The following is a 72,089-nucleotide window of genomic DNA, read 5'->3' as shown; positions in this document are numbered from 1 at the left end:
TGTTGATCCTAGCATAGTCCTTTCAGGGTTCAGCCTCCCTCTTTCTGCTGGTAGGGAAGTTCTGAAGGGCTTTGTCCTCAGACTTGTCTTTTAGTCAGCTCAGCTCGAGCTGCTTGACAGTTACAGTTTGGGCATGTAGAAGGTGCTCTGAAGCTTTGGAAGCTGGCTGGCTGTTATATCTTTGGCAGGATATAACCCATATAGCTAAAGCTACTGCAGAATTGATCATTCAAACATCTACTGCTATGATAAATTTAATTTACACAACTCTGCTTTTCTATTCAACCCTATAGGAAGAATTTTTAAGTAAGTATAATCACTGTAGTTTGGAATAGTCCATCCACCATTAACATTCCAACTAGCTGAAGCATAAAGAAAAATGTTCAGCTTTTGTCTAACCTGTAATTTGGTTGCCACCATTTTCCCTTTCCATTTTTGCAGATCACTACTCCTCCTGTTTTCTATTCATAGTTGTATTCAGCTCCTATATACTGTGGAAAAGAAACAAGTAACTACTTTTTTAGTATCAGTCCATTAGTGCCTTGACGGTTTGCTATTAAAATTTCGAACGGCACTCCGTCGACTGTACTATAGTCGAACACGGAAGTTCGAAAATGATAATTGCAAAGTCAAAAAAAACAATCTAGGAATGGGGTTTAACATGGGTCGAGGTAGGGGAGATGTTTGTAGTTCAGAATAATACTGAACATCTACCTCGACCAATGTTAAAACCGTTCCTAGATTGATTTTTTTACTTCGACATTCGACGTTTTTGAAATTCCGTTGCCGACTATAGCACAGTTGATGGAGTGCCGTTCGAAATTTTAATAGTAAACCGCCTTGACTGGGTCTGAACCATTTACTGCATTCACATTCATACTCCAAACAATAATGTCGCAAAAAAACAAATGACATATTATGAAAACACTAATTTCATCTTCATTTTTTTATATATTCTTCCTTTAAACTTTAAAAGTGTTGTGATCTTTTTTCTCTTAGTTTCATCCTATTCAGTTCTTAAGACTTGAAGCCTGTTAAAAATTCTTACTGCCTTCGATTCTTTTAATAGCCACGGTCATGCCCTCTTGTAATCCATTACTGAAACTTTTCTTAATAATGACTTGGTGAGAGGTGAGTTCATTTTAACGTTAACTATTCTGTCCCAAAATTAGTGTCAGGTCATGATGGAGATGTCGGATCTGTGCTCTCTCTCTCCCTCCCTTCTTTTGTATATCTCTTACTCACTCTCTTTATTTCTCCCTCTCTACTTTATTATGACAAACATGCCCTCTAGGCAAAAGCCTAAGGACTTGATGATGTTTATATTTGGAATCACCTTTTCCAGCCTTGATGTATTACCATAGAGTTTGGCTCTCGCACTGGGGTTTTCTTTTCTTTTATCAAATTGCTTATCAACTTGTTTTCCTTTAGACAGTGCTTGTTTCCACCACAACATCTTCTCTTCTGTGTATTGCGTTCAGGTCCAGCTAAGCTGTTTCTTCTAGCCTAAATCTATGAAAGCCTTGCCCAACAACAGCCTGTTGTCTGACATCTCTTTTGCTCTGCCATCTTCAATACTTACCACACTGTTATTACTGATATTAGATGATTTTACTATACCCAAATCATACTGCTCTGTCATTTCCTCTGATAGTATACTCCATGCAGGTAAAATGTATTTATTCTTACAAAAATATTTAATCTCTTCAAAACAATGCAATGGTTTTCATATTTCATATGAACAGTGTTCTTTTGTTAAATATAAGTGCACAGTAGGCGTACAGTGCTTGGAGCTCAGTGATTACATTCCGATGTCTGGAAAAAGACAAATAAGTTAAGTGTTTATATAGGGTGAGACACAGTCTTAACCAATATTAAGCACATCTACTTCAGTTGTTAAGATTGAGTATCGCTCTAATCAGGTAAATCTGCCAGTACTGACCAGCAAATGACAGTGGCAAAAAAATTGTTTCTGAATGTTGTCTGTGCTGGTAATGTGTTCCTCACTTTGTGTATCATAAAACAATGTGCTACTGCCTTTCTAACAGTGTTTAACAGCATTGAAAGCCAGCAAAATAGTAAGCAGTAACTAGTAGTACATGGACAACAAAGAATTATGATCAGTCCTCCTCTCATAACCCTTTATTATGTGTTGTCAACATGGATGCTGAGATTCACCTTGAGAGAGAGCATTTCAAACACATGATAAGCAGGTTATGACTGACGACTCACCCATAATCCTCTATATTGTATCAAGTACTTGGCTTGAGGTAGACAATACCAATCGGCTATAATATTATTGCTGTTGTTAATAAGTGTGTATTTCCATTATTATGCCTGTACTAACTCTTGATTTATGTCATGCTGTGGTTGATACACTGAACAATCGAAAGTGCTTGTATGCATTTGATATGACTATTTGATGTATTAGCTTTATTGCCTGGCTCTTAGATAAAAAGTGTCCATGAACCACTTCACTTACCTGGTTAACAAAAATAATTAAATAAAAAAGTAACTAAATCAATAAATAAATGTGTTTCACTCTTACTATCAGTTTATAGTAAAACTCTATATGCGTAGCTAAAGAATTCAAACTCACACTCTTAATCTCTAAGTTCTTTGAAAATTTGTAAACTTTTTTCCATCTGACAAAAAAAAATCAAAACTCTCTGAATATATAATTCTGTTACAACAAAGTCATTTACATTTAGTTACCCTGCAAGCATTATTTAACATCATCTTCACTTGTAAAAAATTTATCATCTTTGTCCTTCTACTTTGTGACATAGAGGGATGGAGTCCCCAATGAGACCTAGATGATGCAGGTGCAGTTAGCAGCTTCAGCGATGAAAAGCTAGAGGGGATGAGAATGGGAGGTTTGCTTCAGTTTGCCCATATGGGGGAGATTTGGGGCTGTTCTCACAATTAGGCACCTTCTGGTAGATGCTGACAGGTGTAGAAAGATAATCCCCCGGATTCACAAATCCTCCGTGTAAGACTTAATAAGTCTTACTCGGAGGCTGCAGTTGAAAGGTATGACATCAGTGTGCCATGAATATACATGAGGGCACGCTGACTCAACCGTAAGTCTTACATGGACCGTGTAAGAAAGCAGGGGACGTGTCTGACTGCCGAGCAGTCTAAATGTCCACGCCCATAAAAGTGTTTTAAAAGTAAAAGCAAATACACAAGAGCGAGTCCGCTCAAATGTCCCTGCACCCAACACCACACTCCCTGATATTGTAAACCCTCATCACAGTTCTAAAATGCAAAACATTAAATAAATTTTTTTTAATTCCCAAAATAGCTGCTCGTATTTGTGCGTGCGTGGGTGTGCCCATTGCTTAGCTAGAGTTAGCAATTCTGACATGGAAGAGCATAAGAAAGAATATTTATGCAAATCACACCAAATAGCAATAGCGTAATGGTACAGCGTTCGCACAAAGAAGAGGTATTCACAGTTCGAGTCCCACCATTCCCCTTCTTATTTATTTTTTAAATCAGTATATGAAATAATACCTGATAAATATGTTTAAACATTACTATAAAGCAGTAAAATGACCAATATATCAGTGAGCAAAATAAATATTTTTAAGGATTCTGATATAAAACTGCCTGCAGTTAAGCAGCACTTTACCCAGCACAATAGAGTTGCCCATAGTTTAATAGAGCTTTACCCAGCACAATAGAGTTGCCCATAGTTTAATAGCGCTTTAACCAGCGCAATAGAGTTGCCCATAGTTTAAGAGCGCTTTACCCAGCGCAATGTGTTTTTGCAGACGTGTGCGCCGCGCAAACCAGGGCACCATAGGGCACCGAGGAGCAACGTAAAGCAAAGTTGCTTAAATGCAGCCACACCCCCTAGCCTGTCTGGACAGTATGAAAATAAAATGAATGACAAGGTTCAAACCGAGGACTCTGTGCATCACAAGCAAAGTACAGAACCACAAAGCCATGACAACCTAGGGGAAACATCCACTGCTAACATTCATATACTTACGAATGGTAGTTTAACCATTACTAAGCAGGTCTGCAGTCAGCCGAGAATTTTACAAAATGGCCAATCACAAAAAAGTGCAGGAAATGCGGCATATTTAAGCTCCACAGGCAGGAATACACACCATAACTGATTGCAGCTCACATCTGCAGTTAGAATGTCTGGCGTTGGAGGGGGAACATGCTTCCGAGCGCAACATTGGGGCATCGAGGAGTCCAAATACATGGTTTGGCTCCTTGTCCACCATCACGAGTCAAGACTCCTGCAAGGCCAGTTCCAAGGGATGGAGTACAAGGCAGAGGCTTGGAACTGGTTAGCTCGTGACCTCACCAGTGCCACAGGCATTCCTCAGACTAGTGAGCAAGTCCGTCACCACCATGCAGACCGGAAGAGACGAAAGCAGGACCACCTGAACCAATTGATACAGGAGGCCCATGGGATGTGGGATGCCCCACAACTGAGTATGTAGCCATGGAATGCAGTATGTAAGAATTGATAATGGAGTATGTATAACGTATAGGTATGTCTCAATATCCCTTCATTTACTTTACAGCTGCAGGTGACCCTGCTACAAATCAGCAAGCCCATGCTGATAGGCTGTGCCACCAGTCAGGTTAGTGATTATTTTGCATGTATTGTTATATAAAATATGGGAGAGAGCATGAAAGAAAGTGTTGTAGTCCAATAATACAGCCATAAAATTGCCTGAATAAGTCCTCTGCATGTACTGTCAGATAAAAACTTCAGAGAGGCAGAAAAAGAGTGTAGTAACCCATTAAGAAAGGTAACATATGTCTGGAATAATATCTCTGCAGGCACTGTCATATAAAATAAGTGAGTGAGCCTGAAAAAAGAGTGTTCTAACCTATTAATAAAGGTATAATATGTCTTGAACATGTCTGACACATACACCGTTAAAACAAATAAAGGAGTGAGCCTGTGGAAAAGTGTGTAATGTCATTAATAAAGTTCTAAAACCCAGAGTATGTCTGTGTAAAAGAGTCTGAAATGTTGTTGTACCCTTGCATTATACAAACAGTAATGTTTGAAAAGGTGCTGGCAACCCAGAGTTGTGCAGTCCCATATAAAGTGGGTGATGGAAGTGCTAGTAGCTGTGAAACATATATACAGTCCACAACAGTCAGTTACTGGCTGGCATGAATAAGTAAATCTGGCACACGTGTAGCATGTTATGTTTTCCCCAGAAATGTGAGTGTGTGTGAAGAAATGCAGGGTTCTGTACAAATCTAAGTGAAAATGTCATGTGAAAACATCCCAGATATGCAGATAAAGAAATATAAATGCAATCAAGAAATATGTAGCAGTAACATCTGCATCCTGGACAGTTAGTAAGTCAGCTATAGGTCAGGCATATATTGAACTAGCCAAACCCATTACACAACCTAATTGCATGTTGGCAAGTGTAATAATACATGTAGGGGATATACACCTGCAGTCACTAGGAATGTAATGTAGACTAAAAGGTCATTATAAGATGTTAACCGAGGTTTTTTCTACACCCTACTGTATGTGCATAAAACATGCAATTCCACACCTCAATGGGTATGTGTAATCTTGAATATTTATTGGGACATATGTCCTATTGTTCTATAAATATTTGCATTCACGTTGATGCATGTGCCCTGTTTAAACACCACAATCATGGTGGGCTGTTGCTACCAAACATCCCTGCATGCTGTTGGAATATCCACTGTGGTTCAATATATGCATGTGTTATGCTTGCTGTTCAACTGTTGTAACCTTGGTGTGTTGGGTTAATGGGAATATTACTGCATGCTGTTACAACTAATCTGGAATGCTGTTTTGCTTATGTTGTAATTAAACACACCTAATCACAGAACGTATGGGAAGGCCGGTCCCAGCGGACCCACCTGTCCTTCCTCAGCTGGCGAGTGCACCTGGCACCAGCAGGTCTGGTGCCCAGCCTGGGCTCCCCTCCTCCATTGGTCCTGTGCCACCTTCGGGTGTAAGCGCTGCAGGGGATGGGGCTCATCCCCCCGTGCAAGCGTGGGTGGAGAAGGGCCACCTGTCACCCTTCAAAGGGTCTAGGCTGTGGTGCATAGGGAGACCCAGCGTTCAGTCACTGATCCCCTATCCAGCTCAAGGAGAGAGTGGCGCATCTCACGGGTGAGCCTGCCCATCCTACTCAGCCCCCAGCACAGCCACCTTCGGGACAATGAAGGTTCAGTGGTGACTGCCCATGGGTGGGGATCTCAGTTCCACTGTTACCATCTGTGGGCTCATGGGTTTGCGATTTCCAAACATCCGACCTCATCAATTGTGTTCACCCACCCCATGTGTCATACACCACTCCTGTGTGCATCTTGTCTGTCTTGTCTGTTTACCTTCCCAACCTACCTCCCTGGACATACCTACTTCCTCTACCTCACTTCTCAGTCTCACCTGAAAAAAAAAAAAAAGGGCAAAAAAATTACGCCCCATACATAGCTGCCCATTTCCCACATATGTCCATCTGACAAACATGTAAGCTGATAATTAGAATTAGCAGTACAACATACTTTGTTGTCCTCACCCCTCTCCCAGGCATGGAAGGTTTCAAATTTCACTCCAAATTCATTGCATATGCACAGCTATTGCTGTTAAAGAAATGGGCAGCTATGGACCTTCCATACACCTGTCCTGCACATCCTGATCTTGTTTACCTACTGTCTGTCCCTCTTTGTGCCCCCCTTTTCACCACTTTCCTATCTCCCCATTTTCTTTTCTTTAAAAGAAATTAGCGTGGGGTTAGCGGGAGTAAGCACTTTTAACCGGTAGTAAGCGGGTTTAAGCGAGTGTACGCATGTGTGCACTTAGATAAGCATTGAGCAAACCCACACAAACCCACTTACAACTGCTTAAAAGTGCCTTAGTCACTCTATGGCAGGGCCCTTGTTCTGCTGAGCAGCAAAAGAAAAAACGTCTGCCAGTCTTGAACCCCAGACCATTGACACAATAGACTGCATGAATTGCCACTAAGCCACAGCAGGTATACAAATAACTTGGTTCTGAAATAAATATATCATGCATTGCAATGAGGGAATGTAAATGGAAATTAGGAATGGTATAACACAAATCCTTTTCTGTGGGTCTTTACCAGCAGTGGTTGTGGAATTGCATGACATGACTGTGAAAGGAGAACCAGCCATCCTAGCAGGGAATAATGTTACCATAGCACCTTACAAACACCACACAGTATCAGACCAGGATTAATACTGGCCACAGGAATACAGTGCAATAACCACATTTGTATGGCAGTTAAATGTGTAAGTCAGAAAAAAGTACATACTCCCATGTATCCTGTGTTAGCATTTGGAGGGGTGCGTAAATGTCTATACTGAGATGTATGTACTGGAAGCAGCAACATTCAGGTTTGAGTACAACATGCATATAACTGGCTACAACCCTAGCATCAGATAAGACACATATACCAACCTTCAGACTGACACAATGGTGTCCACAGCAAACAAGCATGGGCCCCACCTTGGAAATCTGAAAGGGCTACGCCTATCTAACCTAGCATTTTATAGCAGTGGGTTGCAATCAAAGTGAGTAATGCAATCACCAAACAGCAGGCTGCATGCAATTACTGAATGGTGGGCAGCAACTGGTGCAGATGCTGTCACATGCACAAGTGCAGATACCTAGAAAAGCAGGCTGTACCTGCAGTCCACACATGCAATTATATCATTGCAGGTGCTGTGAGATAGAGAGTGAGAGAGAGAGAGAGAGAGAGAGAGAGAGAAAGAGAGTGACACGGACACAGACACAGGCAGAGACAGAACAGAGTGAGAAACAGAGACAGAAAGTTGAATAGAGGGTGAAAAACCCAAAAAAAGCACCAATAAAAAAAAAAAACTACAAAACCGTAACACACGGAGCAGGGAAATACTAAGGTAAGTTATGTAACTCACATGTATGTGTTGGCATGTTGTAGATGTTCCTGAAGAGCACTCTACACACTGCAAATCATCCATGTGTGGCAGCAGTATGTATCTATCTGTATCTGCACATGTGCATAGGGCAAGGGACATACTGCAACTGTTAGTGAAGGGTGGACAGATATCTGTCAGTGAAGGTTGATATGTGCATATATCCATGTAGGTTGTAGTGTGTGGCTTAGAAAACAGCATGCAGTGCGCAGGAGCGGCCTTAGGTCAACTGGTGCCCTAGGCAAAAGGGCTCCACGGCACCCCCTACCACCCTTCTTGGTGCCCCATCCTTGTCTTACTACACCACATAAATAGTGGAAAAGCACCCCTGCTAGAGCGGCACCCTAGGCAGCCGCCCAGTTGGCCTATGCCTAAGGCCAGCTATGGTAGTGTTGATATATGTCATGTGGTGGTTAAATGCTGTGGGACAGATTTGTCAGATCTGCTGTGTTACAGCCAGTGAGGTCTGCTAATGCTACAAGGGCTGAGGACACCCACATGCATTCTGCACAACACTGTGTAATTTAATCACATACCTGTACATCCCACAACTGTCGCATAAGTGATATCCCCACCATGAAAGGTGGACTGTACATGTGCCTATATGTACATCCATGTGTACAGCAATGGGTGTGTATATGTATTTGTATAGATATGCATATATATATATATATATATATATATATATATATATATATATACACACATATAGAGTGAGAGAGACAGAGAGACACGGGGTCATATGTACCACAACAGGTGTGTGGTGACCAAGGCATGGACTGTAGACAAGTGTTGATACTGCAGTGCCTCTCCACCTTTCCAAAACAATGTACCCATTAACTACCACATAGGTAGAGATCTACCTAACAGTGAAGGTGTGATAAGGGAACATGGGACACAGGTGGACAGTAGCCTCCACTTTGATGAAGACAGTGCCACACTACACCTGTAATCTGTATGTGTGGTATGTGTCATGACAACAGGTGTGTCAGCTATGGAAGTATAGGGTAGAGTTCCCCACTACTCATCACAATGCCCTGTGTGGTATGTACTTCACATGACAACTACACCAGGTGAACAGGCGACATACAGACCCCCCCCGAGGGTAATACTGGCCACAAACAGATGCCCTATGCAGACTGACTCACAAAACTACAACTACACTGTATTGCATACTGGCCACACAGAGGTGACCTCTGCCGGACATACAGAAGTATGTCACACCCATAGCTGGGTGACACCCACCATGGCAACATATCACAATCCTTCCAGGATACACACTCTAGGGCCCTAAACCTTGTCAGCTCACTAAACGGCACATGCTGGAGGGATAGGTTCCCATCTCAGAGATATGCCATACACCGGAATAGACCACATAGCAATAGCAAACAAGGCTCCTCCTTAGCAGTTGTTATAAATACCCCTGATGATTGTGTGGGAGACTGGTAATACACCCCAGGAAACACCTCTGTGGTTCAGGTTGGCAGGGGCAAGTGAAATCAAAGTACATGTGTGTCAAAGGCCAGGGTAGCATATGGCTAGGCTGCCGTAGGCCCTAGTGCCAATAGCATATTACCTGCCTATGACACTATGCACTCACACATGTACTTAACGCAATATCTGCTATGTGAGGTTGAATACGTGTAACGCTGAATGTGTGCAAGGTCTGTAAAGGTGTGATAGCTTAGTGTGATGTTGTATCTGACATGGTAGTGCCTATCCTAGCTGTGAGGACAGCAGCTGACGTGTAATGTACTGTTAGGCAGACATAGCAGTACGGCAGATGATGTGACGTAGTTCTCCATTGACAAATGTGGTGTCTCATTGTAGGCTAAAGCAATACATGTATGCTTAGTGAGTGGTACTGCTGGTGAATCCATTACCAATATGAACTGTAGTACTACCTGAAGCTGTAGGCATAAACAGCACAGTATGGTGTGTGTTCACATTGCTTGGAAACACTGTCATGTGTGTTTCCTGTAGTCTCCACAGAGGACAGAATGCAGGGATAAGGGTGTGTAAGTAATGGCACACAGTACCGTATGGTACACAGGTAATGCTCATCTGTGTTGGCATACAGTGGTGCGTTGTATGTTTGCCTGATGTGTGTGTGTGATTATGCCTGTACAATGGCTGCAATCATATGTGTGTTACAGGGTAAACGTGTGTATCCAGCAACATATATAGTCTGTTAAAGCAGTATGCCACCTATAGTAACAACTGGACACATCTGTTAGGCAGGGCTATGGCATCAATGACTAGGGTGGTTGACTGGTACTACTGTACCTGTACTATACATCCATTGCAATGGATGACATCTCTGTTCATGCATCGGTGTGATATACACCCCTGTCTTGCAGTTGTGCAATGTGTCACAAACAATGTATTGGGTACTGTTGTATAGTGGTGTGATATATAGAGTCTGCCAGGCAGTGTAGTTAGTTGTGGCCTGAGAACCAATAAGTGGTATTGAATGTGTGCAACCTCTGACAGACAATAGGATGGTATATATGGCAGTAAAGTGATATCTGTGGGTAAAGGTGTAAAGTCTGACACAGGACACTCTCACACATATTGTTCATATCTTTTTCATCCAGATGGCCCAACAACGCAACCCAGCGTATACAGCGGATAAGGAAGAGGTGATACATGACAGCCTATTGCAGCGGTACACAATGCTCTTCTCCAGAAGCAGCCAGCAGCAGCATGAGTAGACTGCACAGTGGCAGGAAGTTGTTCGTCGGGTAAATGACATAGCCATGCATAACCAGACATATGAGCAGGTACGCCATCAATGCAGTGATTTAATTAGACAAGTCCGGCGACATGCGTCTGATATCCAAAGACAGCAGCTTGCCACAGGTGGAGGGGTGGCCATTCATCCCCCCCTCACCAGAGCAGAGGAGCTGCTCTTAAGTGTGGCGGCTCCTGGACAACAGCTACATCAACCACTGACATGTGTTGTAATGGAGGCTGGAGCCACCCAGCCCATCCACCTGGAGCAAGCAAGTAACATGCCCAATCTGTAGACTACAGTTAACTGTATTGTTAGATTATGTGTATGTGAGATGTGTACTGTGTGTTTAGCGGTTCCGCTGCCTAATGTTGTGCAATACGGATAGTTTGAATAATATCCCTACACCTGTGACTGTTGACTGTTGTTGTACTGCAGTTTAGCATACCCACTGTAGCAATGCCACAGTTGTGGCCACTGACGCACCCTCTCATATTCTCGTAGGTCCCTCTGGTGTGACAGCAGGGCAGCCAATCCATGCTAGTGAGTATGTTATACCTGCAATGTTGGTAATGACATATGCATGTCATAGGTGAGGTGTAGGCCATGTACACGTAACACACCAATGCATAATGCATGCTGTACATGTTTGCTGTGAGACGTTGCACAGCTCAGTAATGTCAGTAGCTGCCTCAATGACATGCAATAAACAGAGCATGACACACAGTTGTGGCAACCCCGTACTGCACATTGGATAGGCATAGTTGCGACACCTGTACACAACATAATGCATTTATCACATGCAGTACACAAAGTCATGCTACATATGGCGTAACAACACACCCGCTGTAAGGTCACACTTCAGTATCCCATATGTCATCCACGCACACATTTCGTACCTCGGGGGTAGAGGCCTATCATGGGGCTGTGCAACACTCTTCAACACATAACACAGTCATGTTAGGCAATGCTCCCTAGTGACACCTCATAGACCCATGTACAATGTGGCTGTGTAATAGTGAACATATACATGGCACTGCATTTCAGGTACAGCATGCTAGGCGGTGGTCTGTTACACAGTAGTAGCTGTGAGTGACCACAAGATGCATGATGATTATGATGGCACATGGTACTACACCCCATCCGGTTACAGTGACCACAGTACTACACATAGCAGTCTTTGCTGTGCACCTCATTGTTCTGTGTGTGCAAACATATGCACCTATACACACCATGCATAGCATGTTGTGTGTGTGCTTACATATGCTAGTATACACATTCTGCACATCAGTCACCATCTGTACAAAGAGTCACATAAATGTCCTGGATTGCTATTGGGTGGATAGGTCACATGACACACATTGGGTATGTGTGGTGTTTAATGTTGCAGTCATGTAGCATGCCATGTCATGGCTGTCACTGACATATCTGCAATATGTCCCACACTCACCATAACCACTGTACAATGTCCATGTCGTACATGCACCACTCATCCCATGTCTGTACATTGCATACATTTGCTACACCTGTGCCCACTATTATGTGCTATGGACACAGACACTGTCATCAGACATGGCAATCTATGTGTCACACAGATAACACATGCAGCCATGGTATGTATACCATTGAGTGATGGTGCACATGACATTGCAGAGCAGATAATACTTGCACAGCAATGTTGTGTCCATGTACACACTCTGTTCCAGGGTGTACCCAATCACTGAACAACTACACACATGCATCAAAGCCATGTATAATGTCATTAGATAGGGCTGTCTACACTTACACTGAATGGTCTTGAGCAACACGTATTCTGCATACTGACACGTGTGTGGTGACTGCTTGTGATACTGTCAACCACTATCACCCACTATTGTGTATGTGTTGGATTGCAGGTGTGTGTGTGTATGTGCTGTGGTGAGCAGTGTATTTATGTGCATGTTTGCATGTATTCATGTGTGCATGTGTTCATTTGTTCATGTGTTCATGTGTCCATGTGTTCATGTTTTCATGTGTGCATCTGTTCATGTGTGCATGTGTGCATGTGTTCATATGTGCATGTGTGCATGTGTGCATGTGTTCATTTGTTCATGTGTGCATGTGTTCATGTGTGCTAACATCACGTACAGATTGTAAAGTGTGTTTCCTGTCTTCCTACCACAGGTGCAGAGTTAGGGGTGGCTGAATGCAGCAGGGAACCTGATGTCATCGCCACTAATAGTGGAGATGATGAGACATGTATTGTGGCACAGGAAGGTCTGACAGGGTCTGTCATTGGTCCACCAATCGACAGTACACAGCGGTCAACCCCATCTATGTGCACACTCATACTACCAATACATCCCTCGTCACCAATGGCCTTAGCTGAGGGACAGCATACAGCTGGCATTGACCAGGAGAGTGTGGTACCTATGGCACGTGCACCTCCTCACAGCAGCCATAGCTGGATTACTGGAACAGTACCACATAGGCGGATGTCCAGGGGTTCTTGGGGGAGCACCACTGGTCATATTGCCCCTGGCAGACGTGCCCCCAGAGGTATTACAACCTCCAGTATGTTCAGGGCTGTAATGCAGGCACAGGCATGTATGGAACAGTGCACCCAACAGGGACTAAGGGTGCAGAGGGCCCATTACACTGCTATCAATGACAGCATCCGTGACCTTGCCGGTGCCATCCGGAATTACACCAAGGTCATTGATAGCCATTGGAGGGAGACATTAGATGTCCTCCACGATGTGTTAGCCATGAGCCAGGACTGTGCGGGATGGATGAGAAGCTGACCTGGACACATGCCAGCAACAGCATCAGCTAGCAGTCATCGCAGACGGACCACGGATCACAGCTGCTCCTGTAGTGGCAGTACCAGCCCTAGCAATGCTGGGGCTGGCCTGTCCATTGACCATCCTACTAGACCACGTGCACGTGGCACTGGCCAGTCCCAGCAGGGACAAGGGTCCAGTCATCATACCTCTGCATCTGATGACAGCACCCAGTCAGGGTTGGTACCCGATACTGCCCATAGCACCCCTGCTAGGCAAAGGTACCGTGATCATGGCTGGAGACAGTGATCTGTACAGCCTAGCAGGTACAGTCTGTGGCTGTCCCACAACCACCCATATATGGCAGCCACATGGTGGTGTTGTGTGCCTGCAGACACACACACATTTACCATACAACTAGGGCTCACACATACACACACACATTACATCAACATTGGCCCATGCAGTACTGTTGTCCCTCACACACACACACACACACACACACACACACACACACACACACACACACACACACACACACACACACACACACACACACACACAAAGACATGCCGATTGGATGGGTCAATGTCGGGCTCTGGCAAACCTACAACACACCCTGTGCATATGATGACATCTGTGCCACCTCCTGTCATCTGTAACTTTGATGTAGGAACAGGCTAACATGGTTCTGATGCACAGGATGACATTATAGCAGTGTAGCAATAGTAGCAATAGTAGCAAGTTGACAACAGGAAAGTGTAATGATATCCTTGTAGGTATACCTGAGCAGGCATTATGCATCACAGCTGTGATAGTCATTGTAGCATTGTTTACACCAGTGTTAGGCCTTGGTATGTAATGTCCACCCATGTGCCACTTGGCTGAAGTGTACAGTGTTTCCAGCATGTGTTACTGAGTGGACAGTATGCGTGTGATGTGTGCATTACAAATTAGCGGGTGTACATCTGTGAACATTGTGTGTGTGCACTGTCTGCATGTACATGCATAGTGGACACGTGGGATGTGCGACATACCCTGTTCTACACATTATCATCTCATGGTATCTTTCGATGGCCAGTATGCATTCTACTACAGATATGTATTAACATGGGTACACATGTGTGTATGACATGGGTTGGCACTATGCTGTGGGTGATACTGTTGATATCTGTCAATGATCTGCAGTCTGGTAGTATACACCATCTCAGCAGCATGACTATAACCAATCATTAGATGATGTCCTGACAAATGACTCACAGTTGTAGGGAACTCAGTAACAGTTGGATCCTTCCAGTACTATACAATAACAGTAACCAGTGGTATTGACTGCCACACATTCCTGGGACCACACCTGTGTGGCATATAACCCTCTTAGGTACATGCAAACACACTAGGGATATGTCTATCCACATCTGGAAATGCATGCATTGGCCTACACTGCATTCCCTGGATGGGACGCATATCCTACACAAGGGTATCATACAGACAGATACCTGTTGTCCAATACATGCTGTATCACAGTAAGCCGTCTATGACATATTCATCCACATTTACTAAACATACTATCCCGACAGTACCACATAGGTGGTAGCCCTTAACATGTATGTTGGATACCAATGTGTACAGACAGACATGTGTTATGTCATCTGTCCCTTGGTATCCACATATCTATAGGTATTGTGGGTTCCCTCAGTGTTTCACATAACACATTAGGGGCCTGCATGCATATCCACAGCACTGGTGTACACCTATAATGACTGTCCATTATTGTCAGTTGTTGTTGTGTATGAACATGCCTGACATATACCCCGGCAATTACCCTCACTCACAGTACTCTATAGTATGTGTCATGGGTGTGTGTGGCAGAGATGTCCTTGGCCACGGATACATTGGCCGGGCTTGACACAGACATACATATGTGACCTATGATTTGTGGAGCAGCTGCACAATCTGTCAAAGGTTACAAATGTATTCATGTCGTATGCAGGCTTCACACCTATGTACTGATTGAGGTCACATGTACACATATTTATTTGACACGCAGATACCCGATATGTGCAATGCACCTACTGTTTGAAACATATGTTATACCGTAGTAAAAGCAAAACTCACACTGCATTGATCACCTGTGGTACACACACACTCAGTGTTTGCAAGACTCAAACCTCTACCTAATTATGTTATGATGCTAGAGAGATATGCATTAACACAGCGCATTATATGCATCACTGGATGGGTTATGTTCACCTTGAGTATTTGCAGCATGCTTACATCATCAGACTTTCCAAAGAGGGATGTACGTCTTTCAATGTATTTTCCCAGTCTCCAAAAAGGCTCTTTTAATGTGTTTTCCCAGTTTCCAAAAAGGCTACTCCTCTCAAAGGAGGCCACACACACATACTTGGCATTTGCATGACTCAAACCCCTACCTAACTATGCTATAATACTAGAAAGTTATGCATTACCACAGCGCGCTATATGCATTACTGGATGGTTTATGTTCTCCTTGAATATTTGTAGGATGCTGACATCATCAGACTTTCCAAAGAGGGATGTACCTCTTTTAATGTGTTTTCCCAGTCTCCAAAAAGGCTACTCCTCTCAAAGGAAACCACACACATACACCCGCCCCACACACACACACTTTGTGTTTTCAAGACTCAAGCCCCTACCTAACTATGTTATGATACTAGAGAGTTACGCATTAACACGGTGTGCTATATGCTTTATTGAGTGCTTTTTCTTCTCCTGGTATATTTGTAGGATGATGACATCATCAGACTGGAGATGGTAATGTGTGTACACATTGTTTTGCAATCCCAGGAATGATCCATGTAGGTCAGCAGGTATCAACAGCTTGTACAGGATCCCATGAGTCTCACCTTGTGTGATCTATCTGTGGACACATTGACATCCCTTCATATGTCAACACATATCTATGCACAGATTGTTGGTTCTGTGGATACAACATGTGTCTGTGATGTTGATGAAGAGCTGTTCAATGTCTATGTGGGACATGTTTAGCTCTGTTCCATGATTTATGTCCTGGGTGGCTGCCTTGCACACGGTGTAGCATGCTTGGGAACCATGATCTGCACATGAACATACCACAGTTGGTAGGGTTGTGTGTTTGTTGGTTTCCAATAGCTCTGTTTATCATGTCTGCCATGATGCACTCCATGGCCTTGCAGATCAGACTTTATAGGCTTACTGGACTATACTTCCCAGGGTGTGTTGTGCACCCACACATGTGGGGAGTGCCATATGTTGCTGTGACACATTCGACGGTTCCAGGTCTTGTGGAGTGGGTGAGGCTCAACAGACTGTTCAGGTGCAGGGTCTGTTTGTTCTGTAGTGCATGCATGACACATATTGGGAAACACTGTAATCCAATTGCTGCCATGCTTTTGGCTTTTGGGGGAGCTGTTCAGCCATTCTACACATGATATCTCCTGGTATGATGCCAGGGACTATCATCTGTGGGAGGTGGGTATGTATACATGGGCCTGTCTGATAGGATGTTGGCAATGTCAGTAAGGTGCAGTTGTCCCTGACTCAGCACATATATGTGTGTACATTACTATTTATTACATAGCTGAAGGAAATGTCATGATTCTCAGTCTGGACTCCTTCTCAGCTAATCTTTACAAAACACCAACAAACCTAAGCACTAATCCCAGTTATACTCTTTTACACACTTAACACCCTACTGATCCTTTGTGCTCGGGCTACAGAGTATGTCATCATAATACACTGGCATGTCCTGGGGTCAGTTTCATGTGCACTCTCCAGTCCAGCTAGAGAATATTGTTATGACACACTGTCACATCTGCCTCATGTACACAGACAACCCTCTCCTCCTCACATCACACTCACATATATGTGGGAGATGTAACAATATCGACATACAGGACGCTGAGCTCTCTCGACCCATGACTGGCATAGTCTATCAGGTGGTGAGGGTGACCACACACACCATATATCAGTCTCACATACATCGATAGTGACAGCACACAAACCATATTATCACAAACACACATATTCGGAGGCTCTACTTACACTCTGCCTAAGTAGTAGAGACCTCCAAAACAGACATACATACAACTGCTACCCCACTACAATTCCCACATGTCACACAGTTCACAATTTCAGTGTGCCGCACAGTCACTGCCCTTTGGGCTAAACAACACACCTGATACACTTGTTATAGGTAACACTTAATGTCAAACACACTGTCGTCCCACTCACCAGGCCAAACAAGGGAATATTCACTTTGAGCTGTCTCTCAGGTGCCAGGATCCGCCACATAACACATTCACTCAGGTCACTCCAAAGCAAGTCCAGGACTGGCTCCATCATTGTCCATGCTGGTGCGTACAACCTCAGACGTTCCTCCTTGTACCACATCACATGAAACATAGAGAAACTCTGTGATCATGTAGCCCCGCCCAGTATTACCCAGACCTTGTCAAGCATCTTACACTCACCAAGTATGATGTCACAGTACACCAACACACTGATCACGTTTAAGAGTTGGATAACATATTGGTGTTATTCAAAGGGGATACAGTGTCTGTCACCCTGGGGTGACATGCTCGACATGCCACGTAGCTTCCCTATGGACAGCTTGCACCTGTCACCCTTGGACATTTGAATACTGGCTACGGCACTTGCTGCCACCATACTGCCTTATTTAAGCGGGGCTCAAAGGACAGAACCACCTCCATAGACATTACAGAGTACACGACACTGAGGGTAATGCTGTTCAACACCAGATGTATTACCCTCAGCTTGCGCCCACTCAGGAATCTGCTCAGTATGGAGGATAGCAATATCTGTGCACTAACAGACACATGGTTCAGGCTCCCACATACACACCAGGACTACCAGGTTGTATTTTGTACCATGCTTTCTGACCACATAACTCGGAATGGCCAACACAAATAGGGGGTGTATCCATATACATCACAGATACACATACCTCCAGGTTGGTAGCACTGCACAAAGCATCACAGACCATACATATGCACCTAACATTGTGCAAATCGACCTTTTGGTTTGTTGCCTGCTGCAGACCACACTCCCCAACTCTGCAACCCCACTCAGCTTTCCTGGGAACACTGGACAATATGAAGGTCTCCCCAAACACCATTATATTGGATGACATCAAATACCCACACATTGACTGTGGATAGTACTCAGGCCACAACACCCTCGACAAACAGTTGCTACTATTTCTACACTCATATGCTATGGCACAACCGATCACCACACCCACATGAGGGGACAACATATCAGACATGATCATCACCGACATGGGGACTCTATGTTCCACACCTGCGATATACCCCTCATTGCTAAGGGCAGAACATACTTTATCTCACTGGACACCCATATCATGTTCCCAGACCCATCCTGGGTAATGTTGGTGAACTTCCCAAAGGAAAAAGTCACACTCCTCCAAACCACGGTGGTATCCTTCAGAGACCCTGGGTCAGTGATAAGTATGGCTCAGACTGCCGTATCCTTTACATACACATTCTATGGACACCTAGTGGACCGCATGGATCGTTACATCCAAAATAACAACTGGACTCATTCCTGCAATGGCAGTGGACTTGTGTGGTAGACCCCAGCCATTCATACACTTTACAACAAATGGAGAAAGCTACTACATGATAGAGTACAATCCCAGACAGGTAAGGCATCTGTGATCTGTACTAGCAGACAGCTACAATCACTTGGGTAATTATGTCAGGCACGCTTCTAATGGACAATTGCACCTGACACGTCGGACACTCACAAGGCCTTCTTCAGTTGATTCAGGTACCTGACTGGACACTCACTGATTTGCTGTGTGTTACTGCATACTGACTAAACATACCCTGAACCCACTGACATTGCCATCTTCCTAGCAAACAGGTTCAGTGCAGATGTGTCCCCCACATCCCCCCTAAGGTGGTACTGTCCATAACAACAGAGTGTAACCTCCCAGACATTACGAGTAAACAGGTGAGTGCTGCCCTCCCCACAGCGGACAACACAGCATCAATGGGACCAGACGGTGTCCTGGCCTGTGTCGTACAGAGCCTTCATGACAGACATAACACTCACATTACATCACTGTTTGACATAAGAGTTACTGCAGGATATGTACCCACGGAATGGCATACAGCGATAGTGGTCCCGCTCCACTGAATATTGCCACAACAGACCACAGGCAATATCGGCCTAAAAGGCTAATTAGCCTGTTCTGCAAAGCTATGGGGTGTATTGTAATGGAACTCATGCACATAGACATGGGAAACCTACAGACACTGGGTCCTACACATTACAGCATTGTTGTGGGCAGATCTTGCCTGTTGGACCTGTTCATATTCTTTCAACAGTTACCAGGTCCATCAGTGTTGGGATGGTTGTCCACACAGCCTGCCTGGACCTTGCACAACCCTTCAACACAATATCCCACTCGGCCATTATGCATAGGCTCACCAGCATCAATATCGACACATATCTGACAGGATGGATTGCTACCTGGATCAGGGTTAGCACCCACATGTTCAGTGTTGCAGGTGCCATGTCTGACTATACACCAATTACACATGGGTATCCCACAAGGCTCAGTCCTGGGACCTCTCTTGTTCAGTATATATTTGTGTGATGTACAGGCTATCACAGGAGGGATATGGCTGCCCATGTTCGCAGATGACTGCAAACTGGGTGCCATAATCAGCTCTCCTGCTGGCACATGAATACTCATACAGGGTCTCACAGAGATAGGTTGAATGGTGCCTGAGCCATGGCCCACGGCTACATGCCATTAGTTGCATAGACATCCCCTTTGAGGATGACAAGATGCCCAGACATTACTACGTAGGTTGTAATCCATTATATACAGTAGTGGTTGTTATGGTTTTGGGGACATGACCTGTTTGTGCTCTCACCTTTGACAATCCTATTGCCATAGTGGTTAGACAGTACATCTACATAGCTCACCATATCCCACATGGCTTCACATGTTGATCACTTGAGGTCATTGTGCCCCTATAGTCTTCACGACCATGCTTGGTTACTATGCCACATTGGGATGTACCTTACCTGACACCTGCAGCAACTGTAATGGCCACAAATGTTACTCATCGAGCAGATGTAGGGACTCACACAGATGCCCTGCACAGTTCCAATACAGTAACTCCAGCTATACTCAGTCACTTACCACCTACACGGATGTGTTGTGTGCCTGTAGTTGCAGGCAAATTCTGACCCAGACTTACTGGACATGCTCCACCTCAGGATATCCAACTCCCTTGGAGCTACATACTCCAGGGACATATACCTCAGCACTGATGTTGGGAGGGTGGCTTAATGGCTAAGGTGTTTGCCTTGCAAACACAAGGTGCAGGGTTTGAGTCTCACAAGGGATAATTGGCTAAGCTTAAAATGGCTTGCAAGGGCAGTTAGCTTAGTACTGAACTATGAACCTATGAACCTATGTTAAAAGGACATGCTGGGGGGACAGATTATTATCAGAAAGCCTCCACTCACTCTGGAGTGTAGTCCCAGTTTTGCATAGGCAGAGCCACCCACTGACCACCTACAGGTGACATCTTGACATGTGGATGGGTGATCACATGTTTACCCATGGGATATCTTCTGGGTCCCTGCTAGACAGAGGCACAATACACTCAATGTGAATGGGCTATCTTGTGTGACCTACTATTCAGAGGCACGGTGTTATGGTTTGACTGGGTTGCAGAAGCCAAACACACTCTGGCTATGTTTGTACATGCCCTAGGGCAGATAGCCTAGTATCAACCTCTGAACTTATGATAATTTTCATGATGTACAATGTTTATTGCTGATACTGTTTGCAGGTTTTTATCATCTTTGCTTTCACACTTTCTATGAACCGCTTAGGTATCTGCAGAACATATTTGCTTATGGCAGGGTTCCACTATATTATATACGTGTCTGTTGTCATATCAGTGTGTGCACAGGGCAGATTGCTCAGTAGTGAGAGGTTCCTGGGTTAACACATGCAACTGCCTGCTATGTGTAGCCCAATGCTGTACTCCAACATGGCCTAAGTGTGTGAGCATGCCCAGTTCAGACTGTCAGTGTTCTGTTGCCTGACATTTGTTTCATGTATTCAAGTGTGTGAGCATGCCCAGTGTGACCTTTCAGTATGTTGCTGTCTGAGGTCCACTATATTTGCTGATGTATGTCTACATATCCAATATTAACATTTGTACTGTGTGTGTTGAAAGTCAGGTTCTATTCTTACTGCAGGACTCACCTTTGTGTCATAACTCAACAGGGATTATGCTGTGCCTGCAGGGTTTCCATGAAATACTTTGCATAGACTTATCAACATTTCTTCATACAGGCTAACCACTGCAATACTGTCATGGTTTAGTACTATGACTATAGTGCACAGTATCCTGGGTTCAAGGCCCATCGCAGCTTATATTTTCATACTGAGCAGACCAGACTGCTTAGGGGCCAGTAGAGAAAATATGAGCATTTTGGCTTTTGTTCAGCTATGCCCTACCTAGACCCAGCTTGTCCAACATTGCTCAATATTAACCATCATTGCTGGACATTGGCCAATATTACTCTACATTGACCACATTTGTAGTAGCTGATGTGTGTGATTTTGTTTACATATACTTCATGATGGTAAATGCTGTTTAGCACTGCTTTATATTGCTTAACACATGGCAATCATGCCTCAGGTGTTGATGCAGGGCTGCCTATGTCGGATGCACATACTACACTCCCTATACATGTTTGAAAGCAGGTAATGTCAACTTAGGCATCCCTTTTACTATATGTGCAGGTCGGAGAGAGAGGTATAATTTCTAGAGTTCCTACTGAGCCAGTGTATGTGCTATGTCTTGCCTCTTTGCCAAGGCCAAAGCATACTGGGCATGCCTCCTTCTGCCTACTGGGGCAGGCTCAGGTTGTTCATCCTCCGAGTCACGCTCTGCCTGTGATGGCCTTGGCAATGGTGGGGGGCTGTTTGGCCCAGGCCTATGCTGGTCCTGCTGCAGCTGTTTTTGCAGGATCATATTATGTAGCATAGCACATACCATGACAATTTGGGTACATGTAGTTGGTGAGTACTGAAAGGCTCCACCAGATGTGTCCAGGCACCGGAACCATGACTTGAGCAGCCCAAACACATGCTCGATTACATTTCATGTTTGCATGTGTGCCTCATTATGGCGTTCCTGTTCAGGTGTGTGCATGTTTCTGATAGGTGTCATCAGCCACAGCTCCAGTGCATAGCCAGCATCCCCTACTAGGTGACCATGTGGGATGTCCCCATTGGCAAATGTCTGGTACAGCTGCGTCAGATGCCAGATATGGGAATCATGGTAACTTCCAGGGCAGCCAGCACACACATTCAGTATTATGCCCTGGGCATCACACATGACCTGGCAGTTGATGGAGAGGAAGCCCTTGCGGTTGAAGTAGACCCTACCCCGCTCACCGACTGTACTTTGATGCATATGTGCGTGCAGTCTACTGCACCCACTACCTCAAGGTATTCCGCTATTTGCTTGAAGAGACGCATATTGCTAGCCAATACCTCACGGGAATTGGGGAAATATACATGATCACCAACATGTGCTGACATGGCATCCAGGAACTGGTGCAGTACCCTGGATGCTGATGCCTGTGATATCCCCATCATATCACCAGTTGGTCTCTGGAAGGTACCTGTTGCTAATATTCTTAGGCCAACACATACCTTAGTTTCCACTGGGATGGGTTCCCCTCTGTTGGTTCTGTGTGTGAGGCGTGGCCTGCACAGCTCAACAATTTGCTGCAAGAGGTCTCTGTCCACTCTATAGTGCGGTAGGTAACCCTGGGCCTGTACACTCTTCTCCGTCTCCTCACTGTGGGTTGTCCAGAAGCATTTGCATTATCACCACCCTCAGCATGTTACATATGTCACCTTATAACAGCAATGGCAGCCCCTAACATTTTTTGTCTCAGTGAAGCCTTTTCAGTTTTCACTTCTATTAGCTTACTGCAGTGTTGCAATGTTTCTTGAGAGAAACATAATGGACTGTTGCTTTTCAGAGTGTTAAGTGCTGGACTGGGCTAGTGTTCTGCCTGGGTAATTGTATGATTCTGACTGTTTCACCTGCTAGCTCTGCTAGTACTCCCTGGTAACTTCCACTATTTGGTGTGCTTCCTTTTTCCTTTCTGTTTCCTCGGGGTGGGGGGGAGCGCCAGGCACACAAGCACAACCACGCGCACAGCAGCTAACACGCGCGCACACATGCTTACACATACTAAAACTTGCTTATTCTTGTTAAAACATGCGCACACCAGTGCAAATGCATTTACAACTGTTTACACAGCCTTACATATGCTTACTCAAGCCTACACGCGCGCACACACAGTTACACGCGCGCACACTGTCTTACTCATGTTTACTGGCACGCACACGCGCACATGCATGCTCAGCAAGAAACTTTGGTGTTATCCACGGCATACACCTTCGATTTCTTGACGTTACCTGGCCTACCTGTTGGCACACCTCTTTCACTATTATGTGAATGTAAGCTGACACATGACACTCTGCTCCAATGAGCTTCACTCCTTTCATACATACGCCCCTCATGATGTCACCTATCTTCTACTCTGTTACTCTCCTTATCCTACTCCTACACTCCACTGACTGTGCTCATTTGCTATGTAAACTTGCGATTCACTATCCTAACTCTCATTAGCATAGAATTGCCTACTAATGCTTAGTTACATCTCTTAGACTGAGCTTCCCCCCCTTAGCAACCTCTACTCGGTGGCCATGTTGTCTTCAGCCTGCCATTCCCTTGCATTGTAAATTCTTTTTAGCTATAAAATCCACATTTGTGGATCTTAATTATTAATTTTCTGCTTTTTAGGGCGCAGTGCATTTGCGTGGCGCTGCGCTATGGTTAAACCCCGGAGATCGGGATAAAAAAAAAGTTATTTTATTTTTAATTTGCATCCCTTCCTGTTGCCAATGGCCGTATTTTTGGCCATTGGCATGCTTCCTTCTGTGCATGCATGCTTTATTTCCAGCTGACACTGCTCCATTTTGCTATTTGCAGAACCATACTCAGTTATCAACTGAGTACATTTCTGCACGTGACACTACTCCTACTCGGACAGGTTCGGGTTTCCTGGATCACAAATTTACCTCATTTGCATAGCTTTCGCCTGCAATTGAGGTAATTTGCATATCCCAGCCCTGTCCATGTAGGACTAGTTTAGAGATCTCAGTTGCACACCCCTACCGGCTGCTCCTGGATCGCTCGGCGGACATGTTGGCTGCATGGAGTCTTACTCTACTCTAAGACTCCGTGCAAGCCTTTGTGAATCCGGTCCAATAGCTGGAGGGGGTTGGGTGGATTAGATGTGTCACCACACATGGTGATGTGAGTAGCATCACACTTAATGCTGCACTGCAGATGGAGTTCCATTTCCCACATACACCTAAAAATCCCCACCTCTTGCTGCATAGATCCTGTCCCTACTCTTTAATGTTGAATAGAGAAGACACTCCTTCCCTGAAGAAGGGAGGTTGACTTGTTATAAGGGATAGTGCAGGATTTCATGCATCCACGGGAGGGGGAGAAAGTCAAAGAGGGAGGAGTTTACAATAGAGATATATCAGAAGCTCAGCAGTGTAGGGGATATGAGGCCAAAACTGGAACAAACTCTAAAACATCCCGTCACCTTTGAAACATTTCATCACTCTAACACTGGTTTAGATTACAACCATTTATTTTCTGTTACCTATTGTTTAATCGTGGCCCAGAAATCCATTCTCATTGATAACTCTTTCAGAAAGTATCTGAATAAGGACACTCCAGGAAAAAGCACATCTGAGATTCTTCCTTCTGTCAACATTGCTCCTTCATATGTAGTCTGCCTGTTTGACTTATGATCATGTGTTCCTCCTACTCCAGCTTCCTGCAATAATATCAGCCTGTTAACATCCCACCAAAGAGGGAAAATTTAGCATTTTCAAAATGGGTCTCTCTTTTTCAGTGTTTAGCTATGAATTTCACTCAGTCATGCCTTCCACTGTTTTTTGTATATGCCTTCCACTACCTCTTAGCAAGGCTTTGTTTAAACCCCACATTACTCTTCATTTGCTCATCACTTACACCACATTCTCCTCAGAATAAAATCCATTGTGCATCAGTGTTTGGGTAACTAGCTTTCTCAGCACTTTTGACAACTCTTAGTCTTGAATTCAGGAAAAGGCTGACCTCCTGGGGTAACTGTGCAATGCAGGTCGATGAATTTGTGCAATGGTGAGAAGATCTGTTTGCCACAATGGGAAATAAAATCATACTGTCCCACTCTAGACTGTCTGAACTGAACATGGTAATACTCTCCCCAGACACCCATGCATCATGTTGGCAAAAACACAGCCACACAAAAGCACACACAGCCACATATCCACACATCAACAAACACCTTTCCCCCACAGTCAATCACACTAACGAAAACACTCAGCCACTCACATACACACAAACACATTATTGTAGTTTCAGTCATGCCCCTACAGACATGCACACACATACACTCAAATGCATACAGCAATACCACACCATCTTACCTGCACAGTGAGTACTGCCTTAAGGGATGAATGGCATTTTTACAATCATTACTTTTTCCTTCAGAAGTGACATGTTATGCAATCAAATCTGAAGCCAATGATATTTCTGGGGAGACCTTATGATTAAGGCATTAGCCACTTCCCTGAACTGCTGCATTATCATGCAGTTCTGTCCATGAGACCACCCTACTTACTAAGGGGAAAAAACACAGCAGTAGAGCTATCTAAGAATGAATTGGAGAAAATGCTGAGATACTTTTCCACATTGCGGTAAGTCTTTCTGAATCCCAGCGATTGTCTTAAAAGAACAGTATTAAAACAGTTATCACCTGTGCATGTTATGCATACAGTTTGATCTTACACTTTATGCAGCTTAAGAAAATGCAAGCTCCACTCATTCCTAGGTAGATGTGTTGCACTTCAGCTGTCAGGATTTAATATGTGTCTCTGCAAAATTCCAAAATGGACAACATTCAGCATAACATCCCTTTGATTTGGGATAATGTGCACTTCTGAAATGTAATTAAGTGTAAGCAACACACATTTTTACCAATTCAGATTTCTTCTACTTTTTATTGCTTTTCTCACAACCCCACTACTTCAGTTTTCCTGCTCTAATTAAATATGTCAGGTATTATACTCCAAATCCATTCACTTGTGATTTCATATACCTTTATTTTGTTTTCATTTTTCTTTATTAAAATGCAGACTTTTCTATACATTTTAGTGTTTCAAAGGGCTCCCTATTGAAATATTGAGACACTGATTGCCAGATCCTAAAATACTGCAACAAAAATGACTGAAAGTAGAAGAGAAGATCAAATACCGAACCTCACTCTTCTCCTTAGGACCTGTTTTGTTTGCAGAGGGTATGAGCCCTTGAACACCAACTGAAATATATATATATATATATATATATATATATATATATATATATATATATATATATATATATATTTGTTTTACTATTAAAAGGTGGAAATGAGAATCTTCGCACATAGAAACTCGAAACATGGATGTTTAAATTTCCATCTTTCTGAACATCTCAGTGTTCGAAAGTTTATATCAGCGAGTGCACAATACATTCGCTAATATAAACTTGAAGTGCGGTATAGAGATTGCGGTAGTGTGGTGCGATGTGGGAAATTCACCCCTTTCCTCACTGTAGTGTGATCTCGGAGTTGGAATATATAGTTAGCAGGAGTGTTGGGGGTGCCACAGACAGCCACAATTTTTTAAGGATACTGACACCGAGTTTCTTACATTCTCTCCCTACTTTTTGTATAGAAAAATATAATAATTGTATCTGCAAATGTATTTTCTACATGTTTTCCTGACCCTTCATTAAAGACTAAAAGACCAGTTATTTTGGGACTGTGTCTGGTAAGACTTGGTGAAGCAAGTAAATGTGGTTTGTCATCACAAGAGAATGCCTGAGCAGTTGTGAGAAAGTGTCATTGACATGATTGTTCATCCATGCACCAAGGCAACCCAGCAGCACAGGAATGAAGGGCCATGGGCAAGATTATGCAGAAAAATTTACCCTTAACTGACACGGTGGAGTTCCTATTATCTCTGTTTGAAGGGAGTGACAGCTCTCTTATTTCCAGTGGAGATCTTGACCTTGGAGTAGAACTTCACATAGTACTTCACATGGCAGTTGGTAATGCCCCCGGTGGATATTACTTAACATGTACAACAATCCATTCAAATGTGCATGATTTGGACCCATACAAGTGATAAGCAGGTACATCAGGACTAAAACAGTGTTAATCTGCACAAGGTATGCTTTAGATTTTGTATGACACTCTGTACCCTCAGCAATCTCTAAAGCACTCACCAAAAGCACCACCAAGCACCACACATACCCCTACACCCATTGGAGGCCCAAGAGTAAAGTCCATAAGGCAAGCCATCACATTACCCATGACTTTTGCATAGGAGACTCCATTCTATGACACACAGATGCCCCATTCACCAGACTGAACAAGGAGAAGATAAAGGTTTGTTACTTATCTGGAGTCAGAATCCTCCAAGTTAAACACACACACACTCATATCACTAACCCACAGGTACCAGTAAGATGCTGTCATAGTCCATGTGGCTGTTAATGACCTGAGACATACTTCCCTGCACTATATGAAGAGATGTTCATCTCTCTGAATAAGTGTGTCTCAGGCAGGTTTGTGCCTTGCAATGAGCAGCTTTCTACCTTCACCACAGATGATGCCACAGAACTTTATCCACCCCCATAGAGCTTTTTAGGCAAAGTCACATTGACAAACCTACCGACACAGCAAATGAAACCCAAAGAAACCTAAAGGTGTTACTGCTCAATGCCTTAACAAGAAACTCCACAACCTGTAAGCTCTTCTCATTCTGGCAAATATAGACATCTGTACTGTTAGTGAGATATGGTTTAAATCCACAGAAAGTACTCTGACAGTGCAAGGCTTCAGTGCCTTCCATACATTTAGACTGCCAGCTCCACAGAGAGGGACAAAAGGTGGAAGAATCTCAACCCATATTATCAACAAGCGTAATGCAGGATAAACAGGATAATGCCCTGGAATTTATCCAAGTACAAATCACCATAGACAAAGTCTCATACTATATCCAAGCAAGCTATAGGTTACCCTCTGTGTTCCTAGAAACCCATAGCTCATACCTAGACCTACTGGAGACACTCACCATTAAACCAAATACCCTATTTATGGAGTACTAACTATCCCTCTATAGACTGGGAAACATACACTGCCTCATACTTACAGACACAACAATTCCTATACTTTATTAAAACAAATACCTTTGACCACCCACAAGAGGTTCAGACATACGAGACCCAGTACTCACCAATACGGGAGAGTGCTGCACCCCCCTCCCAAGTGTTACATCCTAACTGGTGAGGTCAGACCACAAAACTGTCTACTTTGAAATAAAAATCAACTCAGTAACCAAAACAAACCCTGTACCAGTTAGAAATGATTCCAAAGCAAACAAATCCCTATTAAGTAATAGTTTATCAAAATTCATTGCCTCCCAGCCCTGAATTCACAACAACCTATACACCATTCACAGAGACCCTGTACAGCCATGTAAATGGTTGTGTATAGACTACTGTACCTACTAGAAGTAAGCCCAAACAAACCCTAAAAACAAACCACACTGCTAGAATTCTAACCTTAATGAGGTATGTAACAAAAGGAAAAAGTCATGACTAAAATCAGGAAGAGCAACTCCCATAATGATAAGAGCTCTCTAATTAAATTAAACAGGGAACTAAGAGGATTAATTAAGTCCAATAAGGCCATTTATGAAGTCAAGATAGCCTCATAGTCTAAAGACAACTACAAGTCCTTCTATAGCGATGTCCAAAATCTCAAAGGCAGCACACATTAAGTGCTTAAGTGTTGGCAAGTAGTGCTACCTTCACTGAACAGAGTGATATAGTAAATTTGCTGGCTGACAAATTCAACTCAAACTTCATTCCCCAATCCTTACCCCCAACTCCCTCAATGAAATACTTACTGGCATAACCCTCCTGCCAAACTATTGACCCCTGAAGCCTCACCCTCCTGCCAACTTTCCCCCTGAAGTCTCACCTCAATGTGAGATTTTATTCCTTTATGCCCCTGGTGTTCACTGTTAGTGTTCTCTGCCAATACTCACTGTACATATTGTACATAATACTACTTGGTAAAAGCCTTGCAATACTGTGCTCTAAACTTGCTCATTGATTCTATTGTAAATATTGAATCTACTATATAAAGCATGTTTCTCTATTGCTATTCACTTTTTTCTTACTATGTAACCAATTATTTTCACTTTGTATCCAAAAATGATGTACTATGTAGAGCTTTTCTCCCATTACTCCACCACCACACCAGTTGTCCAGTTGGACTATTCTGGTAAACAAATGTTAAATAAATAAATAAATAAATAAATAAATATTAAAAGACAGCAGCTCCCAGAGGTGTTAGTTAAGGCCAAAAAACACAGCCTCAGAGGGCCCTGACAATATCTTGGGATGCCTTCTAAATAACTGTAAACATGACCCAATAGGACCACTTGAGTCACTTTTCAACAATAGACTCAAAACAGGCTTTGTGCCATGAGAATGAAGGAGTGCAGTGGTTATCCCACTTCACAAGGATGGACCATCAACCCACCCTATAAAGTACAGACCCTTTAGTTTGACTTAGTCTAATATGCAAAGCCTTAACAAGAGCCTTTGTCTGACCAAGTTTGCAGATGACTGCAAATTGGGAGCTATCATAGATTGTCAGCATTACACAAACATCTTACAAGAGGTTCTAACATAGACAATAACTGGTGCCAAAAACTCAATGCCAAAAAATGCATTATAAGGCCTTTTATAAAATTTGTAACACAGGCTAATTACTACATCGATGAGACACCCCTAAGAGTTGACCCTGTAGTCAGGAATCTGGGAACATATGTAGACAATAATCTGGCCTTTGGCCAACATGTTGCCAAAGTAGTAAGTATATCACACAACCTATAAGTAAGGGCATGGAATCCAGGTCCAAGGAAGTCATAGTGCCATTTTATTTGGCCCTTAGCAGGCCCATCATTGAGTATAATGACTCCTTCGGTATGTACCTGCCCAAACATATGCAACAGTTGGAACACCCAAAAAGTTCCTTACCAGGAGAATCCATGGTATAAACACATTGTCCTATATGGATTACCTTAAAGCTTTGCCTCTGTACTGTATCTCCTGCAGGTTACTAACAGGCAATTTATGCCTGGCATTCAAGGCATCCTTGGATTCAGCTCTGCTGGACCTTTTACACATCCACAAAATAGAACTAATAGAGCCAAGGATTAAATTTTACTTGTGACATAATTAAGACACGTTGGTGAGACAAATATGTGTCTCAGAGGATCCCCATACTCTGGAACAGGCTCCACATCCATGTGAAGTAGAGTCCATCCCAAACTCTATTTAAGCAGGAAATCAGATATTCATCCTGGGTCTGGCCCCCATGTCTCTGATAGGCAGAGGCAGACAGTAATGCCCAGATTAACATACCCCCACCCAACCACTAGAAACTTCCTAAATAACATACTCCCCTACTAAATGCCCATGATACACAGGGAAACAATTTGATTGGATTGCACAGCTAGGCTTAAGAAGGCCTTGGTGGTTGTTAGCCAATAGTATAACTATGAAGTATGAAGCTATGAATCTCTGTTTAGAGGTTTACCTTCAGTGGCTGTGGGTATTTGAGAAGGGTTCATTCATATGCTTGTTATGTTTATGTATTTACACAAATGCTTTATTGTTAGGTTCCTCTACCATGGATATAGACAAGCCTGATGTGATGGGGCCTTACTGAAGGATGATGGCAACCACATCCCAACACAGTCAAGGGTCATTGTTATGGTATTAACATATTTAATTTGACAGGTATATCCTGTCCATCTCCCACTAACACAGCTCCTGTGCAACCCACCTCTCAGTCCTGGGATGTCACATAAAAGCAGGAGTTGGCTGACACATCCTCCTGAGGTGAGTGTCTCTGTGGCCACACGTCATACAGGGATAGGCAGGTATCAATGCAATAATAGCAGAAATGATTGGTGTGTATGTGGTCTGCATGACAATCTGTGAGAGAGCCTGACCCATTTTTAAAAGCCTGTGTGAGGAGTCAGTATGCTACAGTTGTCCCTGTACAGCCAACCATCATTGCCATCACCACTCTAATAGGAGGTCCTCCTCCACAAGCAGTGAGGAAAGATGCCATGAGAGGGCAAGGGTATAGTCTATGTCCCTTAGTGGCACCACCTTCACACCTCTAACCATGGTGAGGATATTGTGGGACACAGTAAGCAAATATAGCCATGGAGTGTTGATAGCACATCACACCATTCATGCAAATACTCCATCTTCTGTACATGCTGTGGACCATGCTTGTTACATAACCCAGACAGTGTGCTCCTGATGAATGGAGACATATATCCTGCAGTTGTCCAAAAAACACCCATCAGACTCCAGCACAGTGCTGCATCTTTTGCTGAAGTCATGGCCATGCACACTCACACGCACCCATCAGCACCCCCCCTGCCTATGTACACCATACTGGAGAATCACACCCTCCTGGACCAGTCTTCCTGACTCCTCAGTCTCACCAGCAAAGAGACACACATTCACCAAAAACAATAGTGCCCCTCATACACATTGCTTGTTGTTGACACCTGAAACTGTGGACCTCCTCACCTGCGTATATGATGCCAGCTGTGTGCTGTCCTCAGTATACTATTACTTGGGTAGCCTGTGTGTGATTGTTGTAGTGTATATATCATTGTTACTGTTGTGAGTCATGTTTACTTTGGCTCAGAGGTGAGAAACAGATGCTGTCTCTTAGCTAGTGCACCTGCATCTACCTAACACAGTCATCACCTCTGTCCGGCTCCTCCCCAGGCCCCTCCAAAGGTACATCATACTCCCTTGATTCCAGGACAACCTCTTAGCAGATGCCTATTCCCTTCCATATTTATTTTCATACCAACATTTTATATATACTTTTTTATTTATACTTTGTTGCCCAGATTAGTCTCACTAGGCCAATGACCTCTTTTCAGGTGGCACCCAATGTGGTATTCATATCAACTAGTGAAACATTTGGCCAAGGTACCAGGAAATTCCTTTACTCTTTTTGATAAGTGATGTGGGATCTTTTACATCTATCTGAGTTACCATCAGCTCATAAATATGGGGCCTCAGTTTAATATCAACATGTCATGTAATATTGCATAAGTAGCAGATATTTTACGGCATTTTCAGCATCATACTGCAGGGCTCTACCACGGACATCTAGAAAGTGGAAGCTGGCCTTTCGCCAATCCAAACACATTCAGCAAAGTTTCTGCTCTGTGACAGGGTGATGTTGTATGCATTCTCTGCAATGATCTTTTTTTTTTTTTTTTTTTTTTGGTATCATTAGACATGGCTGCAAGGTATAGCCAACATCACCATTGAGATGACTCTGTAAGAACTCACACCACACAAATCATTCATATAGACTGCACATGCATCAGATGTGGAATTGTGGTCACTGCGTAGGTAGGATAGAGGCACATAGATTATATTAACAAAAATTAACCAAGTCACGAACACTTAACCAACAACAATAGGCTCACACTGCAAGAAATACACCATGGCCACAGTACTCATTCTTTTAATAGTAACAACAGAACTTCATCAGGGAACCCACAACAAATTCCTTTTTATAGCAAGGATGCACCAATAAAATACATACATTAATTAAAATTTTAAAGTAATAGGTTGAAAAACCCTGCCCTTCTTCTTTAATAACCATGCTTTTTAGAAATACGCTCCATAATGTTTTAAAATTTGTTATAAATGTTTTTGTTTATGAACTTTTTAAAAACTATATAACAAAAATTCACATTAAGATAAACTGGTAATAAAATGCTGTTTTAAAATAATTGAAATGGACTACTCAGTGAACTGGTGAAACAAACTAGCAATGCTATATGAACAAATGTTTCAGATTCTATCTGCTTTCAGGGCTAGTAAACTATTTATTGCTATATGGTAATTTATCCCTGGGCTTTGTGTTGCATTCAAAAGAACTTGCCAATAGGTCTCCCTATAGTCCAAAAATTACCTCCCGTATCATTTTTTACTACTTTTTTCCAAAATACAAAATACAAATTTATTGAAATCAGGGCAGTTAACAGAATGTCTAAAAAGGGCATTAGCACCATCTTTTCTCCTTATCAAGTATATATGTTAGTATAGTCTTATTTTAATAGAGTTTTCTGTTTTTCCTATATAAAAGGATGTATATGATCAACAAAGTGCAACTCCCTTAGTGTTACAATTGAAGTTACCAGGTAAAGAAAGAAATTCTATTAAAATTCCCATAGTCACATATGTGGTCTCATATTTATACCTGCACTCTTTGCAGGCTCCACACCTTCTCATTTTCCCTGTTGATTGTTAACTGAACCATGGTTCTTTTTTTCAGAAATGTTCTTAATGTTTTAACTCTTTCTGAAAACAATCTTACGTATTGGTCCCAACTTTTCTATTAGTTCAAAAGTGCCAGACATACTTTTCCATCTTTTTCTATTACTTGTATCATACAAGATGAGTATTGATTTTATGTCAGAATACAGATTGTGTTGTTGTCTAACTTCTTTGTTATTATATTAAACTGGAACTCTGGATTTATTAAGAAAGGGGCATAATGAGATGTTCTTTTATTTAAGACCAAACTTTCATGGTCCTCCAGCATCTTTATGGGGTAATTCCTTTCTTTAAACATTTCTTTTGGTTTGGAAACTCACTGTAAAACCTTCATCCTCAGTAACCAACCTTGACAGCCTTACCATCTGGCTTTTCACTAGGGTTCTTTTTTGTCAGTGTGGATGATTGTTGTCAAAATGAAGAAAGCTATTAGAATAGGTTGGTTTCCTATAAAAGGATGATTTGTATTGTTCTTTCTTTTTATTTTTTTAGAGATGCATGTCAAAATAATTAGAACTTTCTGTATCTGCTGTATGAGTAAATTATAAGAAGGTGATCATGGCATTAATATAGTCCACAAATTCTGGTATTTTTTGTATTCCATCATCCGGGAGGATCAGTATATCATCCAAGAACCTAAAATACTTGAAAATGGAGTTCTGGTATACTGATCCAAAGATAAAATTGGCCTGCCATAACCACAGGATTATATTTGCAAAAATAGGGGCTGAGAAAGCCCCCATAGCCAACCCTTTTATCTGTTTAAAGTACTCCCCTTGAAACCACACAAAATTGTTTTTCAAAACCAAATCCATAAGTGTGGATAATACATAGACTGAGTCATGTGATATTCAGGTATCCTGTGTCAAAGCTTCAATAAAATAATTCATTCTTTGAAGACACATTTAGCCAGGGTTCTAAGTAGATGCCACAAATCTTTCAAGACATGTACTATGTCTACAAAAAAAATATTTTAAGTGCTGGTCTACAAATATCACTAGAGGCTCTGTTTTGAACCTCTTGCCATGACTATTAGCCTCATAGGGGAATCTAGGATCGATTTATGGACTTTCGAGATTCCAAATAAAGATGTAATTATAGGTGTTTGTACTTTTAAATAGTTGATTTCTTATAGGCTGAATTGATAGTCTGAGAAAAGTTCCTCCAATATCAAGTCCAACCTGTGACTAGCAATGTTAACTTCATTTAACAATATTGAAAGAAAATATTCATTATCATGAAAAAGTCTAACATTTTGCCAGTATATATGTGTTGGACAATTATTTCCACCATTCCCTCTTTGTCCAGTTTCACAATTCTTATGGTGTCATTAGTAGTCAACTCTGCTAATAAATTCTGATCCTCCATATTAAAGTTGAACTCATTGACCCTAGAAACCCATGTATAAGCTGCTGTTAAATTAGCTTTGCATAGCTTTTCAAATAAAGCTATCAGAGGTACCAAAGGGGGATTGTAGGTACTACTTCTATGTAAAACTGGCACAGCATCACAAGAGACATTTGAATTCTTTTCTAATAACAGTTTCAAATTTACCTTTCTGGCATACATTTTGAGATCCAGTATATTGTCCACTACATTTGTTCTATGGTGAGGTATAAAATTAAAGCCCCTTGCAAACAGTGCTCTGTACTGCTCAGTAATTCTAATGTCATTGTAGTTGTAAATTTTGAGTCCTTTTACTTCAGTGACAATATAGTTTTCAGCAAAATTTCCTGTCATGGGTAGTAAGAGTTCTTCCTCCCTTTTCGTTGGCTCTTCTGGTTGTGTCAGGTATTCTGTTGCCAGTTCTGTTGTTGGTTTCCCATTGTTGGCTGTTGATGTTGTGATTGTGAATTGATTAACCAAAGGCTAGGAACTTATCAGTACTGGTCACGAACACTCCAATATGTGTAATGGCTCTTCAATTTCAGTAATTTCAGCAAGCAGTTCACAAACCGTAAGTTGTACCGGCCACTGAAAAAAACAGCAATTATGGCAATAAATCCAGAAACTGAAAATGCCCATTTTCAGAGGGTGGATTTCAGACAGGGGGAACCATACAGGAATACCCACCAAAAGTATCATCGGTCACCATGGAGAGACAGTGGGGGTGGAAAAAATAGTGGGGAGAGAAAAATCGACTGAAACTGACAGTGTGTGTCAAGATATAGCCAGAGTAGAAAATATGTATGCCTTTAACAATTTTAATATTTATAATTTCTCCAGCTTAATGATGCATAAGACACATTTTGAGTTGTTGTCTAAGGGTATGAAATATATTCCTCACTCTCATTTTGACATGGTAGATTGCTTGTGTGAATTAAAGAAATTTATTAGGAAGATTTATTTAGGGGTGTTCTTTAAGGATCGAACTAATACTGAACACTCCTTTGAAACCAACAAAAGTAATGAAGATAATACTTTTAAGGCAAAAAGTACCTTTATACCATCCAGCCATCCCAAGGTTGATTTATATGAGAAAATTGTGACTAGGGAAATTTATCAAGTATCCAATACTATTAATTGTTTGTTTGTGTCTTTTGGCTTTTCCCGGTTAGGGGTCGCCACAGCGGAACTCCGGTCCGTTAAATGATTGGCAGTTGATTTTTACATACCGGCTTGCCAGGCCTGATGCACAACCTTCAACAAAGGTACGCCCATTCACACATGTCTCCACGCAGAATACGCTCTAGCTGAGAATCGAACCGGACAGCGTCTTACTGTGAGGCAACAACGCTACCGCAGCACCACCACCGCGGGTAAGTATCCAATACTATTAATAATAATGCTAATATTTGTAATTTATCAGAAGTGGAAAGAAAAACTCTCAAGACCTTACAGGAAAATCCAGATATTAGAGTGATGAAACCAGACAAGGGGGACGGTATAGTTATATATGATAGTATAAAATATTCCAAGAAAATTTATGATATATTATATCATAGAGGGAATTATGAAAATGTTTCCATCAATGAAGTTAATATAGCTCATCGACAAATAGATTCTTATATAGAGGAATTTTATATTGATGGTAGGATCAACAAGGAGATTTATAATTTTTTGAAAGTCAAATATTTAAGATTAGCCACTATTGTGGGTCTTCCCAAAATACACAAGGATACACAAGATCCCCCGTTTTGTCTGATTATTTCAGGCAGCAAATCCAAAACATTTCCCATAGGAAAATACATAGACAATTAAAACATATTTACAGTAACATGGTAAAAGACTCATGGGAATTTTTGTGAATGTTTCCCACAGGTAAATGTAAGGAGGGCCTGATATTTGTAACCATAGATGTTATCGATCTTTTTTCCTGTATACCAAAACAGGCTGGACTGGAGGCCTTTTGTAATAGTATTACAAAATTTACAAGTTTTAGTTGGGAAGAGACTAGTCTTATTATGGAACTAATGGCCATAGTATTAGAGAACAATTTCATATTCTTTGAGGGTGAGGATTTCAAGCAAACCAGGGGGGTAGCTATGGGGGCAGCTTGTGCTCCCATTTTTGCCAACCTGGTTATGCTTGATTGGGAACTTACCTCCCTCTTTCCTTTGGAATATTTTAAGAGTATCAAACATTATTCCAGGTTTTTGGATGACATTTATATCTTATGGGATGAAAGTGTAGATAAATTAGACACTTGTTTGCAATTTTTAAACACCACTAGTGAATATCTCAAATTTACTTATAAGCATAATACAGATGGTATAACGTACCTTGATACTTATGTTTATAAGTAAGATTCGACCTTTCATTCTAGAATATATAGGAAGAAAACGTTCACCAATAACTACTTGGAATATAGTAGTTGTCATCCAATGAATATGAAACACAATATATATAAAGGTCAAATCATCAGACCTGCTCGTATGACATCTGATGTTAAAGTATTGACAGAGGAAATTGAGTTTATTACCAATTTATTTTTAGAGAGAGGATATCCACCAAACATTTTGTCAGCCATTAAACACTATGTTATACAAGAAAGGGTTAATAAATATCAATCATTATTGGGAACAGGATTCAAAACCAGACATCTGATTGAACTAGGTAACAAAGATGGAAATGGGACCAGTGGCCATCAAAGATCGTTAATATTATTATATAGTCCAGTAGTAGATAAAATAATAAATATCATTAATAAATTTTGGTACTTGATTTCCCAAGATTCCAAGTTAACACAAATAACAGGGACCAAACCCAGAATTATTTACAAAATGGGAAGAAATTTTAAGAATTTATTAGTCCCTAGGAGAGTAAATAGTAACAGGAGACTGGATAATTTTTCCCATACATCCAAATGTGGTACTTGCAATCAATGCAAGTATATATTGGAAGAAAAGAAATTGATTATTCAAAATGAAACTCACACTATAGTAAAATTTAAACATGGGAATTGTAGAACGAAAATGTTGATTTATTTAGTGAAATGTTGTGTGTGTACCTGTTTCTATATAGGGAAAACTGAACGTTGCTTTAGACAATGCATATATGATCATATTTATAGTATTCAGAAGAAAGATTCAACTAATGCCTTATATAGACACATAAGTATAATGGATGATAAACACAAGTTCAAATTCGCCATCTTGGAAACCATTTTGGTAGATCCCATGGGTGGGGATTATAAATCTTTTCTAAGTTTCAGAGAGGTTTGGTGGCAACTCTTTTTAGATGCCACCACTCATCCTGGACTTAATGATTATATTTCCTGTAAACCAATTTTAGAGATTTGTAAGTAATTATGTACTATTATAAGACTTTTTATCTAATCTTTTATAATTAGTCAGTTGTGGCGATATATCAACTATTCGATTCATCAATTAGAAAACATTAGATTATTTTTTTGTTTACATTTAAGTCACTGTATAGTTGGTATCAGTACCACAAATACCATTTTATTCGCATAAATATTCTTGTAGCATTTTTATTGTTATTTTTATAATTTTTTACATATGTTCGATATATTAAATAATAAATTTTTTACTAATATAAATAAATCTTTTATCCTACATTTACAAATTATGGAGAGGGATATTTATCATATGCATGGTTAATGTGATTCCAATTTTATACGTTGGTTGTGTTGTTGACAAGTTCAATTATGTAATATATTGACTGTACCATTTTGACACCTATTGTAGGTTAGTTAGTACAGGGTTACCTATATATGTACTTGTATCTAACTAGAAGTTTTAATTAAACATGTTTACATTTACAGGAGACAGACAAGATGCTAAAGAAGTATAAATGTAATTGTATGTGTAACTGTTTTGATCGAGGGTGATTTAAAATTGAACAAAAAAAGAAAGAGGAACAAGTATTTGTCACCACGATCATTGTAATTAATAGTTTTAACTTTAAGGGGCGGATCTTGTTATTTAGGATACAATGTTTTTATCAGTATCCATTTCCTTTTGGTGCCAGATTTCAAATAAAATGTTTGTAGTACTTTCAACAAGAGGTTCTGAAGAGGCCCACCATTTGAGTGGGTAAAAGCGCTTAAATTTGATATTATGTTATACAATTTTGAAGTTTGATTCTGTTCTCACTGTTCGTTTTTGGAATAAAAAAGACTTTTATAGCCTTCACTTTTGCTGTGCCATCATCTGTGGGAGGTCGTTCGTGTCAACGGAGCATTTTCAGTTTCTGGATTTATTGCCATAATTGCTGTTTTTTTCAGTGGCAGGTACAACTTACGGTTTGTGAATTGCTTGCTGAAATTACTGAAATTGAGGAGCCGTTACACTTATTGGAGTGTTCGTGACCAGTACTCATTGTGAATTGATTCCATTTCTCAGCATCATTGAACTCCTGAGAAGGGGAGATAAATCCTGTTGAAAATTTAGAGCTTATCTATTTAGCTTGTAACCTTATTTTTTTTTTTTTGGAATTTTACCTTTTCTTCTCCAGTTCATCTTCACTTTCCTCTTAGTTTGTTGCACTTTAGGAAGGCATTCTGTCTTCCAGTTTCTGATAAGAAACTTTACCCCAACTGAAACAAAAAACAAATCATTAAGTAAATATTTTAATAACATTTTTACCAGCACTTGAGATTCTTAGTCTGTTCTACTCCTATTAACTCCTGCATCTTTTGACTATCCCAAAAAAGGTTCCAGCATTAGACATTAATATAATATGTGCGTACAAAATGTTAAATAAATAAAAAAAAAATGTGCATCAGAGTTGCCTTTTTTGTCTCCACATCATCTTCCTTTTCCTTTTCCTTTCCTTTTCCAAGAATTAGTTTAGTCCACCATTTTTCCAAAGTCCAGAAAACCTGTATTTAATCTGACAGTGTGGTACAGCACTGAAAGTGAAATGTTGCTCTTTATCTGCATATTATATATATATATATATATATATATATATATATATATATATATATACACACATTTGGTCGAAACTGACTTCACCATGCACACTTGACTGAAAGCTCACTTCACTGAAAACTCATTTGGTCGAAACTGATTTCGTCAAAAGTTATATATGGCCTTTACCCCCACTGTAGTGCGATCCTGGAGTTAGAATACAAAGTAAGGGTTTATATTGTCTAGTGGAAAGAGTTGTTCATTGCACTTGTCAATATACATGTCTATGGTTTAAAACATTTAAAATAGGTGGGGGCCTATGCCCCACAAACCCCACACCCCCCCCTTACTTTATATTCTGAATCCAGGATCGCACTGCAGTGGGGAAAAGGCCATATATAACTTTCGGTGAAATGAGTTTCCACCTAATGAGTTTTCAGTGACGTGAGCTTTCAGTCAAGTGTGCTTATTCAAGTGAATTTCGACCAAATGTTTTTTCGACCAAAGTAGACCCATATACATATATATATATATATATATATATATATATATATATATATATATATATATATATATATATATATATATATATATATATATATATATATATATATATATATATATATATATATATATATATATATATACATATATATATATATATATATATATATATATATATATATATATATATATATATATATATATATATATATACTGCTCCTCTGTCTCAGTTTTCTAATGGTGCCTGCTTTTTATTTACTGCTCTTACCAATATCGTTCCCTTCCTACTTTAGAAAATCAACTTATCAGTTGATTAACCCTCTCCTATGCCACTAGTTCTTCCAGGAGATTATTTCCCCTTCCTCTTCTTTATCTACTGTTTTTATTCTCATGCTGCCAGTCCTATGATTCTTTCCAGATGATTCAGTCATCTGTATTCCTTTTGTAACAGTTGATATATTTGCATCAAACACCTCTGGGCTTTCATCCCTTTCTCCACATACAGCTGTACAATGAAAACTGCCCTTTCCACTTCTCAAAATTTGATTTGTTGCAATCCCAGTCCCATCCAGCACCAGCTAATGCTCAAACAATTACAAATTAACATTAGCAGCTACCTGCGCTGTCACCTTTCTCTGCATATCCTGTCAGTCCTGTATTTGCCATATAAATTCATGCATTCATTTAGCCACTTCACATTCTCAGTCTCTCTACTATCACTTATTCCCAGCAAGTCTAACTCTATCATTTTGTCATTTTATGCTATGTGTTTCATTAACCTTATAGCACACCCATATTTTGATATTCCACTCCATATCTGGGATGTCTTAGCTTATGTTATCCCTGTTTCACCACATCCTTCTGAATCCAATATATGCTCCAATTACCCCGAAACAAAATTTCCAGTTTCCAATTTTGATTCATAAAGTATACATTTTTAGCTGAATATGTGGGGATACTAAACAACAACTGATATTCTAGGGTCTCTTGTTTGCAGAGTCACTATTAATTTATCCAGTAATCTAGGTGCTAGCCTATGCCACTGGTGTACAGGGATAAAGCCCTGGTTACACCCCAGGAAAAGGTTTCATTAGTGGCTAGGATGCTTGATGGCACATGCAGGGAGGAAGAGTGAACCTATATTGAGTAGGGGGCAGGGTGTGGTCATGGATGCACTATCTAAAATTCCAGACAGAGGCTGGGGACTCATTAGGTGATGTTGTACTGCAAGGAGCAGAGCTCATTGCTGAGGTGTATGTGGAGGCATGTCAGATACGCTGCAGAACTCACTGCATGTCAGCCCTTAGACATCAGACAAGAGCATGAAGGAGCAAGGAATTAGACCGCAAAACACCCCCAGATAACCATGCAATGCTGCTCCAGTTTCCTTGGTCCCCTTATCAGCCCAGAGGATACTTAGGTCCAGTAGACCACATGGATGAAGATGGGACCTGTGAGCAGCCAATGGTCATGTACAGAAAACCAAAAAAAGACCCCCAAATCTATTTGCTACCCTAATGCACATTCCTGGCTGTCACTCTGTATTTCTCACAATTTTCTTGTAGTAGTTTAATGTTGAGATATTTTCAAACCTGAGATTTCTACAACCTTTTTATCATTAGTATGACTAAATACTTCATTTGCTTTGTATACCACTTTATGCCTTACTTCTTAGTTTCTTACACAGGTGTAAGACTCCCAATATATCTTGGCTCTATACTCTCTTTTGTCTGTACCTGGTAGCATTTCATATTTCTTCATCAACTGCAAGACAGGTCAGAAAGAGTTATATAGATTTGACAGGATTAAAAGCATTTCACTTGTATGAAGACAGACTTTATACTCCCTGTCATGTATTCACAATCCATATTTGTATATATATCTATATATATATATATATATATATATATATATATATATATATATATATATATATATAATAATAATAATAATAATAAGTAATATTGATAATAAATGATAGTGATCTCCAAAACAGGAACCCAGAGTTTGTACGGGTAATTGCAGTTGACTTTAACCAGACCAACCTAAATTCGGCCCTACACCACTACCATCAATATGCAAATTTTGCTACGAGAGGAGTAAATACACTGGATAAGGTATACACCAACATAAAACAGGCATATAAGGCAGTACCTTAGCCACATCTCAGAACATATGATCTTCTTGCCATCATACCAGTTCCTGCATATAAGCCACTGCTAAAAATCTGGCAAATCAACACAGAAACAAATAAGGCTGTAGCCTCAGGGATCAGTCTCAGCATTGCAGGACTGCTTCGAGTGTCCAGACTGGTCGTTGTTTAAGGATGTAGCCTTATCAAACAACCAAATGGACCTGGAAGCATATATAGAGTTGGTTATAGCTTACATCTCAAAATGTGCAGATGACGTAACTACTACCAAGTGCATCACCATACAAGTGAACCAAAAGCCATGGTTAATCAGTGAGGTATATGAGCTCTTACATGAAATGCAACATTCAGATCCAAGGACAAGGAAGCCCTAAATGTATCCAGAGGCAAACTGAGTGAAGGTATAAAAAAAGCAAAGAGAACCTGTGGCAGAAAGATCCAGGGTCACTTTAATGATCAAAGTGATACCAGACGTCTATGAAAGGGAATACAAACCATAACTGACTACAAACCTGCATCAGCCTTCTGTGATGACAGCACTATGTTCTTGAATGAGCTGAATAATTTTTCAGCAGGTTTGATGTGGATAAGAAAATGGTAAATTGCTGCACCTAAACAGAATAGATATACTAAGACCCTTGATACGTGTCAACTCAAAACAAGCAGCTGGCCCTTATAACATCACAGACAGGGTACTTAAAGACTGTGCATCAGAACTGGCATTGGTGCTCATGGACATTTTCAATACTTTGCTGCAACTAGCCAGTGTACCAAGGTGCTTTATGAAGATGAACATAATTTTGTTACCCAAGAAACGACAGCAAACAAGTCTAAATGACTAATGACCAGTTGCTCTAACTTCAATTGTGATGAAGTGTTTTGTAAGGCTGGTTAAAAAACACATAACCTCATGCATACCAGCAACTTTGGACACGCTGCAGTGTGCATATAGGCCAAACTGGTGCACAACAGATGCCGTCTCTCTAGCATTACATGAAACCTTGACCCACTTGGAAAGTAAGAACTGCTATGCCAGAATGCTATTCATCACTTTCAGTTCTGCCTTCAACACTGTCATCCCTCAGAATCTAGTAAAGAAAGTAATACCGTTGGGCATTAACACCCCATTATGTAATTGAATCCTAAGTTTCCCACAGACAGACCTCAAAAGGTTTGTGTGGGAGTCAACAGTTCTGGAAGCATAACTCTGAACATGGTGGTACTGCAGCGATGTGTCTTAAGTCCTTTATTATTCAGCTTGCTGACACATAACTCCATGGTCTGACAGGAGTCCAATAAAATCATCAAATTTGCAGATGACACTGCAATTATAAGTCTTGTCAGAAATGGAGAGGAAACAGCCTACAGAAGTGAGGTGGAACATATGACAGAATGGTGCAACAGCAAAATCTTAGCACTGAATATCAGCAAAACCAAATAACTGATTGTGGATTTCAGAAGGTGTCAGGAAACACATAAATCACTTACACTCTTAGAAGACTTCCACTTGCTGCAAAGGAAGAGCGAGAAAGATAATCAATGACCTTACCCATTCTGCAAATGACATGTTCTCCTGCCTTTCTTCAAGTAGAAGAAACAGGAGCATGAACTGCAAGAATTCCAGGCTGAACAACAGTTTTGTCCCCTTATCCATAAGACTGTTGAACTCTGTCAACAGGAGAACCAGAAGAAAGTCAGCACCTTCGTCCCCCTCTCAATCATCTAGGCATGTAGATATCTGCCTGATCAGGAATAGTACACACTGCAGACTCATCATGTATTAAATTTACTAATTTTAATTTTACACAATTCATATGAGTGCAATATAGATAGTCAATGTCCATAATTGAATGTGCAATACTAACTGTTTCTTCTTCATCTTATACAAGAAACTCAAGAGAGGGCAATATACACTGTACAATATCTATTTGTTTTCTGTCTATTTCTATTTATATCTTATGTTTTTGTGATGTCGGATTATTTTTTTTTTGACTAAAATATTTTTCTTTATGTATGTCCTTGGACTGGGAATGAAGCAATGCAATTTCATTCAGCTACGCTGTGGTGTATATTTGAATGACAATAAAGTTTACTTTGACTTATATATATATAATATATACATATATATATATATATATATATATATATATATATATATATATATATATATATATAGATTCACTACATTTGACTGAAAGTTCATTTGACCGAAGCCCATTTGACTGAGACCATATTACTGAAAGTTCATTTCACCAAAAGCTCGTATGACCGAAAAGTAATTTGACCGAAAAACAGCACTGGCAGGTATATGCCCAGTTCCCCACTGTAGTGCTACCCTGGAGTGAGAATATAAAGTTGGGGGGTGTGGTGGGCGTAGCCTCCCACATAATTGCAGTTTATATACTATTATATACATGTGTATCCATTAAAAATACATTAAAACATATAACATCAGTACAAACTTGTTGCAAAATGTGAGGGTCTACGCCCCCCCCCCCACACACCCCCTAACTTTATATTCTCACTCCAGGGTTGCACTACAGTGGGGAACTGGGCATATACCTGCCAGTGCTGTTTTTCAGTCAAATGAGTTTTTGGTCATGTGGGCATTCGGTGAAATGAACTTTCAGTAATATGGTCTCAGTCAAATGGGCTTTGGTCAAATGAACTTTCGGTCAAATGTAGTGAACCCATATATATATGTGTATATATATATATATATATATATATATATATATATATATATATGTATATATATATATATCTATGTATACATATATATATATTTATATATATGTGTGTGTGTGTGTGTGTGTGTATGTATATATATATATATATATATATATATATATATAAATATATATGCAGTCTATATTAGATGTACGATCGCTTAAATGTTCAAATCTCTAAAGGTTGACCATTACAGATTGAACAGTTAAGCGGTCAAATTTTTACAAAAATTAAAAAAAAAAATACACAGCACAAAATAAAAAACTAAAGGGTTTAACCAGGGGGCAACCCCCCCCTGCACCCCCCACATGGGGGGCTGGGCTCCCCCTTTAATATACCAACTCCAGGATCGAGCTACAGTGTAGGGAATGGGAAATTTCCCATTTCAGCACTGTAGTTCACTGAAGTGCAATCGTGGAGTTGGTAAATTTAAGTAGCGGGGGTGTGGGGGTGCAGTCCCCCATGTGGGGGGTGCAGGGGGGGCTTTCCCCCCTGCTTAAACCCTTTCCTCATATTTGTTTTTGTTTTTTATTTATGTTTTTACAATTTCAAACATTTAAGTGCTCAATCTGTAAAGGTCGACCTTTACAGATTCGAACATTTAAGCATTCGTTGTAGTCATATAGACTCGATATATATATATATATATATATATATATATATATATATATATATATATATATATATATATATATATATATATATATAAAACTCCTTGTCATACTTGTTCATAGGTAAGTACTAGGGTAAATACTAGGCTAACTGCCCTGAAGGACCATTTTTAGCCTAGCTAATAAACCGAGGTTAGAATCAAACCCTGTATTTTGTGAGGAGAAACTTTAGCCATTATACCAACCCCACCCTTGTTAATGTTAATGACTTCAGAAACAACAAAAATAACAGAAGAGTAATGAACTTCCCTAACTCATCCCTATTTCAACTCAGAATTCAGTTTACACTGTTTTGTGCTTGTAGAAGGGTGGAGCACCACATGCTCCAGAGACCTCAACCTCATTACCACAATCAACAGAACGTACTTGAGGGACAGGTTCATAACCTAGAGATTTCCCATGCTATGGTTAGACTTCCCATACATGTCAAGCAGAGCATCTGACTGACCCTCTTCAAGAGGAATCTTGATGAGTGGATAGGAAATAGAAAATTCACCCCGGGGATAACTCAAGTGGCTCTACTCGACAGAGGCACTAGGAACTAAGGTCAGGTGGCACGATGCCAGGGTAATCCTATGGCTAGGCTTGTAAAGGCCCAAGAGCCATTAGCCTAGTACACACCTATGACCCTATGAATCTATGTGACTTGAAAAGGCCATCCAATTAGAACTGGTAAACATAATGGGCAACTCACTTCAAAATGATATAACATACTTTGAGGTTGGGCAACCTTAGGGGTAACTATATATGCTAGAGCAGTGCAAAGGGTAGAAGCTTTTGTGTAGCACCCAGAAAAATTTTCATCAAGTTTGCCATTTGAGTGTCTGCCCATGGCTAAATGAGTTTTAGTGTTTTATCTGAGCCATTCATTCAGAAGAGAATACATACTTTTCTAGAAATCTAAGCTAGTAACCTATTCCTCAGCAAAACAAAAACGTCCTGTCCGTTTAATACAATAACTATTGCCAGTTCTCATCATCCCTATAGGTATTCCATTAAAAAATAATCAGTCTTTGCCTTGTCAATGGCATTATCCACTTGTCTGGTTTGCAAGAGTTGTGTATGGCCCCTGTATATGAGCTTAATTTTCTCACTTTATTCCATTTACACAGCTTATAATAAACAATTAATACAGCTACAAGGCAGTTTAATTTCCCAAGATTTTTTGGGTTTCTAGTATCATGATGGGAATGGACCCCATTTCTAAGTGAAAGTATGACTAAAGTTCATAAAATTAGTATTGTTGCAATCGTTGATATTAGCCAAAATTAGTGTTTGCAGTACCCACAATGTGCCCAGAATCGACTCCTTCTGTAATTCATATGGATTTACATGTATTGGTAGCATATCTAAATACAACTGTAAATTATTTTTTAAGAGATCCATTGATCCTACTACTATTGGAACTGTCTGGGTATCTTTTTTCTTATTGTCTTCATTTCTGGCTGCAAATTTTGGTATTTTATGATTTTGTGTCTTTGTAAGACACTGTAATCACTGGGTATGGCAATTTCATTGATCAGTGCTACTTTTGTCTTCTTTTCATAAATATTATCTTTGGTTTTCTTGCATCTGTTTTTTAAACTGTTGGTAATGTGTGATCCCATGTGATATAAAATTCATTATTCTCTATAATGATTTGTGGCTCATGTTTCCAATGCATCTCAGCTACTTCAGTATTGTAATGTTTGCACAATCGCCAGTGCAACAGTATTGCCACATTATTGTGCCTTTCAGTATATAGACCATCTTCCATTAGTATATCACAAGATGTATAACTGTTTCCAATTCTGTTTTATAAAACCTGCATTTGTCTGTTTCTCCCCCATATTCAATGAACTTTGTAAACCAATGTGTACACAACCCACTATCCTGGGTTGCCAATATTAGCCTTTCATCTTTTGGTTTAAATTCACCTCTCCTTAACCATTACTGAGTTAGACCCTGACCAACATGAGATTGTTCTAGGAGCTTTCTGTATTTGCCATTATATTATGTCTTTGCCACATTTCTTGCCTTCTCATCTGATCCTTCATGTTATATTCTTTCTTTTGTTTTTTTGTCTGTCTGATTTTTGTTTACTTCTGGTTTGACACTGGTATGCTTCTGCTAAACTAAGCAGAGAAGTCATCTTAGACTTTCTGTCCTAACGTTTTAAAATTTTTACTATGTTTGGATCTGATGAAGTCAGCAGATATATATGCAATCCCATAACTGCAGATCTATACATGTAATCAATATCGAGGAGACCCATACCTCCTTCAGAATGAGGGATATATTTTTTTATTTTATTTATTTTACATTTGTTGACGGGAGTGTCCAGCTGAGCTATTGTCCTTTTTCAGCAGAGGCCCGGGGAGAAAAGCTCCAAAGATATACAATGCAATAAAAATAGCAATACAGATATATTTCAATAAAAATAGCAATAGAGAATTTCGGTAGTTAAAATACGTAAGCTAGATACATGTATATTGTTGACAGATAAAACAGTACTATAAAGAAAAATGAGAATGTTAATAAAGTAGGATAAGTTGTATGCTTTGGTTTAAAAAGAGAGATGAGTAGATATAAGGTTTTGTATGCAGAGTAGCAGAAACTTAAAAGGTTACATAAGAATTTCAAGGAGCAGAGTATAGAAGAAGCTTTGGAGGTTGCATAGGAAGCATAGCATGAAGTAGTTAATTAAGTTAGGTTGACTGTACTATAAAGGTAGGTAATAATCAGGGAGGGTGAGTACAATGGCAGGACCAGTGTTTTTTAAAGTGGTCTTTGGTTGCTAGCTTAAATTGTTTGGGATGAGTCGGGGTCCTTATTTCTAGTGGGAGTTTGTTCCATGCAATAGAGGGATGGTAGCTACATAAGTTGCACCCTGTGTTGGATTTGGGTTTGTGGATTTTTAGTAGGTCTTGGGTTGAGCTTCGGAGAAGTCTGGTAGGGGGGTAGTAAGAGATAAGAGAAGATAGACTTGGTCAGATATCAGGCTGATATAGGATGGAGTGTATGATTTGGAGTTGAGATTGTAGGAACAGGTGAGATAGTTTGGGTCAGTTCAGGTATTTTAAGGAGAGGCAGTGGTGAGATTTATATGTTTGTTGTTCATATTGCTGATCTCTGAACAGATCATTTGCAAGTATATGCCAGGGTAGTAATTACTTACATGATGAAACAGCATAAATATTTCATTCCAAAAGTGCATCTCCCAGAACTCAAAAAAACAAATACCTTTCCATATACACCAAGGTAGTTCAATCAGTTTGCCCCCCTCAAATTGCTCTTCTTTTCCTTGCAGCTCCTAACTCCTATAGTGGCTCATTAGAGCTCCAGTAGTGCTGCCTAAATAGTCCTTGGCCGTGCAATCTTGCTTACCCAGACTTGCAGGCTGTAGGCTTCACATGCTCCAAAGTGTTGTGGTCTGTAGGTACAATGTATAGTGCTTCCCCTAGGTAACACCCAAGCTATGAGCCACAACTACCCCCCCTTCCACCCGCATGGGTCACCTGTCAATGGCTGTTCACTCCTACGGCCTCCACTCATACTAAGCCTTTTGTAATAGTAAACCTTACATTCCCAACAACAAATACATTTTAGCTGGGCTCAGTCATACTGCTACTGACCATACATTTTTTATTTTCCATTTGTTTACTGGGGTTAGTCCAACTGGACATAAGGTGGCCATTTTCAGCAGAGGCCTGGGGAGAAAAGCTCCAAATACATAGTAAGAAATTATAAAAAAATAATAAAAATAATACAACGATTATATAAAGCAAACACAAAAAGCTGCTCCTAGGCACCAACAATCACTTGTAAAACAACAAGGAAACCTGGTAGATACGGCCACACAATGCAGAAGTACTCTTCTTCAGTTTAATGGAACACAATAATAATGCAGATAAACACAAATACGTTTTCATTTCAAGAAGACTTCAACAGATGCAGGCTGGACAGAACAAGGACATTTATATAGTTCCCTCCCCATTCAAAAGTTCTCTCAAGCAAAAAGCAAAACGCTGATAATCCACACGCTGACAGTAATTTTCACCCAAAGGAATGCAGCTCAACCACAAAGTGCAAAAAAGAAAGATTTAATACAAATAGGTTAGCGCTTTCACTCGTATCCAACGAGCTTCATCAGACCAAATGAGTGCGTAAAATTACTAACATTTAAATATACAAAATTGGCGCCAAAAGCGACCAAAACTTGAAGCAACCGCAGTGCACAATACAAGTTGTTGAAATATATTTATAGTGAACTGCTCTACAAAAATGAGCTAAATCAATGTTACAAAAAATTTTTTGTTACATTTTTTGTAACATTGATTTAGCTCATTTTTGTAGAGCAGTTCACTATAAATATATTTTAACAACTTGTATTGTGCACTGCGGTTGCTTCAAGTTTTGGTCGCTTTTGGCGCCAATTTTGTATATTTAAATGTTAATAATTTTACGCACTCATTTGGTCTGATGAAGCTCATTGGATAGGAGTGAAAGCGCTAACCTATTTGTATTAAATCTTTCTTTTTTTGCACTTTGTGGTTGAGCTCCATTCAAAAGTTAATTACTTAGCCAATCACCCACAAAAAAAAGATAATTGGACAATTAATTTGTCTAAGCCATTTAAATAATATTTCTAAAAAACTTAATTTTTTATGTTCATAAATACTATAAAAATGCATTTATTACCTTAATAATGTTAAAAAAATATTTAAAAAAATCAGACCATATATATAAAAAAATTGTATATTGCATTTAAAAAACTGTGTTTTGTACTTTGAATCACTTTCAATGAACTTTTATACATAAAACTGGCTTATAGCTCCATACATTTAGATTCATTATTTTAAAATGTATGTATTTTTATATAATATAATGTGTCTTTCTTGCATTGATAGAAAAAGTTTTCATGTTTAGGATGTGGTATTATGTTTTGTCACTAGATGGAGCTCTAAGCCAGTTTTATGTATAAAAGTTCATTGAAAGTGATACAAAGTACAAAACAGTTTTTTTTAATGCAATATACAATTTTTTTGTATATATGGTCTGATAGACATTTATATTAAGCAGTTTTTTAAATATTTTTTTAACATTATTAAGGTAATAAATGTATTTTATGGTATTTATGAACAAAAGAAATTAAGTTTTTTAGAAATATTATTTAAATGGCTTATGCAAATCACAGTAAGATGCTGTTCAGTTCGATTCTCAGCTAGAGCGTCTTCTGCATGGAGACATGCGTAAATGGGCGTACCTTCGTTGAAGTTTGTGCGTCAGAGCTGGCAACTCGGCACGTAAAAATCTACTGCCAATCATTAGCGGACCAGAGTTCTGCTGTGGCGACCCCTAACTGGGAAAAGCTGAAAGATACAAAAAAGGCAAATTAATTGTCCAATTATCTTTTTTGTGGGTGATTGACTAAGTAATTAACTTTTGAATGGGGAGGGAACTATATAATTGTCCTCGTTCTGTCCAGTCTGCATCTGATGAAGTCTTCTTGAAATGAAAACGTATTTGTGTTTAACTACTTCTGCATTGTGTGGCCATTTCTACCAGGTTTCCTTGTGGTTTTACAACAATTATATAAACAAAGCTATTTTGTATAAAGAGGATAGAACATAGAAAAAGAGTAAAAATCAGAGTTTTACATTTGATGCAGCATGCAGTGGTTAGAATATTAAGAAACAATTAAACAAGATATTATACAACAAACACAGAATTGCTTGTACATAAATTTAAAAAAAAGTTTCCATAGACAAACAGGGTCATAAACTAAAAATCATAACAATAAAGGTGGCCTGAGCACCTATGCACTAAGTGAAACTGCACAGTACACTTGTGATCTAGGGATGTTGAAAGTCAGAAACAGGTGAAATTAGTCTGGTTCTGTACAGGAACATATCCAAGTTTTGAATAGGAGATATTTTAGTAGGGATTTGAAAGCATGTTTAATATTTAGACATCTAATGTCAGGGGGTAGAGAGTTCCAGGCCTTAGCAACTGCATAGTAATAAAGAGATTGGCCTGAGCTATGAAAGCAATTGGTAGCAGTCAGTAGGGTGGTACTGGAAGATCTTTGCTGACGGGTAGTATTATGGAAGGTGAGCAGACCAGAGAGGGCAGGTATTTTATTTGGTTGGTATAGCAGTTGATGGGTCAGGAGAAGTTGATTATATTTTAGCAGATTAGGGAGTTCCAACCATCCTAGTTGTCTCAGGGAGAGGCAGTGATGAGAACAAAACTTAGCACTGGTTGCAAATGTTGAGATTTTATTGTAGCAGGTAGATAGTTTCAGAAGGTCAGATTTGTTTAGGTTAGTTAGAACTGGGGAAGTGTATAGTAAAGTGGAGAGTAGATGGGTGCAAGAGATAGTGATTCGGGAATCCTGTGTGAGGAAGCTCTTGCAGCTGTAGAGTGAATCTAGTTTTTTATGCACTTAGTGCTATATGTTTGTCGAATTTTAGGTTTTGGTCAATAGTTACACCTAGTAGCTTGGCTTGAGTTACTGGTATGATAAGGGTATTGTTGGAGGATGTTATTGAGAATGGCAAGGTAGGGGTGAAAGTTTTGGATGGGTGGAAGATCATGAGATGGGTCTTAGATGGGTTTAGTATGAGTTGGGAGGAATTTAGCCATTTTTCTACAGTAGTGAAGGCTTCCTGGATTCTATCTTGGAGTAATTGTAGAGAGAGGGCTGAGCAAATAAGGATGATGTCATCAGCATACTGTACTATATTAGTTTGTTGGATAGCCGAGGGGAGGTCATTGGTAAAGATGGAAAATAGTAAGGGGCCAAGAATGGATCCTTGCGGAACACCTTGTCACACTGGGAGGAGAGGGGAGAGAGAGTTATGCCATTTAACAGCTTGTTGCTGGAGGGACAGATAATTTTTAAACCACAGTAGAGAGGAGTTATCCAGACTGACCTCAGAGAGAGTCAGTAGTAATTTGCAGTGAGATACCGTGTCAAATGCCTTTGACAGATCTAGGAAGACAACAGATACTAAGTTACCAAGATTTCTTTGTTGGTTGACATGGTCAGTAAAGGATACAAGGGCAGAGGTGGTACTACGGCTTGGCTGAAATCCATGTTGGGAATTTGCTAGCAGGTTATATTGAAGAAGATGATTCAGTAGTTGGGTATGTACATATTTTTCTAAGATTTTTGATAGGGGAGATAGTATAGCTATGGGGCAATAATTACTAAGTTCTGTCGAAGAACCACCTTTGTGTAGAGGGATGATGTAAGAAATTTTCCAGAGAGAGGGGATAGTGTGCTCAGCTGTGGATCTGTTGATGAGTATGGAAATAGGGTAGATGATGGCAGAGGCAGCAATCCTGAGGTAATCAGCAGGGAGTTTGTCAGCAGCGAGAGTGGTGCGTTTCAATTTGGCAAGGTGTTTATAAATTAGGTAAGTTGGAACTGGTTTAAGAGAGAATTGGGTGTTGGTCTTATGGTGACAGTTTTGTATTTTGGGGGTATTTGTAGTAGTAGTGGGGAAATAGTTGAATAACTTTTGGATGGAGAAGGTGAAGTAGTCATTAAACTGGGTGGCAATATCATTGTTATCACCTTCAGTGTTAGGGTTTGGGGAGGTGATTTTGCCTGGTTGGAGAATGTGACTGATTGCGGACCAGAATATTTGTGGATTGTTGTAGTGAGTTTTTTCTAGCTGGATTTATAACTTGAAGAAGTGTACAAATGGAAGCCAATCAAGCAAAAACTAAAGCTGTTGATACATTCTGTGAATCTCAAGCCATTGCTAAAAGGAAATTTGTTAAGCAAGAAAATTACCCTAGGCCCCAAACCAGTGAGACTGTACATGCTCTAAGGCACTTTTTTTGGAGTTTTTTCTAGTCTTATGATCCAGTGATAGTCTCAACAAAATTATTGGAAAGAAATGAAAATAAATTCAGGGAAGAAATAAATTACACACAAGGCTTAGTGTTCAAAGCTGACATGATGCCACACAATATGCTGAGAAGACAACAGCTTGTAAAGACAAAAAGCATATTTGCAAATGCGGGCAGCCTCCCTACCCCCCCCCCCACAAAATAAAAACATAGTCACTTTATGTACAGACCAATGGTGTTACAGCTTGAAAGAACAAATTAAGACACTCAGGTTTGTTTGTGAAAAATTATAAGGAAACAATTACCACACTTGTAGTCTAGTGTAAGTGAGCGCATGTGCACATATCTGAGTAGTGCTGGTATCTGACTATGCTGGGTACAGCCCATTAGTTGGGGATGGGGTCCATCTACTATGCCTGTTCCACTGTACAGAATAATTTACTGCCAAGCTCAGGGTCTATATTATATCCTCGAATGCTTAAAAAAGAGAACGCTGATTGATCAAACTTATTTTCGCGAAACTGCAAAATATCGAAGCAGCAGAAACTCGAATTTTTTCCTAGGGAAAGAATTTGGTTGTCCGTTTCTGTTGCTTCGGTATTTTCAGTGTTATGGTGGAAAGTTACCGGTTGGGTTCAGGTAAGTGTGCGATTGTGTGGATGTGAGTGTTAGGGTGATTTAGGTGAGTTAGGGTTAGGGCTCGGGTTAGGTGTGTGTGCGATTGAGTGGACAAGAGGGTTAGGGTGGATTAAAGTGAGTTAGGGTTAGGGAGCGGGTGAGGTGAGTGTGCAATAGTGACGGACCTTAGGGTTAGGGTTTGGGTTAAGGTAAGTGGGTAGTTAGTGGTGTGTGCATAGTTTAGTGTAGGGTTAGGTATCAGATTTTACGTGTATGTGTGTGGATTTCTGTTTGTTTGGTGCTCTTGTGTTGTGTGTATGTGTTTTGGATCAGCGATTTTTTTCCCTGGGAAAAAAAATCGCTGATCTGAAAGTTCGAAATTGTAAACTTTTGCTTAAATTAGGTCGATCAATTAGCGTTCCGTTTTTTTAAGCGTTCGATGATATAATATAGACCCCAAGCTCTATGCATATTAAAATAGTTGGATAGACAGATCTTCTCCTGTCAGAAACAAATAGAACACCAAATTCAATAATAAAGCCCTGTGGGCAGCTTAATAAAACAAAAAAACAAATGTATTGATTGCATGCAAAAATAAATGTAACTCTCAGAAAGCCAAAATAAAATCATGGTAAACTAAACAAGGAACTCAGGGCTGTGATTAAATCAACCAAAGCATGATATGAGGTAAAGATATCAATCCAGGCGAAAGATAACCACCAAGTATTTTTTTTAACTGTGCTAGAAATCTCAGAAACAATGACTGGCGCTACAATGAGGTAACAACTAAGATCACATACTTAGACCAGAGGATATAGCTAATCCCACTGGCCAAATAATTCAGACTGAAATCCACCAGCCTTCACCCCCCCCCAATCTTCCAATATTCTCACATCAGATACCTGCATCTATAACCCTCTCAAATCTGTGAACAATTTCTGAAGTTACTACCTAAGGCCAAGAACATAATGTCTATTGGGAATGGATAACATACTTGGCTGCCTACCAGTTAGTCAGAACCTGATATGTAAAACCCGCTACAAAGGCTGTTCAATACTAATCTCAAAATAGGTTTTATGCTGGATGAATGAAAAACTGCAACAGACATTACCTTGCATGAAGGTGGGACTTCAATGGACCCAGGTAATTATATACATATAAGCCTAACCAGTCTGATATGGGAACCTCTGCCAACAATGAACTGTGCCTTGATCACCACATATTCACTATTGTAAGGAAATCCTTTTTTATTGTACAGCTTATATCTAAAAGGTCCAGATCCAGGCATATAATTGCTCCCATCTACTTGGCACTCATTTGGCCAATCACTGAGTATAATGCCCATAGAGTCAGACTGTTAAAGATTGTGACAGTTCTCAAAGAATATGGCTTATCGGTCAGTGGTCAAACAGAATAGACACTGCTGAACTAGTAAACAGCTCTATATTTTATTCAGAGGTCTTGAATCATATAGATGAAGAGTAGAAAAATGCAGTGGTGGTATCAGTAACAAGTCTGTTGTCCAGTGATGCAGGTGATGGCAAACAACTGGATATTCTGAGTGCTAAATGGCAAAAGGAGGGAAAGCTGCAAAGAAGGTATACACTTGCTCTAGGAGTCACCTGAAGGATAATAACTCTAAGTACCTAGAAGGAACATAGTATGAGTAAGGTATGTTGGAAGAAAACTCGTGTGTCTACAGACAAGGCTTTTGTGATATCAATAAAGCCTTGGAGGTTCAAGGAGGGGGATTTTGGGTACTATAATTCACAAGTCAAGAGAATATTTTATCATTTTTCTTTTGAATGTGGAAGAAATGTGACATCATTTAGTCAGGTACAAAACTAAGGAACAAACTACAACCTGGAAAGGATATGCATACCGAATTAGCTCCTTGATAACAACAACTGAATATCAGCGTGAAGCTTTTGAGAAAAAGCACATCAAATATATTTGAAAAGACTATGTGAAGCTATTAATTAAGCTACAAAAAGACAGGATAAAGAGATACCCTTGTGGAATATGGACAGAGGGTTAGATAAAAAACTAAAAAAATAATTGTTATATTATTCATACAACACTATGATGGTGACGAGATGTGGAGGGGTTCATGTTACAGTGGTAGTTCCAAAACATTATTTGTACAATCATGACTATCATTGGTAAAAGCATGCAAAAACAACAGGCACAGTGTTTTAGTACAAAAGCTATTTTATCTGTCAGTGTATATCTAATACCTTCATTTACAAAAAAAGAGGGAGATTTGTAGTTGGGAGTAGTTCTGGCAGGACAATGGCTTTTAGAACTACACAGTTCGAGACAAAGTGGCAGTAAGGTAGTAACTGAAGAAGGGACTAGCATGGATGCTGGAACAAAATACCAGAAAGGGGCAAGAAAGACTGAAGGCATAAACGTTGTGAATTCATCTGCAACGATGGCAACCCAAGGATGGGAACAGGGTTGTGCCATTCGTAAAACATACTATCAGCTAGGATGAAATGGCAATGGCCAACTCTCCAATTCATGGGGTTGTCTGTATGATTTCTGGTCAATACCAGAAACTGTGATGCTCAGCAATTTGGTGCAGATGAGTGCTGGGTATTCTGGTATTATGTCATATTGCTCCTGTGGTGTAGAAGTGCAACTGACCATTGCCACAGCCAATCAGTCTGTGGCTCTTCCCATAGTTCTTGAGTTTGTGTTACATCCATCTAGGTGCCATATTGAAAGAACAACTATTTCAGAAATCAGGAACCTATCCAGTAAAAAGATATATATGGGATTGCTTAGGAAGGCTGTATGGAGGCAGTGAGGGGAGTAGGCTGAGTGTGTGGGAACATATCTCAATATTCTGAAGCAAGCCAATTGAGAAGATTTAAAATATACTCAAAAAATACCAGAGAAGAAATGCTTTGAATACAGATGAAAATGTTGATTAAAATGTCAAAGTGCTGGAAAAATCAATTGAAAACAAGGAAGATGGAGAGGCAGGGGAATAGTAAATTGCTGACAATTCTGACATATATAGATCGAAATCACAGTGACCATGATAAAGATGTAGGAAATAACAACTACTGTGTTTCTGAAAATATAAATAATAATGAGACTGTGCTGGAAACAGTAGGGGTCTCAGGACAGATCCCTAAACTACATCAAGATACTACATCAAATTTGCAGTCATGCAAAATAAATTGAAATATTACTGCTGCCTTTAGTCTACAATTGCACGGCGTCTTACAGAAAACAGATAACCAGTGTCACACCTCTCAACCTCTCAGCTTAAGAAATCAGGTAAAGAAATGTGCAGAAGGGCAGAAACCATGGACAAAAAGTAAATATAGTTTTGAAATAACTTGTTCCTTTTGTTGGATGGATATACAGTCAGAAGTTCTTATGTCTAATCTCTGTCGGAACATTTACTAGGATGGTTAGAAACTACAAAAAAGAAATACTAGATAAAGTCTTGTGTCCATCAGTAATCAAACCAGAAATGCTCTCATTGCATTCCCATTGTTGTAAACCAAAGAACTTGTTGAGCTGTGATTATGATACACTTGAACCAATTCTGTTACTTCAGTTCTCTCGGTTGGTGTCCAACTAGAGGAACGGTACATGAGCATTTGTGGTTTTGCAAGTGAAATTACTGTGCAAATGTTAAACTAATATAGGGAATTGGAATGCAGTGCCAGCAAACAAATAAACAATATACACACTTCCAAAACCCCAAGTATAAAGTTACTGGGCATGCAGTATTAAGGGCCGCATGTTATTTCTGATTAGGCAATAGCTATGGGGATTAAATACACCATGTGCTTTGCTTTGGATTTGCATAGCATTTTATCGGCCAAGAAAGAGCAATCTTTTGCAGTACCTAACAATACTTGCTTACTTACTACTACAAAAAAATGGCCTGAACATCCAGGAAGTGCAAGCAAAGTCAAACCAAAAAAAAATCCCAATAAATCTAAATTATTATTTTTTTTTTGCTGAAACAATACTATAATGATGCTTCACTAACAGAATGGAGCTGTACTGAAAATTTATGTAGCTCCCACTGTATTTCATGGTAGAAGTAATAGTCTGTAGTTTTTCATTACACCACAAGGTGGAGATCTTTTTGGGAAAATAAAAGGCAATTTCAAAAGTGAAAGGGGAGACTGAGATACTAGGTGAAGGAGGGAAGACTGAAACAGGGAGCTGAAGGGAAAAAGGGCCTTGCAGCATGACTGGATTTTCTCCTCTAATGCTTTGGGACAGGGAAGTGGAGTAGCAGATTGTGTCTGTCTTTTGCTGAAATCCTGGATGATGGTATTTTGTGGAATCATGAGAGAAGTCTGAAACCAGTAGTTCCATGCCTGCATATGATTCAGCAAGAAAAGGAGTTCCTTTGGGCCTAGTACAGAGAAGCTATAGATGATTACCAGAGTTCTGCAGGTGAAGTTTCTACTTTTCTCATCAGAGGAACCAAGGTGCCTGGTCACTAGGATATTCTCAATGGAGTGGTGAGAGGCTCTGGCCGTCATTTTACATTATTATAAGATTGTGAATCCCCCCAATGCTTTGTGGATTACAAATAACTGGGATCCATATGAGCTCCAACTTGGGCCCCATCATGCCAGCAGCAAGACTGTAAGTAGTCACTGGGCCAGTGAATAGGGTTTAATAGAGTGTTTCATAGCTGGTTTGTTTAGAATTGAACAAGGGGGTTGAGGGTGTTAGTACTGCTAAATAACACTGCATTTTCTCATATCTGTATTGTATTATAACTCTTTTATTGCTTAATGACATTGTATTGCTGTATTATAAAGCTTTACTGCTAACTGATATTGCCTTCTTTGTGCATGTGTGAATGTCAAGACCCTTTTCTGTTGAGTTCTGGGGAAGAGGGTGAATGTATGTTTTCATTGCATGCATATCTCACATTGCCTTATTGCTAACTTGTGCACTGTTGAAATAATTTGTTTGTGGTTGTGCCATTGCCTTTTAAATTAGATGTGTCACCTAGAATAAAATCTGTCACTCTTGCCCCCTTGGTGGGTTGGGCCTATAGGGATGTCACCAGAGTCAGGTAGGAAGGAACCCATACCTACTTCAGCTACACCTGTGAGTGTGCTACATTTGAGGGCTCATCCGGGATTGCCTGTACTGCCTCGGACTCCACCCTATTCCCCTGTATGTGTGGAAAGCAAATTCAGCAGAAACATGAACCCAGAAGAAGCCACTAAGTGGTGCAAACAGCACAATGCTCAGTCAGAGCATTGTTTAGTTCTGGTGTTGCCAGGGATCACATGGACTGATATGCAAATACATCAAGTCAAAGAATTCTTACCAGGTGCAGGGAATGGATTTTTATTAGACAGCACTATAAACCCTACTGAGCAGAGCACATTGTCCTTATCAGAATGGAAACTTCCTTTAGTGTATGAGCACATACCTTTGAGTGTACAAATTTCAGGTGAGAGTGCAGTCCGTGTGGTAATCTCTGAGAAGTGCACTACCTCAGCAACAGAGAAAATACCCGTGGAAGCTATCCAAGTAGGTCAGAACCCTACACCAGAAGCTGCAGCTTCACTGCCCATAAATGCTATACGGCCTGAAGTTTTGAATGCTTTGGGAAGTATTGTAGAAACATGCTTAAAGCCTACACAGTCATTCACTGGGTTTGGCTACCACAAATTGCATTTCTTTTCTGGAAAACAACCCACACCTCAGGCAGAGGAATATTTTGAATCTTGGATGGATCAGGCTTTACAAACCCTAGAGGAGTGGGATATCCCAGACTCTCCGAAGAAGGAGTGGATATCTGAAAGTCTAAAGGGATTAGCTGTGGATACCATACGCATCCTAAGGATGGGTAAGCAAGATTGCACAGCCAAGGACTATTTAGGAATACTGCAGGATGTGTTTGGAAGGAACCTGCTGCTGACCTACTGTATCAGTTTGAACATACATACCAAGAAGTTGGTGAGAAACTATCTGATTACATTAAGCAATTAGATAAACTGCTCCACCAGATCATCCTAAAGAAAGGGCTGGATCTGAAAGTAGCTGACCAAGTATGGATCAGATCAATTTTACTGGGAGCTCAAGCTATGGACCGCATTGTGTGGAAGATGAGGATGAGAAATAGGGAAGAGACTCTACCTTATTCTCAGTTGGTTAAAGAGGTGAGGGAAGAGGAAGCCCTATTGGAAGCCAAATCTCAGTGTTCAACAGCAACTACAACAGTGAGTGAACACCAGCAGGAGCCTATAGCCATGCTCACTACTCAAACAGGAGCCGTGGCCCAGAGTGTCTTCAATGTAGAGGTGTCACAGTTGCAGATGCAGGTGTCTTCCCTGACTGACGCCATAGCTCAAGTCACCAAGACAGTTGCAGAATTGCAGAAAGCTATGGTAACTTTAGCTGAAGGGTGGAATACATCAGCTAGAAACTCCATGAAAGGACTCAGGGAAGAACCAAATCAGCCAATCTTCAGAGTTCCTACTGGATTTTGTTTTCGCTGTGGGGATGCAGGGCATATAATGCAGAGAACTTGAAAATAGTGAATGGACTATTATTGGGTAGTGCAATGCAGGGAAACTTCAAAGGGCCTCAGTGAAGGATCCAGCTGAGTGCCCAGTTACAAAGAGCTCCATAAAACCTAACATCAAGAGACAGCATCGTAGATCTCCTCTCCACACAAACCCTTGTAATAGGAGAGAGAAACTACCTACTATGCATACTTCTAGCTTATCTGAGATGAACAACCATATTGGAGAGCCATCTCAGCTAAAATCTGAGCATCTGAGACCGCAAAGCATTACTAAGCAAGAGTCTTAGCCATTAAAATGGTGAGGTCAACCAGTGGTACTTCAAACACATGCTGACTGCCGTACAGCTGAACAGCACCGGAAACAGAAACTACCCGATGGCCTACTGGGACCGTCCCTGGTTGTGTCAGTAAATATAGAAGGAGTGTATAGCAAAGCACTGTTGGATACTGGTGCACAAATCACCATTCTGTACAGAGACTTCTACCAAAAATATTTAAAGCATTTGCCACTTGAAAAGTTAAAAGATTTGGAGATCTGGGGCTAAGTGACACGAAGTTACCTTACGATGATTATGTCTCACTCAAGTTAGAATTTTCCACTTCAGTTGTTGGGTCAACAGAAGTTTTTGAAACAATCACTATTGTGTGCCCCAGGCCAAAAGGAAAGGATTCAGCATCTATTTTAGTGGGGACAAATACTGACCTCATCAGAAGAATGCTAATGCCTCAGTTGACTCAAGAACACCCTACACTACATCCTCTCCTGAGACCAGTTTTCTGTGCCCTTCAAAGGGAGAAGGTAAGAAAGATGAAATTGGTCATGTGTTTACCCTGTCTGGGAAAGAGCATATAATTCATCCTGGTCAGGTCACCTGCTTGAGAGCCAAAGTGAGGATGAGTGGACAAACAGTTTCCTCTCATCTCATGATGGAAACGGATCCAGAATGTGATTTGCCACCGGGGCTGGAACTAGTCCCAGATGTTTGGCCTGAGGACAAGTTAAAGCATCCTTATGACACTTTGCCTGTGGGGTTAAAGAATAAAGGAAGTACTCCCATTGTCCTGCATTCACAAGTGTGTTTGGCAAATGTTTATGCTGCCACTCCCTTACCTGCTTCTGTGATGACAAGGAATGAGAGCAGGGCCAATGAGTTCAAGCTAGAAGATATAGATATATGAGGTGGTCTCTTGCCCCCTGAGTGGCTAAGCAGAGTTAAAGAGCTACTAATGAAAAAGAAAAATTGTTTTTTCTACTAGTGAACTAGATGTGGGCTGTGCAAAATGTGCAGAACACCGAATAAGAGTAAAAGAGTCCCAGCTTTTCAGGGAACGTTCCAGAAGAGTAGCTCCAGGAGACCTGGATGACTTAAGAAAATATTTGGAAGAACTAAAAGACGCAGGGATAATTCAAGAGTCAAGAAGTCCATATGCCTCTCTCATTGTCATTGCCAAGAAAAAGAATGGGTCAATTTGCATCTGTGTTGACTGTCATACTCTGAATCAGTGAACCATTCCAGACCAGTACACAACTCCCCGGATTGAAGATGCTCTAAATTGCCTGTTGGGCAGTAAGTGGTTCAGTGTGCTAGACATAAGGAGTGGATACTATCAAATCCCTATGCACCCAGAAGATAAAGAGAAGACTGCTTTTATCACCCCTTTGGGATTTTTTGAGTTTGATCACCTACCTCAAGGTTTATCAAATGGATCGGCAACTTTCCAGTGAATCATGGAAATAACAGTTAGGGACATGCATCTCCTGAAAGTCTTAGTCTACCTGGATGACATCATTGTTTTTGGAAGGACCCTAGAGGAGCACGAAGAAAGACTGATGAAGGTATTTGACAGGATTGAGAAGGAAGGCCTTAAGTTGTCATTGGACAAATGCAAGTTCTTCCAACCTTCAGTGACCTATGTGGGACATGTAGTGCCTGCAAATAGAATATCCACAGATCCCAAAAAAGCTGAAGTGGTGACACCTTGGCCCAGACCCAAAACTATCACAGAGCTGCAATCTTTCCTGGAGTTCTGCAGTTATTATAGAAGGTTTGTGGAAGGATTTGCAAAGATAGCAAGACCCCTCAACCATTTGCTCTGAAATGATGAGAAAGCAGATGAAACAGATGAAGATATCCTTGTGAAAACAACTAAGAGACTGAGAGGTTCTAAAGAACTCAACGAGAGTCGGTGGGTTCCTAAGTGCGAAGAGTCATTTGAACGGCTTAAGTATTGTCTCACACATGCCCCTGTGCTGACATATGCTAACTCAACAAAGCCACATACTTTACATGTGGATGCTAGCAGGGATGGCTTAGGAGGAGTCCTTTACCAGAAGTATGACAAGAAGGAGGAGTCCTTTACCAGAAGTATGACAAGAAGCTGAGACCTGTGGCTTTTATCAGTTGGAATTTATCCCCCACAGAAAGAAACTACTCTGCACACAAGTTAGAATTCCTTGCCTTAAAAAGGGCAGTAGTGGACAAGCTGCATGAGTGTCTCTATGGGGCTGAATTTGAAGTGCAGACTGACAACAATCCTCTGACATACATCCAGACCACTGCAAAGCTAGATGCTACTGGCCACAGATGGATGGCAGCTCCATGCAACTATAAATTCAGTTTAAAATATCACCCAGGACACAAAAATGGAGCTGCTGATGGTCTGTCCAGAAGACCTCGGGGACATTTACAGCCCGACGATGAATGGGTGGAAATTCCAATACCAGGGGTGAGAGCTATGTGTCAGATTGCAATGTGCTATCAACACACTGAATGTTGGGCCCAGAAGTTGGGTCTGTCTGCAGCAAGTATACACCAAGCTTACTGTAATCTGGTCATTTTGCAGACTTCATCGCTACCAGCTTTGAATAACAGTGACATCAGGAGAGATCAAAGAGAAGACCCCTTAGGTCAGCTGGTGGTAGCTGCTTTAGAGAAGAAACAAGTTAATATGCTTCGCATGGGTAGTCATCCTCTGGTAAGACATTTGGCCAAAGAATGGGACAGACTCCAGATACAGAATGGACTAGAGTATAGGAGATCTTCTAGTACACTCGGCAGTGAAAAATGGCAGTTGTTGCTTCCTCAGAAGTATAGAGAAGTAGTACTCTGGTCATTGCATGATGAACATGATCATCTTGGTTATGACAGTGCTATGGGTCTGGTACGAGACAGGTTCTACTGGCCATGCATGAAGCAAGATGTTGAGGATTATTGTCGTACATGTCTTCATTGCATTTAGAGAAAGACCCTGCTGACCAGAGCTGCCTCATTAGGTCAAAAGGAAAATAGTGTACCCATGGAACTGGTATGTATAGATTTTCTGTGCATTGAACCAGATGAAGGCGGGATTAGTAATGTGCTGATGGTGAGAGACCACTATAACAGATACGGTCAAGCATTTCCCACTCGCAATCAGAAAGCTATTACAGTGGCAAAACTACTAGTTGAGAAGTTCTTTGTACACTATGGCTTGCCAAAAAGGATACACTCTGATTAAGGACGTGATTTCAAGAGCAAGCTTGTCCACTGATCAGGGCCGTGACTTCAAGAGCAAGCTTGTCCATGAGCTACTCACTCTGTTGGGAGTCCAAAAAAGCCACACCACTCCTTAAAATCCTCAAGCCTGAGGGTTTCAAAAGAACTTTACTAGACATGTTGGGGACACTATCTGCTGTCAATGGAGTAGACATGTAGCCACATTGGTGCATGCTTGCAACAGTACAAAAAATGATGCTACAGGATTCTCGCCTTACTTCCTTATGTTTGGAAGAGAAGCTCGTCTTCCTGTTGATGTCACCTTTAGAGTCACAGCGGATGATACACCAGTGCGTTCTCATGGCAGTTATGTGGAGAGACTCAAGAAGAACCTCAGACAGGCTTATGAGCTTGCTGAAAAATCAACAGGACAAAGACATCAGCGAAACAAGGCTCACTATTACAAAAAAGTAAAGATGCATGATTTGCAGCCAGGGGACAGAGGTCTTTTGAGAAATTTGGGACTACAAGGAAAGCATAAACTAGATGACTGCTGGGGTCTGAGATTTACATAATTTGTTAAAAGACACTGCTGGGAACAGAGGCAATGACCACTTTAGGACCAAAATCAAGAAACTCTTTAATGCAAAACCAAAAAAACAAAACAGTAAAGTGCTTTTCATCTGGCTACATAGCCAGACTTCTTCAGACAAAGGAAGCAAAAAGTTTGCAGCATTAACTATTCACCCTGTACTTTCCTATTAAACTAATTAACCAATAAAAATGCATCTACATAGAAGCAATTAAAAGTCAGTAATTAGATAATGTTAAAACAGCCAAGTTCAGTATTTTCCAACTTGAAAAGTTACAAATAAGTATTAAGCAAGCAGCCCAACCATCCCCGCCCACCAAACAAAACATTTTACCATAACATTTGTTACCAAATGTAATATTAAATATTGGTTAAGAGTTTACTTAAAATTTACACTACTTCTTCTTCTTTTGGCTTTTCCCAGTTAGGGATCGCCACAGCAAATCACCTGTCCGCTCATGATTGGCAGTAGAGTTTTACGGTGTTGAGTTGCCAGCCCAGTGCCCAACCTTCCAGAGAAGGCACACACATGCATGCACTCATGCCTAGGGCCAATTTAGAGTGTCCAATCCACCTACAGCATGTCTTTGGGATGTGGGAGGAAACCGGAGCACCCAGAGGAAATCCACACAACCACAGGGAGGACATGCAGACTCCACACAGAAGGCACCCCAGCCAAGGATCGAACTGGATAACCACTTGCCGTGAGGTGACAATACAAACTGCTGCACCACCACGGCAGCCAAAAATTATTTTACACTGTCTCTAGACACCTAACATGTTGTTTATACAAATTATTGTTAATATTGTTAATATAAAGTATTGTTAATACAATTAACAATAATTTGTATAAACAATATGTTAGGTGTCTAGAGACAGTGTAAAATAATTTTTAACAAGTTTAAGTGTAAATTTTAAGTAAACTCTTAACCAGTATTTAATATTACATTTGGTAATAAATTTTATGGTAAAATGTTTTGTTTGGTGGGTGGGGTTTAACAGGAAGGTACAGGGTGAATACTTAATCCCCCGGATTCACGAATCCTCCATGTAAGACTTAATAAGTCTTACTCGGAGGCTGCAGTTGAACGGTATGACATCAGCGTGCCATGAATATGCATGAGGGCACACTGACTCAACCGTAAGTCTTACATGGACCGTGTAAAAAAGCAGGGGGCGTGTCCAACTGCCGAGCAGTCTAAATGTCCACTCCCCTGCAAGTGTTTTAAAAGTAAAAAAAGCAAATACACAAGAGCGAGTCCGCTCAAATATCCCTGCACCCAACACCACACTCCCTAATATTGTAAACCCCTATTACAGTTCTAAAACGCAAAACATTAAATTAATTTTTTTAAAATTCCCAAAATAGCTGCCCGTATTTGCACGTGTGTGCCCATTGCTTAGCTAGAGTTAACAATTCTGACATGGAAGAGCATAAGAAAGAATGTTTATGCAAATCACACCAAATAGCAATAGCATAATGGTAGAGCATTCGAACAAAGAAGAGACATTTACGGTTCGAGTCCCACCACTCCCCTTCATATTTATTTTTCAAATCAGTATATGAAATAATACCTGACAAATATGTTTAAACATTACTAAAAAGCAGTGAAATGGCCAATGTATCAGTGAACAAAATAAATATTTTAAAGGATCCTGATATAAAATTGCCTGCAGTTAAGCAGCGCTTCGCCCAGCACAATAGAGTTGCCCATAGTTTAATAGTGCTTCACCCAGCGCAATAGAGTTGCCCATGGTTTAATAGTGCTTTACCTAGCGCAATAGAGTTGCCCATAGTTCAATGACACTTGACCTAGTGCAATGTGTTTGCACGGACGTGTGTGCCACGCCAACCAGGGCACCGTAGGGCACCGAGGAGCAACGTAGAGCAAAGTTGCTTAAATGCAGCCACACCCACTAGCCGGTCTGGATAATATGAATGACAAGGTTCGAACCCAGGACTCTGTGCATCAGAAGCAAAGTACAGAACAACTAAGCCATGACAACGTAGGGGAAACAGCCACTATTAACATTCATATACTTATGAATGGTAGATTAACCATTACTAAGCAGGTCTGCAGTCAGCCAAGAATTTTACAAAATGGCCAATCACAAAAAAGTGCGGGAAATGCGGCATATTTAAGCCCCACAGGCGGGAATACACACTATAACTGATTGTAGCTCACATCTGCAGTTAGAATGTCTGGTGTCGGAGAGGGAACATGCTTCCTAGCACAACGTTGGGGCATCGAGGAGTCCAAATACATGGTTTGGCTCCTTGTCCACCGTCACAAGTCAAGACTCCTGCAGGGCCAGTTCCAAGGGACGGAGTACAAGGCAGAGACTTGGAACCAGTTAGCTCGTGACCTCACCAGTGCCATAGGCATTCCTCGGACTGGTGAGCAGGAACGTCACAACCATGCAGACCTGAAGAGATGAAAGCAGGACCACCTAAACCAATGGATACAGGAGGCCCGTGGGATGCGGGAAGCCCCACAACTGAGTATGTAGTCATGGAATGCAGTATGTAAGAATTGATAATGGAGTATGTATAATGGATAGGTATGTCTCAATATCCCTTCATTTACTTTAGAACTGCAGGTGACCATGCTATGAATCAATAAGCCTATGCTGATAGGCTGCTAAGGCTGCGCCACCAGGCAGGTTAGTGATTATTCTGCATGTATTGTTATATAAAATATGGGAGAGAGCATGAAAGAAAGTGTTGTAGTCCAATAATACAGCCATAAAATTGCCTGAATAAGTCCTCTGCATGTACTGTCGGATAAAAATGTCAGAGAGGCAGAAAAAGAGTATAGTAACCCATTAAGAAAGGTAACATATGTCTGGAATAATATCTCTGCAGGCACTGTCATATAAAATAAGTGAGTGAGCCTGAAAAAAGAGTGTTCTAACCTATTAATAAAGGTATAATATGTCTTGAACATGTCTGCCATATACACCGTTAAAACACATAAAGGAGTGAGCCTGTGGAAAAGTGTGTAATGTCATTAATAAAGGTCTAAAACCCAGAGTGTGTCTATGTCACAGAGTCTGAAATGTTTGCATTATACAAACAGTACTGTTTGAAAAGGTGCTGGCAACCCAGAGTTGTGCAGTCCCATATAAAGTGGGTGATGGAAGTGCTAGTAGCTGTGAAACATATATACAGTCCACAACAGTCAGTTACTGGCTGGCATGAATAAGTAAACCTGGCGCACGTGTAGCATGTTATTTTTTTCACAGAAATGTGAGTGTGTGTCAAGAAATGCAGGGTTCTGTACAAATCAAAGTGAAAATGCCATGTGAACACATCCCAGATATGTAGATAAAGAAATATAAATGGAATCAAGAAATATGTAGCAGTAACATCTGCATCCTGAGCAGTTAGTATGTCAGATATAGGTCAGGCATATATTGAACTAGCCAAACCCATTACACAACCTAATGTATGGTGGCAAGTGTAATAATACAGGTAGGGGATATACACTTGCAGTCACTAGGAATGTAGTGTAGACTAAAAGGTCATTATAAGATGTTAACTGAGGTTTTTTCTGCACCTTACTGTATGTGCATAAACCATGCAATTCCACACCTCAATGGGTATGTGTAATCTTAAATATTTGTTGGGACATATGTCCTATTGTTCTATAAATATTTGCATTCACGTTGATGCATGTGCCCTGTTTAAACACCACAATCATGATGGCCTGTTGCTACCAAACATCCCTGCATGCTGTTGGAATAACCACTGTGGTTCAATATATGCATGTGTTATGCTTGCTTATAGCTGTTGTACCCTTGGTGTGTTGGGTTAATGGGAATATTATTGCATGCTGTTGTGACTAATCTGGAATGCTGTTTTGCTTATGTTGTAATTAAACACACCTAATCACAGAACGTATGGGAAGGCCAGTCCCAGCGGACCCACCTGTCCCTCCTCAGCTGGCGAGTGCACCTGGCACTAGCAGGTCCGGTGCCCAGCCCGGGCTCCCCTCCTCCGTTGGTCCTCTGCCACCTTCGGGTGGAAGTGCTGCAGGGGATGGGGCTAGTCCCCCTCCATGCAAGCATGGGCGGAGAAGGGCCACATGTCACCCTTCAAAGGGTCCGGGCTGTGATGCGTAGGGAGATCCAGTGTTCAGCCGCTGATCCCCTGCACCAGCTTGAGGCGAGAGTGGCACTTCTCATGGGTGAGCCTGCCTGTCCTACGCAGCCCCCAGCACAGCCACTCTCAGGGCTGTGAAGGTTCAGTGGTGACTGCCCATGGGTAGGGATCTCAGTTTCACTGTTAACATCTGTGGGCTCATGGGCTTGCAATTTCCAAACATCTGCCCCGTCAATTGTGTTCACCCACCCCATGTGTCATACACCGCCCCTATATACGTCTTGTCTGTCTTGTCTGTTTACCTTCCCAACCTAATTCCCCAGGCATACCTACTTCCTCTACCTCATTTCCCACTCTCACCTGAAAAAAAAAAAAGGGCAATTTGTACCCAGAAAAAAATTATGCCCCATACATAGGTGTCCATTTTTCACACATGTCCATCGGACAAACATGTAAGCTGATAATTAGAAATGGCAGTACGATATACTTTGTTGTCCTCACCCCTCTCCCAGGGGTGGAAGGTTTCAAATTTCACTCCAAATTCATTGCATATGCACAGCTGTTGTTGTTAAAGAAATGGGCAGCTATGGACCTTCCCCACACCCGTCCTGCACATCCAGAGCATGTTTGCCTACTGTCTTTCCCTCTTTGTGCCCCCTTTTTCACCACTTTCCTATCTCTCCATTTTCTTTTTTTTAAAAGAAATTAGTGCGGGGGTTAGCGGGAGTAAGCGCTTTTAAGCAGTAGTAAGCAGGATTAAGCAAGTGTGCGCATATCTACGCTTAGCTAAGTGCCACTAAGGGTCACGCAAACCCACGAAAACCTGCTTACAACTGCTTAAAAGTGTCTTAATCACTCTATGGCAGGGCCCTTGTTCTGCTGAGCAGCAAAAGAAAAAAAACTCTGCCAGTCTCGAACCCCAGACCACTGACACAATAGATTACATGAATTACCACTAAGCCACAGCAGATACGCAAAGAACTTGGTTCTGAAATAAATATACCATGCATTACAATGAGGGAGTGTAAATGGAAATTAGGAATGGTATAACACAAATCCTTTTCTGTGGGTCTTTACCAGCAGTGGTTGTGGAATTTCATGACATGACTGTGAAAGAAGAACCAGCCATCCTAGCAGGGAATAATGTTACAGTAGCACCTTACAAACACCACACAGTATCAGACCAGGATTAATACTGGCCACAGGAATACAGTGCAATAACCACATTTGTATGGCAGTTAATTGTCTAAGTCAGAAAAAAGTACATACTCCCATGTATCCTGTGTTAGCATTTGGAGGGGTGCGTACATGTCTACACTGAGATGTGTGTACTGGAAGCAGCAACATTCCGGTTTGAGTACAACATGCATATAACTGGCTACAACCCTAGCATCAGATAAGAGACATATACCAACCTTCAGACTGACACAACGGTGTCCAGGGCAAACAAGCATGGGCCCCACCTTGGAAATCTGAAAGGGATACACATACCTAACCTAGTATTTTATAGCAGTGGGCTGCAATCAAAGTGAGTAATGCAATCACCAAACAGCAGACTGCAGGCAATTACTGAATGGTGGACAGCAATTGGTGTAGAGGCTGTCACATGTACAAGTGCAGATACCTAGAAAAGCAGGCTGTACCTGCAGTCCACACATGCAATTATATCATTGCAGGTGCTGTGAGATAGAGAGTGAGAGAGAGAGAGAGAGACATGGACAGAGACACAGACTGAGACTGAGACAGAGACAGAACAGAACAGAATGAGAAACAGAGACAGAAAGTTGAATAGAGGGCAAAAAAAAAAAAAAAAAACAATAAAAAAAAAACTACAAAACCATAACACACGGAGCAGGGAAATACTAAGGTAAGGTATGTAACTCACATGTATGTGTTGGCATGTTGTAGATGTTCCTGAAGAGTACTCTACACACTGCAAATCATCCATGTGTGGCAGCAGTATGTATTTATCTGTATCTTCACATGTGCATAGGGCAAGGGACATACTGCAACTGTTAGTGAAGGGTAGACAGATATCTGTCAGTGAAGGTTGATATGTGCATATATCCATGTAGGTTGTAGTGTGTGGCTTAGAAAACAGCATGCAGTGTGCAGGAGCGGCCTTAGGTCTAATGGTGCCCTAGGCAAAAGGGCTCCACGGCGTCCCCTACCACACTTCCTGGTGCCCCCATCCTTGTCTTACTACACCACATAAATAGTGGAAAAGCACCCCTGCTAGAGTGGTGCCCTAGGTGGCCGCCCAGTTGGCCTATGCCTAAGGCCAGCTATGGTAGTGTTGATATATGTCATGTGGTGGTTAAATGCTGTGGGACAGATTTGTCAGATCTGCTGTGTTACATCCAGTGAGGCCTGCTAATGCTACAAGGGCTGAGGACACCCACATGCATTCTGCACAACACTGTGCAATTTAATCACATACC

This window comes from Protopterus annectens, chromosome 12.part0 (assembly GCF_019279795.1).
Source record: "Protopterus annectens isolate FY-2018-M chromosome 12.part0, PAN1.0, whole genome shotgun sequence".
NCBI classification, from domain to species: domain Eukaryota; kingdom Metazoa; phylum Chordata; order Ceratodontiformes; family Protopteridae; genus Protopterus; species Protopterus annectens.
Note: the sequence above shows the minus strand (reverse complement) of the source record.